Source organism: Lolium perenne, chromosome 5 (assembly GCF_019359855.2).
Source record: "Lolium perenne isolate Kyuss_39 chromosome 5, Kyuss_2.0, whole genome shotgun sequence".
NCBI lineage: Eukaryota > Viridiplantae > Streptophyta > Magnoliopsida > Poales > Poaceae > Lolium > Lolium perenne.
Genome location: NC_067248.2, coordinates 229,290,517 through 229,362,605, shown reverse-complemented (window position 1 = coordinate 229,362,605; position 72,089 = coordinate 229,290,517). Strand labels below are relative to the sequence as shown.

General features: G+C 42.8%; 3 protein-coding genes across 3 annotated transcripts; all 3 read left to right on the top strand.

The window, feature by feature from the left end:
* Nucleotides 1–23,485: 23,485 nt before the first annotated feature.
* Nucleotides 23,486–25,532, top strand: LOC127298268 (uncharacterized). The gene is made up of 3 exons (XM_051328171.2): nt 23,486–23,736; nt 24,965–25,144; nt 25,307–25,532. Exons 1-2 carry the CDS (start codon nt 23,517–23,519, stop codon nt 25,099–25,101), a joined length of 357 nt encoding a protein of 118 aa, XP_051184131.1. The 5' UTR covers nt 23,486–23,516; the 3' UTR covers nt 25,102–25,144; nt 25,307–25,532.
* A 12,235-nt stretch (nt 25,533–37,767) lies between these two features.
* LOC127302177 (uncharacterized) lies at nt 37,768–42,017 on the top strand. The gene is made up of 5 exons (XM_051332580.1): nt 37,768–37,985; nt 38,070–38,268; nt 38,393–38,554; nt 39,668–39,731; nt 41,439–42,017. Exons 1-5 carry the CDS (start codon nt 37,809–37,811, stop codon nt 41,626–41,628), a joined length of 792 nt encoding a protein of 263 aa, XP_051188540.1. The 5' UTR covers nt 37,768–37,808; the 3' UTR covers nt 41,629–42,017.
* Nucleotides 42,018–44,109: 2,092 nt separating this feature from the next.
* LOC127298267 (probable trehalose-phosphate phosphatase 7) lies at nt 44,110–45,250 on the top strand. The gene is made up of 5 exons (XM_051328170.2): nt 44,110–44,256; nt 44,369–44,509; nt 44,634–44,813; nt 44,943–44,996; nt 45,155–45,250. The coding sequence occupies exons 1-5, from the start codon at nt 44,125–44,127 to the stop codon at nt 45,233–45,235; spliced, it is 588 nt and encodes a 195-aa protein (XP_051184130.2). The 5' UTR covers nt 44,110–44,124; the 3' UTR covers nt 45,236–45,250.
* Nucleotides 45,251–72,089: the final 26,839 nt, after the last annotated feature.

Below are 72,089 nucleotides of genomic sequence, written 5' to 3'. Positions count from 1 at the left end.
CTTAAGATACGAGTGCTCCAATGCATTTTTTCTTTCCTTTTACTAATTTACCTTGAAAATCCCGCACGTCCACTTATTTGTGGACGGAGGGAGTATCACGCCAAGAGGAAGTAGGACAATAGTGGGCGCTTATAGCCCGCCTACGTGGTACTTTTGCCAGCTGTTGGCTCTTCTATTGTTCTTGCTCTAAAGAAACCCCGATTGTGAAAGGCCAAGGCGTACTTCTTTTGGTCACGCAAAATTCAAAATACTGCCATGGACATTGAATTGACATGACAACACATAGCTTGGGATGTCCAAATTTGCACGTTAGACCAGTGACTTGTTCTTCACCTTTTCAGAGGGAACAGTGACTTTTTATTATGGGTCTATACACTTTCCAAGAAACAGGAGGAGATGCTGTAGAGTGTAGAGGAGTGAAGTCAAGCGCCCCGCCCCCACCTGCCCTATTTCGGTTCACCTCCATCGTCTACCTCCGCCCCCGCCCGCACCAATCGACCACCTTCCATAGCACGCGCCAGTGCCGCCGCCATGCAGCTTTAGAATCAATTCCACCGCCCAGTTTGAGAGCCTCCGTTCTTCATCTTCCTCGCCACCTGCCGCCATCGAACCCAAATTAAACTCCAATCAGTTGAACCCAAACCTCATAGACCCACCCCCTGCCCTGCGATGGCGGCATCGAACAAGGAAAATGATGACTCTGAACTGTTTCAGAAGGTATTTTCCGAAGGTCCCCTTGAAGAACTCGTAACAAGATGCGACGTCATCACCGCCGCGAGCCTCGTCGGTTCGTCCAAACTATTTTTCGAATCTGCAAATGATAGTGCAACTCTATCTTTTTCTCTCCCGTTTGGCCTGCCATGTGTTCTTCATTCTCACCCGACGAAGGTAGCACAGGATTGCAAGCTGACGCCACTGGACAGGTTCTCCTCCGACGCTGTGATGCCAGACGGTACGGGTAAGCAGTGGGTAGGTGCCAATGGAGATTGGGTTGCCATGGTTGACACTGGCTTTCCTGCTTGCAAATGGAAACTTATCAACGTCTACACTCGCCGTGAAATTCCTCTCCCTGTGCCGTTTGAAACCACCCACATTCCAAATATATACCACCACAACCTTCGTGCTATTATATTTCACAAGATATATATTTGCCAAGTTCCCACAGCTGCTGGGGGGTACAAAAATTTCTCTCTTGTTGCTGTTTTTGACATCAGAGTTGCCCTCCTTTGCGGCGAAGATTCTGGATGGACAGTTCTTACAGAGCCCAAGTCCCACATCTTTTACAATTACAGCGATGCAATTCTCCACAATGGGCTTGTGTTTGCCACAACTCATACTGGCACTGTTCACGCATGGAATCCTCAGCAAGCTGGTAATTTTCCTCCGGACGTAGTGTATGATGAGCTTCATTATTGATGGCTGTAAAGATAATTTTAATGCACAAACTTATTAATTTTCGAACCAGACTGATCTGACTTGGAGGCTTGGGGCATATTTGCTTCGGATGAAATTTCATTGGTATTTAGACTTTTTATTCGAGATGATTACCATAGAAAAATTTGAGGATTGTATAATTAGGAGTTTTATTCTCAGATTGAATTATGTTGGATTTTGACCTCTACTTGAACTTCTTGAAATGAATCCTTTGGTTTCCCATGTGATGTACTCAAATACACCAATATGCTGTATTATTGAATGGAAATGCCATTATATCATCCCTTCTGAATCCTAATGCGTTTTCCCAATTCTTACGTTTTCAGATTTGTGCAAACCAAACATACCCTTCTTAACAGTAATTTCGTTTTCAAGCAGGTCCTCCGCTGATCGTAGAGCCACCGCCCATTGTGTTTGAATGGCGGTGTGCACTTGATGATGCTCTTGGCCATGATCACGAGGTCGATTATGGCATGTGGTGGTTAGCAAGATCTATAGATGGTTCTAGACTTCTTCTGATCCATACACTGGGCATTGCTGATGAAAGGGAATATTCCTGTAAAGTTTGCCATACTGCTTCTGATCGTCGTGTTCATCATGGTCGCACTGTTGGCAACTATGCTTCTGGGTTTGGTTGCCTGGTGTTCACGAAGGACACTAGTAAGTTAAATGAAGGTATTCCATGGGAAAAGATTGATGACCTTGGAGAATATTCTCTTTTCCTTGGAGTGAACTATCCGATTATGCTACCATTAGGCGGTGCAGATGTTGTCCCAGGATGTCTGACGAGAAGAAATTGTGTGTACACCTTGCCGAATGAAGCATGGCTTCGCAATTCGCAGCTGCCTGAAATATGCCGATTCAGTCTGAATCGTGAAGATTGCGCCGTTGGTTTCCAAACCAACGCCTTGGAGAAAACATGCAAAACAAAAAAAGATAGGTACCTGGTAAAGACACCGCTTTGGTTCATCCCAAACTTCGCCAACGCCCCGGATTGGAACAAGTGTGATGTTTAATTCTGAAACAGGGCCTGCAGCCATTGTAGCTACTGATAATATGTAATTTCATAGCTAATGAACGAGGCAATTGTGGTCTACTAATTACAACTATTTTGTAAAGAGGTGGTCTATAAGTATACCCCTCTCTTCATTGATGCATTTGTGGTCTACATGATGGTACTCTTAAATATATTGGTGTGGCTCCTCAACACATAATGTGGGGGTATTATTGTGTTAAAGTTGAAGGCTTGATCAACTATAGGTTCACTTCTCTAGTTACATTACTAGGTACTCCGGTTGGCTATGTTGTGATGAACACATTGTGTTCTGTTGTTCGGTGAAGACAAAAGTAGAACTATGGTATGCTTATGTTTAAGAGCAAGCGAGGGTTTAGCTTGAGATGTTAAAATTCAGATTTGAACTATTTTTTGATATGGAAATTTGAAATATATATGGTACTGTATATGATTATGTATAACAACAAGCGACGAAAGGGCTGATGCTCCTATTCCTTGTCGGCGGGAGGACTATGTGTGCGGCGACTTGAGCCAAATTAGAAGGCCATAGCTATGTTGATTGGTCCTTGAAGTTGGAGGGGCTAGGATTTCGGATGAGCGGAGTGGGGGAAGTTGTTGCTCATGGAACAAAAGTCCTTAAAATAGTAATGTTAGTATATAGGAGTACAAGGTATATACTTGTACTATTTTAGTACTATAATAAGTATATCGGGTTCATCAAAAAGAATTATCTCGGGTTCACAACCACGTGGGGTCAAGGTGAGGGAAAGTTGCTCAATACCTCTTACCGCTATATCCCCGCCCCAAGTTCTAATGCGCAAGTGCTGTTATTTTTTTAAAGGGAAATAGTGGTTCCTCTCCCCCGGAAACATGCCCCGCATCTCCACCTCCTAGTATCGTAGTACTACTACTGCATCTTCTCCAAAAAAAAACCTCTTCTGTCTCTTTCTCCCGTTCACCCCTCTCTCCCTTGCATTAGATTACCGACTCCAATGAAGCAGAAGCGTAAGGTTGAGGAGATTCCTGATTGCTACCACCAGTCCATGGGGTGGGGCAACCTCCACTACCCACTGGTGGAGAACATAGCCGAGCGGGCGGATATCCTCAGCACTGGTCGCCTCGCTCGAGGCATGATCGGCATGCGGCATGCCATCCGCGGAGCGCATAAGGTTCCGTTCGGTTTACCGAGCCTGCTCCACTGCGACCCCGAGACATGGCCAGACGACCGCGACAATACTGTAAGAGTATTTATTTATTTACTCATCTCGTTTCAGCTTGTGTTTTTTCAGTCAACTTTTCTTATTGCCAAACATCATGCATGAATTTAGACTCAACATCATCACCTGATTTGGGAGTACTGTAAGGTTTGCTGCCTTCACTATGCACATGTACTCTTCGGAATTGCTTTATTTATCCATTACATCTGTGCTTCTGTTCTGCACAATCCGCTCTTCATTCTGTCGAATACCTTGCATGCATAGACAATTTTGAAACAAATCCTATTTGCAGGGCATTCACGCGTTGCTGATGCCATTAGACAAGCCGACAGTTCCAACATTTATCCATACCAAGGAGGAACTGGATGGACATGGACCCATGCACTGGGTGGGTTGTAACGGCGACTGGGTGGCATTTGTCCAGCAGGACGGGCACTTGACGATCCGCAACATATACATATCAGATACTATTATACCTCTTCCATCTCTGCAAGATGCAGGAATTTCTTTGGGCCCTACTAGTGAATGGTGGTATGGCAGCCCACCATTCCTGTTCAAATACAAAATAGATAAAAGTTTGGAACTGCTCAAAGTACGGATCATCAAGAGGCCGTACAAAGATGATCTAGCAGGGCCATGGCATTACGAGGTAATCGTTGTATTTGACGAATTGATCGCTATCCTACAAGCGCCCCTAGAAAAGGAGTGGAATATCCTGAGAAACCCTGAATTCTTTGATAGAAACAGCTATGTCGATGCCATGGGCATTCCTGGATATGGTACAAGTTCACACCTACATCGTGTATACGCAGTTACATATCCGTATGGAGATGTTCTGGTTTGGGAACAATATACCTGTGGTGAGTCTTTGTTTTATGCCTTAACTAGTAAATGGCATGCTGCACATGTTGGACCAATTACGATTCGCAATACTGATGTATAAAAGTTGCGTTCTAAATGTTGTTCAAACTTTCAATACAACTAATAATTTGGTTATACCATCAAAATAAGTGTGAGCATACAGTTTATAAATATGAACAAAAATTTGGAACCTTTCTTAATCACTATCAAGTGGGACGTGTGATATCGGTGTGAGACTGCTCTGATTTTTCTTCACAATGGAAACATGACGGTTCTAGAAACAGTGGATACTGGTGTGGTATTTTTTTCACGCGAATACCTCTAATCGCAACCGTTAGATTTTGGACACCAACAGTTGGAATTGCTGCTACATGTCTTGTTAAAAACTGGTGCCTTATAGTAGTAGAAAATAGAAGATAGAAGAGAAGAGATAATTTTCAGTGTAGTTCCTACTTGCTGCATTGTGGTTGATCTTTGTGCATTGCAGGGACACATGCAGCCCCGCGTCTCATTGACGCCCCTGTCATTGAAGATGAAGAAGCAGAAGTGGCTGCAATTTTCGCTCAAATCGAGGGAGATGCTGTCATGGAAGATGATGAAGCAAATGTGGCTCAAGGCGATGGAGGTGCCGATGAAGATAATGATGCTGATGAAGAAGAATTAGAAGAAGACTAATTCGATGATGAAGAATTAGATGATGAAGAATTAGATGATGATGGTGATAATCATAATTATGAAGATGAAGATGTATTTCTTGGATTTTCTGACCAGCGCACTTGGTTCCTGGCACCAATGAGAGCAGAGTCCATTACTGATGAATCTGATCTCGCGTGGATTCAGGTTAAAGGTTATCGGCCCATCCTCGGTCCTTCAATATTACATATGGGTAACAAGCTGAGGTCTTATCCTTTGGTACGGTGCTACGTTTTCTTGAGATCTGCCCATACCTTGGACCCTGTAGAAGAGGCAAGGTGGGAAAGACTGAACAATTTGAAGGGGCGTTCTTTATTTCTTGGACTCAATCACCCAATTTTCATGCTACCCCCGCCAATCGACGCAGAGGCTGCAGAACCAGATTTCCAATTGTTCAAACCTGACTGTGTCTTTGCTACCCACAATCGCGCCCGTGATACATGGATACGTCCAAGGCCAAATTGGTGCAGAATGCACGTCAATGGAGGTCCTGCCATAGGCTCAAGATTGCAGTACAAAAAAGAGAAGATTGAACATAGAGCCGAAGCACCCATGTGGTTCGTCCCAACACTTCCACCTGTTTTTCCTTGAGAAATAAGAGACAGATGGTGACCTTATTTTATAGAGAAAACATAGTGTTCGTGAACTTAACCTCATGAACATTCGCTGTTCGGTTTTTGCTGAAATCAAAATTTTGCAGAGATGAAGATCTTTGTTTGAATCCCATGCTGAACATATTTTTCACAAATTAGCTACCCGTATTGTGATGAATACATGCTGGTTTGTTGTTTGGTGCAGTAGCAGACATGAAGATCTTTGTCCTGAATACCACAATGGACATCTTTTTTTCTTCAAAAATTAGCTAAGCTCACGCTATTAGGCGCAAATGCCTATTAAGAGATTTGGTGCTCTTGGGCACCAGTGCTCCTGCTATTTTAGAAAAAATAAAAAATATATTTATTTGTTCAAAAAATTAGAAAAAAAAATCATGGAGTAGCTAATGAATTGTCCCATAAACGTGCAAAATTTCAGTTTCAAATACAAAAAATTTTGGGCTACACAAAAGTAACAAACGCGTGGATCTGGGTATGCATATTTCAAATCTCCAAATTTCAACAGATTTTGTCTTTTTTGTGTAGTCTACAATATAAAGAATGTCATATTAAAATTTTACACGCTTGTAGGTTACTTTATTTATTATGTCTACATTCATTTTCAGATTTTTTTGAAACAAATATGTATGATATTTGATTTTTTTTAAACAGCAGAGCACTGGTGCCCATTAGCCAAAGACACTTTTCGCAAATGCCTTCAATAAAGGAACGGATGGTGACCTTATTTTATAGAGAAACCATAGTGTTTGTGAACTTAAAGTCATGAACACACGCTGTTCGGTTTTTGGTGAAATCAAAATTTAGCAGAGATGAAGATCTTTGTTTGAATCCCGTGATGAACACATTTTTCCTAAATTAGCTACCAGTATTGTGATGAATACATGCCGGTCTGTTTTTCGGTGGAGTAGCGGACATGCGGGGATCGAAAGAAACGGCAAAGTAGCCGTAAATCAGGGGTCAAATATAAATTCGAGAAAGGAAACGTTTATTCAATAGTCGGTGACATGTGGGACGTATCTTGCAGCCGCGGCCTCAACATTTATCATTCAGAGAGGATGACATGTGGGACCCACGAACCAGCATCGTTCTCGACGTTTCTCAAAGGGGGCAGGAGATCGAAAGAAAAAGGCAAGTAGCTCGAAATCAGGTGTCCAAAAAATCCAAGAAAGGAAAGGTTTATCGCACAAAGAGGCTGACATATTGTACCCAGTTTGCAGCAGCGTCATCAACGTTTCAAAGGCGGTGGAGTTCGAAAGAAAAAGGCAAATAGCCAGAAATTAGGGGTCAAAAATAAATCCAGCAAATGAAACTTTTATCGTACAAAGAGGCTGATATGTGGGACCCAGCCAGCAGCGTCCTCAACGATTCTAAGGTCGCAGGACATGGAAAAAATGCAAATAGCACTAAATAATGGGGCAAAAAAAAATTCAACAATATAAACTCTTATTGTTCATAGAGGTGACATGTTGGACCCATGAGCCAGCAGGGCCCTCAACGTTTCAAAGGCGTCACGGGATCAAAAGAAAAGAACCAAGTAGTCATTAATTAGGTGTCAAAAATAAATCCAAGAAAGTAAATGTTTTACTTTTCATAGAGGCTGTCATATGGGACCCATGAGCCAGCAGCGTCCTCAACGTTTCTAAGGCGGCTGGGGATCGAAAAAAAAGCGAAGTAGCCATTAATTAGGGGTCAACAATAAATCCAAGAAAAGAAATGTTTATTGTTCTTAGAGGCTGACATGTGGGAGCTATGCGCCAGCAGCGTCCTCATCGTTTCAAAGGCGGTCGGGGATCCAAAGAAAAAGGCAAATAGCCAGAAATCAGGGGTAAAAAAAAATCCAAGAAAAGAAATATTATTGTTCATAGAGGCTGGCATGTGGGACCCATGAGCCAGCAGCGTCCACAATTTCAAAGGCGGCACAGGATCGAAAGAAAAAGGCAAGTGACCAAAAATCAGGGAGTAAAAAATCCAAGAAAAAAACTTTATTGTACATAGAGGATGACATGCCGGTCCCATGAGCCAACAACTTACTCGTCGTTTCAGAGGGCCGAGGCGGCATGAGATCGAAAGAAAAAGGAAAGTGACCAAATATCAGGAGCAAAAAATAATCCATGAAAAGAAACTTTCATTGTACATAGAGGATGACATAGGGTCCCATGTTGTAGCAGCGGTCTGAACGTTTCAAAGACGGCATGAGATCGAAAGAAAAAGGCAAGTGACCAAATATCAGGAGCCAAAAATAATCCAAGAAAAGAAACTTTTATTGTACCTTTGAGAGTCGGCATGAGATTGAAAGAAAAAGGCAAGTGACCAAATATCAGGAGCCAAAAACCTAGAAAAGAAACTTTTATTGTACATAGAGTATGACATGCAGGTCCCATGACGCTGCAGCATCCTCAACGTTTCCAAGGCGGCAGGGGATCAAATGAAAAGGAAATAGCCAAAAAGCAGAGGGTGAAAAAAATCGAAGAAAAGAAACTTTTATTGTTCATAGTGGATGACATGTGGGACCCATGAGGCAGCAGCATCCTCAATGTTTCCAAGCAGCAGGGGATCGAAAGAAAAAGGAAATAGCCAAAAATCAGAGCGTGAAAAATAATCCAAGAAAAAAACTTTTATTTTACATAGAGGATGACATGTGGGTCCCATTTTGCAGCAGCGGTCTCAACGTTTCAAATGCGGCTTGAGATCAAAAGAAAACGAAAGTAGCCCGAAATTAGGGGGAATAAAACTCCAAGAAAAGAAAGTTTTTTGTACATAGAGGATGACATACGGGTCCCAAGGCGACAGGGGAACAAAAGAAAAAGGAAATAGCCAAAAATCAGAGGGGTGAAAAAAAAATCCAAGAAAAAAGAAACTTTTAGAGTTCATAGTTCATAGAGGATGACATGCGGGTCCCATGAGGCAGCAGCATCCTCAACGTTTCCAAGGCGGCACACAGGACCAAAAGAAAAAGGATGTAACCCTGCTGGGCCTTTTGATCAAAAAATAATCCAAGATAAGGAAGATATAAATTGGGGCTGCCTGGCCATCTGGGCCTTCTAACATGCTGGACGTCTTTTGACTCGTACAATTTCAGCCCACTCCAAAACAAGAAAGTCCTATGCTTCGCAAAAACAAAACAAAAACAAGGAGATTCATATTAGTTCGTTTATGTAAAAATAAAGATTTAATTTATCCGTTTGCAATAGCTCAGAGCGAAATACACTTTTTATTGTCTGCAAAATAATCAAGATATCACATGTTTCTTGTACGGGGAGGCTGACATCAGGACCCATGAGCCAGCAGCATCGTCAAAGTTTTAAAGGCGGCAGGGGATCGAAAGAAAAAATAAATCAAAAATCAGTTGGTAAAAAAATCGAAGAAAAGAAACATTTATCATTCTGAGAGGATGACATGCGGGACCCATGTGGCAGCAGCATCCTCAACGTTTCCAAGGCAGCACGGGATCCAAAAAAGGCAAAATAGCCAGAAATTAGGGGTCAAAATAACTCCAAGAAAAGAAAGGTTTATCGTCCATAGAGGCTGACATGTGGGACCCATTAGCGAGCAGATTCTTCAACGTTCAAAGGCGGCAGGGGATCAAAAGAAAAAGGAAGTAGCCAGAAATTAGGTGTAAAAAATAACTCCAACAATGGAAACTTTTATTGTTCATAGAGGATGACATGCGGGACCCATGAGCCAGCAGCTTCCTCAACGTTTCAAAGGCGGCATGGGATCGAAAGAAAAAGGCAAGTGACCAAATATCAGAGCCAAAAAATCCAAAAAAAGAAAGTTTTATAGTACATAGAGGATGACATGCGGGTCCCATTTTGCGGCACGTATCACCGTTTGAGAGGCGGCAGGGGATCGAAAGAAAAAGGCAAGTGACCAAATATGAGGTGCCAAAAATAATCAAAGAAAAGAAAGTTTTCAACGTTTCAAAGGCGGCAGGGGATCAAAAGAAAAAGGAAGTAGCCAGAAATTAGGGGTCAAAAATAACTCCAAGAAAGGAAACTTTTATTGTTCATAGAGGATGACATGCGGGACCCAAGCGCCAGCAGCTTCCTCAACGTTTCAAAGGCGGCATGAGATCGAAAGAAAAAGGCAGGTGACCAAATATCAGGACCCGAAAATAATCCAAGAAAAGAAATTTACTGTACATAGAGGATGACATGTGGGACCCATTTTGCACAGGACCAAAAGAAAAATGAAGTAGCCAGAAATCAGGGGGTGAAAAAATCCAAGAAAAGAAAGATTTCAATTGGGCTGCATCTGGACATCTGGGCCTTCGAACTATCCTGCTGGGCCTTTTGACTCGTACAATTTCAGCCCACTCCAAAACAGGAAAGTTCGGTTTTTTCTCAAAAAAAAACAGGAAAGTCCTATGCTTCGCAAAAACAAAAAACAAGGACACTCAACATATAAGTTTGTTTATGTAAAAATGAAGATTTAATTTATCCGTTTGCAATAGCTCAGAGCGAAATACACTGTTTATTGTCTGGAAAATAATCAAGATATCACATGTTTCTTGTACGGGGAGGCTGACATCGGGGACCCATGAGCCAGCAGCGTCGTCAACGTTTCAAAGGCGGCAGGCGATCGAAAATAAAATAAAAAAATAAAAATCAGTTGGTAAAAAAATCCAAGAAAATAAAACATTTATCGTTCTGAGAGGATGACATGCGGGACCCATGAAGCAGCAGCATCATAACGTTTCCAAGGCGGCAGGGGATCAAAAGAAAAAAAAGGAAATAGCCAGAAATTAATTAGGGGTAAAAATAAATCCACCAAAGGAAACTTTTATTGTTCATAGAGGATGACATGTGGGACCGACCTGCCAACAGCGTCCTCATCGTTTCAAAGGGGGCAGGGGATCAAAAGAAAAAGGCAAATAGCCAGAAATTAGGGGTAAAAAATAACTCCAAGAAAGGAAACTTTTATTGTTCGTAGAGGATGACATGGGGGACCCATGAGCCAGCAGCTTACTCAACGTTTCAAAGGCGGCATGAGATCGAAAGAAAAAAAGGCAAGTGACCAAATATGAGGTGCCAAAAATAATCCAAGATTTATTGTACATAGAGAATGACATGCGGGTCCCATTTTGCAGCAGCGGTCTCAATGTTTGAAATGCGGCTTGAGATCAAAAGAAAAAGAAAGTAGCTAGAAATTAGGGGGTCAAAAAAAAATCCAAGAAAAGAAAGTTGATGGACATAGAGGTTGACATGCGGGTCCCATGTGCCAGCAGCTTACTCAACGTTTCAAAGGGGCCAGGGGATCAAAAGTAAAAGGCAAATAGCCAAAAATCAGAGGGTGAAAAAAAAATCCAAGAAAACAAACTTTTATAGCACATAGAGGATGACATGCGGGTCCCATGAGCCAGCAGGTTCCTCAAAGTTTCAAACGTGGCATGAGATCGAAAGAAAAAACGCAAGTGACCAAATATCAGGAGCCAAAAATAATCCAAGAAAAGAAAGTTTTATAGTACATAGAGGATGACATGCGGGTCCCATTTAGCACCAGGTTCCTCAACGTTTCAAACGTGGCATGAGATCGAAAGAAAAAGGCAAGTGACCAAATATCAGGAGCCAAAAATAATTCAAGAAAAGAAACTTGATTGTACATAGAGGATGACATGCGGGTCCCAATTAGCAGCAGCGGTATCACCGTTTGAGAGGCTGCACGGGATCGAAAGAAAAAGGCAAGTGACCAAATATCAGGAGCCAAAAATAATCCAAGAAAAGAAATTTTATTGTACGTAGAGGATGACATGCGGGTCCCATTTTGCAGCAGTGGTCTCAACGTTTCCAAGGCGGCACAGAACCAAAAGAAAAATGAAGTAGCCAGAAATCAGGGGGTGAAAAAAATCCAAGAAGAAAGATTTCAATTGGGCTGCATCTGGACATCTGGGCTTTCGAACTATCCTGCTTGGCCTTTTGACTCGTACAATTTCAGCCCACTCCAAAACAGGAAAGTTCAGAATTTTCTAAAAAAACAGGAAAGTCCTATGCTTCGCAAAGACAAAAAAACAAGGAGATTCAACATATAAGTTTGTTTATGTAAAAATAAATATTTAATTATCCGTTTGAAATAGTTCAGAGCGCAATACATTGTTTATTGTCTGCAAAATAATCAAGATATCATATGTTTCTTGTACGGGGAGGCTGACATCGGGGACCCATGAGCCAACAGCGTCGTCAACGTTTTAAAGGCGGCAGGGGATGGAAAGAAAAAATAAACCAAAAATCTGTTGGTAAAAAATCCAAGAAAAGAAACATTTTCGTTCTGAGAGGATGACATGCGGGACCCATGAGGCAGCAGCATCCTCAGCGTTTATTGGTCATAGAGGTTGACATGTGGGACCCGTGAGCCAGCGGCGTCCTCAACGTTTTAAAGGCTGCAGGTGATTGAAAGAAAAAATAAGCCAAAAATCATTTGGTCAACAAAATCCAAGAAAATAAACATTTACCGTTCTGAGAGGATGACATGCGGGACCCATGAGGCAGCAGCATCCTCAACGATTCCAAGGCGGCAGGGGAAATATCCAGAAATTAATTAGGGGTTCAAAATAAATCCATCAAAGGAAACATTTATTGTTCAAAGAGGATGACATGTGGGACCGATCTGTCAACAGCGTCCTCATCGTTTCAGAGGGGGCAGGAGATCAAAAGAAAAAGGCAAATAGCCAGAAATTAGGGGTAAAAAATAACTCCAAGAAAGGAAACTTTTATTGTTCGTAGAGGATGACATGCGGGACCCATGAGCCAGCAGCTTACTCAACGTTTCAAAGGCGGCATGAGATCGAAAGAAAAAGGCAAGTGACAAAATATCAGGAGCAAAAGATAATCCAAGAAAAGAAACTTTATTGTACATAGAGGATGACATGTGGGTCCCATTTTGCAGCAGCGGTCTCAATGTTTGTAATGCGGCTTGAGATCAAAAGAAAAAGAAAGTAGCTAGTAATTAGGGGGTGAAAAAAAACTCCAAGAAAAGAAAGTTGATTGCTCATAGAGGATGACATGCGGGTCCCATTTAGCTGCAGCTGTCTCACTGTTTGAGAGGCGGCAGGGGATCGAAAGAAAAAGGCAAGTGAACGAATATGAGGTGCCAAAAATAATCCAAGAAAAGAAAGTTTTATAGTACATAGAGGATGACATGCGGGTCCCATTTAGCAGCAGCGGTATCACCGTTTGAGAGGCGGCAGGGGATCAAAAGAAAAAAGAAATTGCCAAAAATCAGAGGGTGAAAAAAAACCAAGAAAATGAACTTTTATAGTACATAGAGGATGACATGCGGGTCCCATGAGCCTGCAGGTTCCTCAACGTTTCAAACGTGGCATGAGATCGAAAGAAAAAGGCAAGTGCCCAAATATGAGGTGCCAAAAAAAACTCCAAGAAAAGAAAGTTGATTGCTCATAGAGGATGACATGCGGGTCCCATTTAGCAGCAGCGGTCTCACTGTTTGAGAGGCGGCGGGGATCGAAAGAAAAGGCAAGTGACCAAATATCAGGAGCCAAAAATAATTCAAGAAAAGAAAGTTTTATAGTCCATAGAGGATGACATGCGGGTCCCATTTAGCAGATGCGGTATCACCGTTTGAGAGGCGGCGGGGATCGAAAGAAAAGGCAAGTGACCAAATATGAGGTGCCAAAAAAAATCCAAGAAAAGAAAGTTTTATAGTACATAGAGGATGACATGCGGGTCCCATTTAGCAGCAGCGGTATCACCGTTTGAGAGGCGGCAGGGGATCGAAAGAAAAAGGCAAGTGACCAAATATGAGGTGCCAAAAAAATCCAAGAAAAGAAAGTTTTATAGTACATAGAGGATGACATGCGGGTCCCATTTAGCAGCAGCGGTATCACCGTTTGAGAGGCGGCAGGGGATCGAAAAAAAGGCAAGTGACCAAATATGAGGTGCCAAAAAAAACTCCAAGAAAAGAAAGTTGATTGCACATAGAGGATGACATGCGGGTCCCATTTAGCAGCAGCGGTCTCAACGTTTCCAAGGCGGCAAGGGATCAAAAGAAAAAGGAAGTAGCCAGAAATCAGGGGGTCAAAAAAAATCCAAGAATAGAAAGAATTTTGGTTCATAGAGGATGACATGCGGGACCCATGATCCTGCATCGTAAACGGCTCGATCGGAGAACGTTGAACGAGATGGCGCGATCGAGAAAAAAAACAATGCCAGAGAGGCTGCCATCTGGGCCCTACATCCCTCGGCGGTGCGGATTTGCGTTGACTCGGCCGGCGAACCCGAGATTTCGAGATGCACCACGTCCCGGGCCACCATACGCGACGTTTTGGCCGCTTTCGTCGGGCTAGGTGGCCTCAAAAACGAGAAAAAAAAAGTTTTGACATGCACCACGGAGGGACCCAAAATCGTCGGCCATGGTACACCAGCAACCACGGCGCGACTTCAACTTCGTTGGCCATGGCAACTTTTCTTGTAGTGATTCCTGTTGGTATATGTGAGGATGTTCCTGTTCAAGTTACTACTAACTGCTTGATATTAACTGATTTTGTTGTGTTGGAAATGCCTCAAGATGATAATATGTCTATTATTCTTGGGAGACCTTTTCTTAACACCGTAGGGGCTGTTATTGATTGCAATAAAGGAAAGGTTACTTTCAATGTTGATGATAAGGAGCATACTGTCTATTTCCCCAAGAAGATTGATAAAGTATGTGGAGTCAATACTATTTCTAATGTGAGAACTATTAAGGTTGGAACTATTGATTGTCCTATATATGAGCCTAAAGAAGGTTATCAAAATCTTATGATTGGATCCATATCAATACAATTCAAGGTAACATGATTGATTTGAGGTTTATTTCTTCTTATGTTATGTAAAATTTACTCGGTGGCAAGACTTGATCAACCTTGTTAACGAATACTTTTTATATGCATAGAGGAGGCAAACAACATCTCTTTCTCACTCCACTTGTCTTATTTGCTGTAGCACTTTTGATTTGCAAAGTTCCTTAGTTAATTAGAGTTTTCAAAATATTTCCTGGCCAGTAATAATAAACTTAATACCCAGAAATGTGCATTTTTCAAAGTTTTAAAAAATTCACAAAAATTATACCGTTAGTCCTATTTTTCGAAGAGGCACCTGGGAGCACCAGAGGATGACCTGTGGGGCACCCCAGGGTGCCACACCACCTGCTGGCGCGGCCAAGGAGGGGGGCGCGCCACCCTGTGGTGTGGGCCCCTCCTTGCCCCACTACTTCATCTTTTCCTCCCAGACTCTTCTCTCTCCCAAAAAATCTTGAACCAGCTTTCCCTCACTCGCGTTTTTGCTCAAGAGCTCAGGATTTCTCGATCTCTTTGCTCAGCCCAGATTTCTGTCTGAAATTTGGCACATTTGCTCTCCGAAAATGGAGTGGAATAGATATCAACTTAACCAACAAGAATTGGAGGTCCAACAAGTCATGAGAGTGAACCGTGAAGAGGGAGTATACCCCTCTTACTACCCGTGCGCGGATTTCATGAGAAGCGCGGGAATATTGGAAGATGTTCAGAGTCTAATTTCTCGTGCAGGGCTGAGTGATTTTGTTGAAGGAGAGCCAAGCCAATATGCGAAATTAACTATGTCTGTTGTGCAGGACTTTAAGTTCAATTGGTCGCGATCTAACCCCATGGTTCAATATAAGATTTATAATAAAACTGTCAACTTGCCATTTAGTGATTTTTGTGCAGCAATTAGAGTACCGCAATGGGGGTCATGCGAGAAGATAAGGGGATCGCCGCAAGAACTCTTAAGCCTCTTCAAGATGATTTGCTATGGAAGGAGTTTCTCAGAGGATAGTGGTAAAATCACTAGCATTCAGCTCCCAGCTATCCGCTACTTTGCCTATTTCATTACTAAATGCGTTCTTGCTAGAAGGATTGGTGGTAAACTATCTATCCCGGATTTAGCTTTTCTAGCTGCGGCACTGCAAGGTAGTAGGACTTATAATTTGGGAGCATTGATAGCTTATAGACTTGCTACTAACCGTGAGAAAGGTGGAATTTGTGGAGGTCTCATCGCCTCTCGTTTACTAGCCTTGCATAATGTAGAACCTCATCATCTTGACATTCCACTTTCCATAGAAAAACTTGACATAGTCTCTATGATTAGACATGAATTTGTTTCTGACTCCTCCAACTTGGGTAACCTGTTTTACAAGATGACATTTTATAAGAAAGTCTGGAGAATAACTAAGAAAACTGAGAAACTAGTAAGATTGCCTGCGCCTGTTCTGTTTAACCTTGATTCCAGGGAAGATTGGTCGGTCACAGAAGGTGCACTGAATGCACACATAGAGGGAGGAGGCCATCATGCAAGGGACAACATGGAGGAGACCGAGGAACACCTCGACTCATCGTCCGATGCAGCAAGTTCCTCGCATCAACATGTTGGGCATGTGGAGCCTCCACGCTTTTCTTCTGCACAGGAACTTTACTATGACTACGCCATGAATTATCCACCGGCGAGGAACAGCGACCCTCGTTGGGGTTGAACTCCACTTAGGCCAAAAGCCTAAGCTTGGGGGGAGGTATACCGGCATCACTCATTCTTTGCATATTATGGTTGCTGGATACTTGTATATACTTGTTTTGTTTGTTTGAGTGGTTTTCTAATGAGAGGAAGATGATATTTGGGGAAGTGCTACCTGAAAACAGATTCTGGACTGTTACCGAAAAAATTCTCAAAAATAGCTAGAACAGTATTTTGCGAAGCCAATTTTTGTGCATGTTCCCCAGGTTGTTATCTAACTTTCATTAGTTGAACACTTTTCGATTTGAGCAGTGGAAGAATTTATTAAAAATCGAGTACTGTACTGCTGTCAAGTTTGACGAATTTCTGCTGCTTTGTGTTTATGTGAGTTTTCTAGTTTGCTATTTCTTGTTTTTGCTTTGTTTCCTTCCCAAAACACAAAAAGACCAAAAATATTTCTGTTGTTTCTCTTCATAATTTGTTTGCTTTGGTTTCTTGCATTTTTTTCGCTTTATTTGCTATTGCTAGTTTGCTACAAGAAAACCCAAAAAGATTTTGCTTTGTTCGCTTGTTTCCTTTTGTTCTTGTTTCCAATTCGAAAATACCAAAAATATTTGCTGATCTTATTTGGTTTGTAAAGTTCATTATGAGTTCAATGGTCTTCGGTGGCTGGAGCATGGTTTTCATTTCATATTATCCAAGCTACACAAGTGAAAGGCAATAATGACGATCTACGACAATTGGATTGTGGTGAGAGGCTGGTATGAACTCTATTTGTTTTCATTTTTGTACATATACTCATCCATGTGAGCATGCTTAGTTGGTTCATGTGAGGTATATGTTATTTGAGAAAGTCTAGTAGTTCATGATCTCTCATGTTTAGCTCCAATTTATTAATATGAGTAGCATGTCATGGATGTTTGCTTGCATTGTTTTATTCATAAGTAGATATGGCATTGTGGTATCCTCCTCTGAATAATTCATTTATATCGACTTGGCACATGCTCACGCATGCATATGACTGAACAAAAGTCAATTAAGCCTCGATAATTTACATTGTTTCAGAGTTCTTGTATCACTTTTATGCCTCCGTTAATTTATTTTGCCGTAAGCATGATTATGACAGTTACTGCTCTCTTGATTTGTCGCTCCCTAGTCTTTTGCTAGCCTTCACTTGTACTGAGCGGGAACGCTGCTCGTGCTTCCAAATACCTGAAAACCAAGTTGTTCCAAAGTGTCCACCATAAATACCTATGCATGGCATTTCAAACCATTCCAAGTAAATTCTCATGCGCTACCTTTAAAACCTTCAAAATGCTTCTCAATTTGTGTTTATATTTCATAGCTCATGAGGAAGTATGTGGTGTTTAGCTTCCAACCTTGTCATTTACTTTTGACGGACTCTCATATGGACTAGTGGCACATCCGCTTATCCAATAATTTTGCAAAAAGAGCTGGCAATGGGATTCCCAGTCCCGAATTAATTAATCTAAATAGACACTCCTCCATGGTATGTGATTGTTGGACGGCACCCGAAGGATTCGGTTAGCCATGGCTTGTGTAAGCAAAGGTTGGGGGAGTGTCATCATAATAAAACTAAAATAAAAAGGCACTCCTTCATGGTATGAGATCGTTGGCAGGCACCCGAGGATTCGGTTAGCCATGGTTTGTGAAAGAAAGGTTGGAAGGAGTGCCACATAAACATGCAGATAATTCATGGGAGCCGCTCTTGGGAGTCCGGTTGGCGAGGTAGTTAGTGTACCCATTACCATTCGTTGACAACAACAAACACCTCTCAAAATAATTTTACTCCTGATTTCAAAAATGAAAAGCTTTAGCGCATGTTAATCCCTGCTTCCCTCAGCGAAGGGTCAATCTTTTACTTTTATGTTGTGTCTCCATTATTTCTTTGAGCACTATCTTGAGAGCACAACTGTCATTCTTAGTATAATATGCTTGTCTCAAAATATGATTGATTGTGGTATAACTTTGATGCTTTTATCTTTGACAATCACTACTTCTAGTCTTTCTATGAACTCCAGAGGTGCCTGGGCATTTATGTTTTGCCGATCAAATACGGGCAAGCGAGATACCACTTTATCATACTCTCTTATGAACATTGCAATCCTGCTTATATACATGATTCATGATGCTTATTATTAATTGTTGGTACCTCTTCATGATTGACATAGCTGTTAGATGATCTTATTTGCATGTATCTCACTATGAACTGCTTAAGTATTAGCCATAGCATGAGAATATATACATCATATGAGCAAATGTGTTCGTGAAAGTTCTTTTATCGCTCAGTTGTTAACTGAATTGCTTGAGGACAAGCAATAAGCTAAGCTTGGGGGGAGTTGATACGTCCAAAACGTATCTACTTTCCCGAACACTTTTGCTATTGTTTTGCCTCTAATTTGTGTATTTTGGATACAACTAACACGGACTAACGCTATTTTCAGCAGAACTGTTCTGGTGTCTCGTTTTTGTGCAGAAATCCAACTTTCGGGAAAATCCTCGGAATTTATGCAGAAGGCCCTATTTTCCCAGAATACTGACGGAGCCAGAAGGACAAGTAAGGTGGAGGCCCGAGGGCCCCACACCATAAGGCGGCGCGGCCTAGGGGGGCCCGCGCGGCCCTATGGTGTGGCCCCCTCGGCCGGCCTCCGACGCCCTCCTTCGGACTATATAATGCCTTCGACCTAAAAACGCACGGGGAGAAGTCGAAGTCGCCAGAAAGCCTCCAGAACGCCGCCACATCGCGAAACTCCGTCACGGGAGCCAGAAGTCTCCGTTCTGGCACTCCGCCGGGACGGGGAATTGGAGGAGATCATCGCCATCATCACCGCCAACGCCTCTCCATCAACCAGCCATGTTTCCCCCATCCATGTGTGAGTAATTCCCCCGTTGTAGGCCGAAGGGGATGGTAGAGATTGGATGAGATTGGTCATGTAATAGCATAAGATTGTTAGGGCATAGTGCCTAGTGTCCGTAATTGGTACTTTGATGATATTGTTGCAACTTGTTATGCTTAATGCTTGTCACTAGGGCCCGAGTGCCATGATCTCAGATCTGAACATGTTATTATTTCATCATGATATTCATTGTTTATGGTCTTATCTGCAAGTTATATACACATGTCGCTGTCCGGAACCGATGGCCCCGAAGTGACAGAAATCGGGACAACCGGAGGGAATGGTAGTGACGTGAGGATCACATGTGTTCACGGAGTGTTAATGCTTTGCTTCGGTACTCTATTAAAAGGAGTACCTTAATATCCAGTAGTTTCCCTTGAGGCCCAGCTGCCACCGGCTGGTAGGACAAAAGATGTTGTGCAAGTTTCTCATTGCGAGCACGTACGACTATAATTGGAACACATGCCTATTGATTGCTTTGTACTTGGACACCGTATTATTATTATCTGCAAATGCCCTGCTATGATTGTTACATGAGTTTCTCTCATCCATGCAACGCCCATCATCCGTCCCCGTGCCTATAGTATTTTAATCCTGCTGTTTACTATAATCACTACTGCTGTCTTTGTTACTCTGCTGCTGTTATTTCACTACTGCTACTGCTATAAAACTGTTACTACTGATAAACCCTTGCGAGCAAGTCTGTTTCCAGGTGCAGCTGAATTGACAACTCCGCTGTTAAGGCTTCCAAGTGTTCTTTGTCTCCCCTTGTGTCGAATCAATAAATTGGGTTATACTACCCGCGAAGACTGCTGCGATCCCCTATACTTGTGGGTCATCACGGACCTGGCGAAATGGAAGAGTGTGGTTGGGTACAAGTTCAATGGAGTCAAGCCAGAGAAGAAGAAACCTACGGATCGAAAGCAAGCTATCCAAATTAAATGGTCCAAGCCATCCCCAGGTGTTGGGCGAAACTGAATGTTGATGTCTCTTGGGTGGCTAATGGCGCCACGGGAGGAGCTGGCATGATCCTCCGAGATAACCAGGGTGTTGTCATTTTCACTGCTTGCCGGCACCTGATTTCTTGTGACAGTCCGCTCGAAGCTGAGCCGAGGGTATGCGCCGAGGGTTTATCCTTGGCCATGCAGTTGTCAGACTGTCCTATTGTTGTAGAAAGCGACTGTCTTGAAGCGGTCCAAATGATCAACGAGGACATAGTGAATAGATCTCTGTATGCTGGGTTGATCAATGAAGTGAAATACTTTTGCCGTAGTGCCAGGGAGTGCAATGTTGTGCACATCAGTAGAGAACTAAATGGTGTAAGTCATAGTCTAGCTCAGTTAGGGCGTGTCCAAACGTGCACCAATGTATGGATCGGCTCTGGACCAGATGAGATTCGTTTAGTTTGTAATCAGGATGACACTCCTATTACTTGATTAATACATTTTTCCTGCAAAAAAAAAAACTAGCGACACAAAGGAAATGAGCGACGGTGGCTAAAATGGGCATGGCCCTCAGCACCGAAATCTTTCAGGAAACGTGAACGTTCAGGGCCGCATAATGCGGTGTGTATGAAATCCGTGTTTAGGGCTTCTTTGATTCATAAAAATTGTGTACAAATTATGTAGGATTTAAATTTTATGAGAATTTTTCTACACTAGTTTATCTGATTCATAGGAGGACATCCTATAGGAACTAATCTTATAGGAATTTTGTGTAGTGAAAATCATGTAGGAATCCAATATTAGGTCATATCTCATGGGAAATTCTTTTGGCACAATCAAACACAACTCGTCTTCCTATAGGATTCAATAAGTCATAGCATCTCAATTCTATGTTTTTTCTATTCTTATAATTTTCATATCATATGAATCAAAGGAACCCTACACCATCCAGTTCTTTTTGGGCAGGCTAGAGCTCGATCTTCTCAAAATTGTGGAAACCATGATTAACAATTTTATGGTTTTTACATATCTGCATTTTTTGCTGAAAAGTAAGTTAACATATAAGCTACCTACAAAAGATAAATAACAACTCAACTTTTGATCACTGTATTTATATTAATTTAAGTTTGTATGTGCATGCTAAAATGAAGCCGATGCAATGCTAACGGAACACTAGTAGTTGCCCGATTTAACCATCGACTAAAAGGCAACTAAAGAAAATACGTAGTTCTTAGGTTGTGGCTCACTTGGCATTGGTTTAGGTAGGCTCTCTTCTATATCCACCCAAACATGGGTTCGTTCACCTACTTTGAGGGGTATGCCAACTCTTTGATTCTTCTCAACATTCCAACCAATTGATTCACATTTCAGAAACACGACATAGAATCAATTCGGCAATGGGGCCCCATTTCTCGATCCTCGGTGGTTAATTCACCTATTAGGGGATGGTTTTGGTTAGTACTTCATCCCCGTGGGGGTCATATTGGAGGCAAACTCTTCCCATTAGGCAAGGTGGGGATGGGTCTGTGTTACCACTATCCATACCCGATAACCGTGAAATCCCCGTTAGGCACATGACATGTGGCACTACGGTACAATATAGCTATGTATAGATACCAGAAAACTCCAATCCTATTGTGCTCACATTTCCCCTCCCGTCCCCAACCGCCGTAGCCCCCAAATCCCAACTCCCAAATGCTCGCCTCTCCTTTCTAAACTCCTGATCCAGCCAGTCCCGTCATCCTACCATGTTGTCATTTTATTTTGGGCTCATAGTTACTAGCTAAAGCGGAGATGGTTAACCGATGGTTATTTGTTTACCCGATGGGGACGGGGATGGTAAAAGAACTGGCCCCATGACAGTTAGTGGGGATGGGGACGAAGAAAATTTTCCTGCACGGAGATGGTTATGATTCAGCAATAACCAGTGGTTAGTGTCCCCGTTGCCATCTCCTAGAGTTCACATGTGTCTTATGGCAAGAAGGTTAAAACTTAAAAGTAACATATACTTTGAATACCACCACATCTTCTAATGAGTGAGAGCGATGATAAGGATGATAATAATGCTTTCTTAAATGTGATGTCAATTGTGTATATTTCTCTTTCTGATAATGATAATGCTCGTGCTAAATTTAAATACTTAATGGAGACTTTGTTTTCAACACAAGAAAACCATTAAGGGTTTGAATTAATGAAGGAAAATGGATATTCAATCTCATAAAGCAAGAGATAATTGATGATAAGCGTACCTTTTCTTCTCTATCTCAATGTATTAAACTCATGAGATTGAAAAGGCTATATCTATTAATGATGCATGTGCTACTAACTTTATTTCTGGTGAAGCATCGATATTAAAGGAGAATGTTGAGCGAAGTGTTCAACTTTAATTGCTAGCTAGCAATTATAGAAAATTGGGAGAGAGTCATGAAAAGCTACATGGCTCTTATAATGATCACCTAATCTTATTTGATGGGCTGAAGTTGGCTCATGAGGCAAGTACCACTAAGGTACAACTCATGATGAATTACTTGATTTGCCTTGTCGATCTAATAGTGAAGGGTCTACTTCTTTTACTATGTTATTGCTACTAACCTTGTAGAGAAAATCAAATAGCTCAAAACCCAAGTTACTAGTTTAGAGAAAGACATGGAAACACGTCATGAACTAAAAATCCAAACATTGGGTGTGTGGGGCCCCGTTCGTACGTCGGCCCCTCCAAAACTTTAGTGGGTGAGGAATCTCAAAATAGAACCGTTCCAGCGAGTTGGAGGAACGGTGCCACTCGATCCTGGCCCTTACCCGATGCACCCCTAGGTTGGGAGAACAATACAAGCCTATTCATGGAGGATCTAAGCAAGTCCACCATAAACGTCGGAGCTGTGCTCTCGCGAGATGACAAGCCGTGAAGGAAATTCATCCGTGCAGTTTTATGTAAATATATTCTCCTTTGGAACGGTTTGTTTGTTAGGTAGAATCTCATAGGAATTATTATTAAGAATTATTTTCACTATATCTCATAGCAAATGTAACATCCGCTCGAACCTCTTAGCAAGAATGTTGTAATCGAACCAGGAAATAATGTGTGTGTGTGAAATCGTGTAGGACTGGCATGACCAATTGAGCATGATATTTCCATCATATGATTTTTTGTGTGTTTTTGGAATCTGGGAATCAAAATTAAAAAGTTTGAACACCTTGGAGTAGTGTACATGCTCGTGGCCTCGTGGGCCTGTGGGCCGAGCAGCAACAAGCGGCGGGTCCGGAGCCGTCGACTCCGTGTGTTGAACACACACACACACCCACGCGCACACTCACACACGCTTCCGCCGTCGCCGACCTCCGTCTGCACTCAGCACGCGCGCCATGGCGATCGCCGGTAACCTCGCCCTGCTCGCCTGCGCGAAGGGAAGGCTGGGAAACTCACGCATCGCCGGAGCCGCCTCCAACCCCGCCGCCGTCTCCCTCCGACGCACCGTCCCCTCCTCCGCGCCTCTCCTCCGGCCCCCTCCGCTCGGCCGCTCCGCCGCGGCGCGCTGCTCCCCAGCCGTCGTGCGCGTCGCTCGCCGCAACCCCCCCTACACTGGTAAGTTTTTCGTGACAAAAAGCCTTCCTCTGGTAGATATTTTGTTTGGTACGCGCTATGTGGTCTTCCTACTGCGCCATGTCGCTGGTTCCTCTCCGGCAGTGTCACACGGCGGCGTAGGGTTTGGTTTAGGGCTGCGAGGGAGGCAGAGCACCGCGGTAAATCAGTTCTCTGGTCTCTGTAATGTTGGATTTTGGGATGTGCGGTAGACGTTTGATCTTGCGAATTGCGATGCTGGAAAACGAAGCCTTTTATTTCCGCTGAAGGTTTGGCGTTGCGATGCTGGTAAAGGCCCCTTATTTGTCCAGATTGCGAAATGTCCAGAATTTTAATTTGCAAGGCTGGTCCTCTTGAGACCGAGAACGATTCTGGAGAGTGCTCATGCATGTTCTAAAAGAAGTTAGGGTACGCGCTATGTGATCTTCCTCCTGCGCCAAGTGGCTGGTTCCACTCCGGCAGTGTCACACGGCCGCTTAGGGTTGGTTTAGGGCTGCGCTTGCGCCAGATAACCGTGGTAAATCAGTTCTATGGTCTCTATAATGTTGGTATTTGGGTAAAAGAAGTTTGATCTTGCGGTGCTGCGCAAGCAAAGTCTTTTATTTGCTGGAATTTCGGTATGCATAAGGGTTGGTGGTATGATGCTGGTGAAGGAATGTCCCCTTATTTGCCCGGATATCGAAATATGCAAGGCTGGTCCTCTTGAGATAGAGAATGAATCCGGAGAGTGCCATGTTTTAAAAGAAAGTGCTTTCCATTCAAATGAGCTGAAAACAAATACAAACTGCAATGGACCACAGGGATATACAGTAGGATACCTTGGCTCTAAATTTTATTGTATACTGAATTTCGATTCTGTTTGTCTATTGTCTTTGGGAAGGATGGCTATAATCACTGGATTGCTGCGGGTTTGATGTGGGGCTTGGAGTGTTGGCGTTTTGTTTTTCAATTGCTAATCACTTTTGGATCTTCGTCTGGAAGTTGCTAGTTCCACCCAAGATCAGAGTGCTCTGATGGAGGGTTCAATCTTTGGAGCACGAAGGAAAATAACTGCAGGGTAGAATAGACTTATGCTTGTGCGTTCTGGGCTCAGGTGAAGGATTTGGTGAATCCAAAACATAATTTTTTGCATTCTAGAACCTTGGTTTCTGAAGCCCCCCCCCCCCCCCCCGCGCCGCGCTTATTATTCATTTTCAAGTTTGCTCTCAACGCTTATACTATTTTCCTTCAGGTGATACCGCGGACCAGGTTGATGTGCAACGAGTTGTGAGAAAGGTATTATGGATGCTGTTTGTGGGTTTCATCATTTGGATAGGTATCTCTGTGTTCAAGTGGAGAAAGGCCACGCTTTCAGCTGCCATCATCTAGAGGATCCTTCACTTTGACATCTAGTGATTAAGAGAAATACTACGTAAGTTTTATCATGCTACATTTTCTGTGTTCTGACAAGTTTTAATCTTCGCTTGCACTGCATTGGTGTTTTTTGTAAAATAATGCTCTTTAATTACACAGTTTAGTTGAGAAGACTCTTTGGTGTTACTTCTCAATTGATGGTTGGTTTTGTTTCCTGTAGGACACTCGTTGAGATTTCGAAGACGGAAGTCTTGGGCATTTTACCTTTGGAGGCAGAACATTTTATTTGTTGACAGGAACTGTTTATGTCAGGCTTGGCAGTTGCCCGGAGTGGAAATGTTTATTAGAAAATGAAAATTCTGCATTAGCGCCACTGCGCTTGGGATATCTGGATAGTGCAATAGCAGACTCCTTATGACATTTCACTAAATCCAATGTGCAATGTTATCTTTCTCTGTCGTTGCTCTGTGGTTCCTGGTAGCCTGTGAAATCCATACCTGCAGGTACACTATTTGTGGATATAAATTGGCGTCGTCAAACTGGCACACACTACTTCTGTGGAATGATGGTTCGGCTGTTGTGTGGTTGCATTTATGGTGATGCGCCATTTTCATGTATTTGTCTGTGTGTTTGGCCTGGGTAGTTTGTGTTGCTTGGCATGGATGGAGGTATGTGTTTCAGGAATGTTCAGAAGTACTCCCTTTGTTTCCGCGTCATTGTGCCCATTGTTTTTTTTTTTTAATCAGCTGGATTTGGCTTTTTGATGTTCTCTGGCTGGTGCGCAAGAATAAGGCAGTAGTGTGCAGAACCAGGTTTTGGCGCGTGAGTGCTGCTGTAAGACGTGTCGTGCATGATTCCTTCGTTTGTTCCAATGTGTTTGGTGTTGTTGTGAGCAGTGCAAAGTTCAGGCTAATGACTACTGGCGTGCAATGTGCAGAACCAGCTTTTGATACGATGGGATGTGGTTCTTAAATCAAACAAGACAAGAAGTGCAGTAGGCGGTGATTTGGTTCAGTGGTCACTGCTCAAGCCTGATTGCGAAGTCCTGTGTTACATTAGCACTATAATTTGGTATACTAACCAATTCCAACAGAAGGATATTAAGTCCATGCTGTGAAATGCAAGACTTCCGGTGTGAAGTGCAGAGTTTCCTTGTAGGTACTGAGTGTCCTCTCCTCTGGGATGAGAGGCTTCTTACCAAACCTGTGAATCTGTGACAGTGATACATTAACATTGCGATGAGAGGCTTCTTACCAAACCTGTGAATCTGTGACAGTGATACATTAACATTGCGTTGGTCTGCGTCACAGCAGATCGGTATTCAGGCAAGTCAGCGAGACGCCCTTCTTCTTCACCCCGCCGGTGACCCTGTTTCCAGCGCAGCTGCTCCGTTATCCTGCCGGTCCTGGAGTGGAGGCAACACCGCAACAGACCGAGTCCCAGCGCCGTTCAAAGTGTCAGCCGTTTCGCTGGGCCACGTGAGCTCGCTCCGTGTGGAGGACGGTAGGACGATGCTTTGCTCTCCTCTGATCACCTCCCCTGCCTCGATGTAGCTTGAGCGTGCTAGCACGCGTGGCCTCGCCAGGCCGATGGGTTTCCGCTCGCGCGCCCATCTGACACTCACCGACGCCGTCTTTCCGCTCTCCACTGCGTTCGCCATGAGCGTGAGCCCCCTCTCATCAACTACGGTCGTCGGTCGACCGCATAAACTGTCTGTCTTGTCCGCTCTCCCTGCTCTGGAAAGAGAAGAGCTCCTGCAGTGGGGGTGGCTGCCAATGCCAGATTGCCCGGACCGATGTCTGTCGCTCGCGTGACGAAGGTGGTCTCGGCGGCGACCTGCGTTGCCAAGATGGGTGCCTCCTTCTGATGTTCCTTCACAAGCTGCTTCGTTGCGACGACACCCGCTAGGCTCGCCGTTGGTACGGTGCCACTGGGATCGCTGAGCCGGAGCCACCGGCTTACACACCCAGCAACTCCTACGGCGTCGAAAAATGAGTTCCAGGATTGGTTGGAGTGTGCTCATCCAGTCATCCCCCGAATCAGACGCCGCAAGGTCGATGACGCTGCCCCCAGCTCCGGGTGGTGAGGAATGCTCCTCGAGTCCGTCCTCGTCCATGTTAGACAGCGAGAGGTCGATGTCACCAAGAGCCGACTTGTACGGAGGCATGGTGCCAGTGTGAGATGCAGCTGCCGGGAAGATTGAGCAATGAATTTTATAGACGAAGATGTAACAGGGCGAACATTATGAGACTTCGCAGTTCGATTAGTACAAAAATCTGTCCAAGATAGTGCTCCGAAAAAAGGACGCTCGAAATAAGTTAAGCGCACATAAAAATCGGTCTTATAATGAAAAGTAGAGGGCCTACACATCCTTATTCTAAATTAACCGTGCGCGATGAATTGGTCCTACGATGACGATTTATTAACGGGTACTCTCTTCATCCACAAATAAGTGGACATCTAGCTCAAAATTTTGTCCACAAAAGAGTGTACTCCTATCTTCTCAAATGCACTTTAATTGCTTCTCTCATCGCACGAAAATCAAACCCAATAATATTGAGCACATGTTCTCCTTGTTTTTAACCAAAGGCATGCATGTAGGTATGCATGTATGTATGTATCACTAGTGGAATCCACCTTGTTCTTATGTCCGTCGGTGATTAATATAAGTGATGGTATTTCAATATCAAGTCTAGAGCATCCGTGTGTTGTCAACCTACTATTGCACCCTAACATGTAAGACAAGTTTGACCATGAAAATACCTTAAAGTGTAATGCTAACAATTTCATTTATACTCGAGAAGTTTTGAGAGATTTGTTCACATAGTTATACACCGGAAATCCATATTAATATATTTACTAGACCATACATATTAGATAACTCTCCCAACATACTTAAGAATATCAATATTATCAATCCACTAGCATGATAAAAATAAACTGAGGCATGCTCTTTTTCATTTATTTTATTTTGGGACATTTCGTATTTAAGATATTCTTACGAGGTTATGTTCACAAAGGAGAAAACTAACATAGTTTAGGGTACAAAATTCGTTTAATATTTGCACAACATAAGTCTATCTGAAATAATTCTACAATTATAATAGGAACATTTATATTTTTTCATTATGATAACTAAGTAACAAGAAAATATAACCTGAATATGCAGTAAGATAAAAGTAAGTTATAAACATGTATAAAAATTTAGTATAAAATGTCAGTGAGTAAACCAAGATTGGAAAAAACAAGATTATTAAGCATATATATAGATTAGCTACCGGAAGCATTTGTTGATCGCAATTACCGGAACTAGCACAATGACCACCTGTTGCGGCGGAAGAGAAAATTTTTATTGAATTAAAAAAGACATAGTCATACCTTGTAGTCAACCCTAGTTTGGTTTAAATTGAACATGTTGCTTGCACAAATGTCGCTATCGTTTGTCGTAGATGTAGTGAACACTACTTTGGTTTAAATTGGTTGAATCGTTAATTTCTTCCTCCCAACAAACCCTCGAGACTTCCACCTGCCCTTGATCTCCTAGTTCTTCGGGCTTACACCGACGCATGGCTCCGGACTCGTTCCTTCATACTCACCGTCATGTTTCCTTCCTACTCATCGCCCCTTTTTCCTACTTAGCATCACCCCTTCCTCGAATTACCATGCACACTGCCCACTTCGGGGACCCATCGACATATCTTTTGCCACAATAATTATGTTTATATTTTGGGAGACTACATGATTTCACATTTTGCTAAGAATTCCTACTCACCAGCCCTCGGCTCGGCCCCTTTTTCCTACTCATCCTCTTCCCTCCCTTTCCTTGAATTACCCCGTGCACCGTCCACTTCGGGGATCCATATAGACATCTCTTTTGCCGCACCAATTATGTTAACATTATGAGGGACTACATACGTGGTATGCACATTGTGGCCTATGATCACGGTGCTAATAATGTTACGATATTAGCTATAGTACATTTTATAAATCAAAAGTAACAATAACTTGTTGAACTTGTTACATTTTGAGAAAACTCATTATATGTAAGCAATGATGCTCAGACTCGCATTTATGTTGTTAATATTTTATGTGTGGAGATTGCCATACTTTGTTGCCTAACATAACATGTCAGATTTTGAGAAGAGATTATCAATTATTTGTTTGCTTCTTAATCAAACTCATGTGCTCCCTCCATTCTCATGAACAAGGAGTAACTTTTTTTTTTGCTAGCAGATTAAGGAAATCTCAACGACATCAAATCTTTCTAAACTTACTCCTATAAAATTGTGAGGTTTACATTTCCCCTAACACGTTAAAAAAACCTCCGATTATCTTCGTCCGGTACATCACTACAACAGGACCCCCCTGTAGCAACACATCTATGCGTTGCCAAATATTCGTATAAGCGTTGTTATGGTCTACACCAACGGATTTGTATACGTTGCCGTTGGTGGCGTTGCAAGAGTCTACAACAACACAAAAACATCCGTTGTAATCAGCGTGCATAAGCGTTGTAAGATAGCAACATATATAAGGATAGGCTAACAACACCTCATATGCGTTGGTGCTATCATGCAGGAATGAGGCTTGAGACTGACATCACACTAAATAACATGATCAATTAATAATATGTTGTCCATATCTATTAGTAGTCACAAAGTTAATGCACATAGTACACACGAGTCACAATATAGGAAAAAACATTTCATATAATATATTGACTATGTTCAAATAACAAGATTCAAAGAACACAAATTATCAAGTATTTGCACCATTACAAATATATTCTCTTTCGAAATAGAAAATTAAAATGACATTCTAAAACTAATTTAATCTATCCAGTAGTAGCATCCATCATCATCTTGCAATCAACATCTCAAACCATGCATCATCAATTTATCTTGAAAATCTACGATAGAAAATTGAGATTAGTAAAGAAAAAGCATCAGGTTTATAAAGTAGTAAAAGTTTAGAGGGGTAAACTTTACAAGAGGGTAACATACAAATGATGAAGGCCGCGATAGTTAATGTTGTTGCATGATCAATAATCTTGACCTTTTTGAGTGGTCGTATCAACTCATCGGATTTTGCTAATGTAGCATCAGCACGCACTGCCCAGAACTGATTTCCAAGTTTAACGCCTTCAACTGCATATTCTGGGTCGCTACTTTGGAGTGTAGAAAGAGCAACATTCTTGTTCGAATTTTCCAAGCTCTTCAAAAATACTATAGTGCCAACCTTTTACATTAACAAAAGTGCATGAGAAAACAATATTCAATGCAATTTGAACCTGCAAAGAATCTTGAATAAAAGAAGCATAATGCACATACATCTATCGAGTTGGCATCTGATCCAGTCACCGTACTTCCTTGTTGTTTCTGCAGATGACAGTGCTACCTCACTAGGCAATAAAGTGAAATCATAAGAAAACTAAAAGGGGAAGTAAAAGGTTCAGAAATTCCATCTCATACATTAGCTTGCTTTGTTGCACTAGCCACTTTTGATATCTTCATGTTTTGGCCTCCATGATAACAAGAAGTGCAATATAATCAGATACTGGAAACAAATAAAACTTGATAAGAAGTTGTAGTGATAAAAAATACACATTGTTCTATCCACAGAATACAGATGTATAGTATTGTTCTTTTTCTACTTGGGAAGGGCTTTTCTCCTCTGTTTGATATACGTGTGCATTAGAATTATTCAGATGACTTATGTATGTTGGTCAACACATGGAACAAGAAAGGTATTAACAGTCCAGGGAGCTCGACTTCACATGCTGAAGGACTGTGCATGCATATAGAAGCTACTTTATAAGTAATCTGACTAGAACTTCAGTAATCAGCTACCTAGTAAGAACAAATGTGCTCTACAGATCGTCAAGGCTTCTGAAATGATTTCGGCATGCACATAATAATGAACAAAGGGAAAACTACAAAATAAATAAGGGCCGTTTAAATTTCAACAAAAGATAACTGCAAGAAATAAAGTGCACTAACCTTTTCTGCACTAGCACTTTCCTTCCTTGGTCAGACATTTTCTTCATGGACCCAAGTTTCTTTGTTCTATGACAAAATATTCATTATAAAACTCTCATGGACTATAGTAAAAACTCATGTTGCAATAAGTGAAGTAAGGTGTATATCCTGAAGTAAGGTGTATATCCTGAAAACTCATGGACTATAATATACATCTTCATTCTGTGTATCCTCCAGTGAAGTAAGGTGTATATCCTGAAAGTGACCTGAAGATGATACACTAAAGACTTGATTAGGATTTGGGACTAGTCCCAATCCGTGTACATGTCCAGGCTTGTCTACTCCTAGTATTGTATTCAAGGCATCTCCTTTTCAAGCTGTTCCTTTACTCGTGTCTGCTAAATCTGGCCTCTTGACTAAAGTCTTGTTCAATTCTACCTAAATACATTAATAGTGTAATTAATAACAATGTACAAACAAGAGTAGATATTATGCCACTTGTTCGTTAATCATCTGGTCGTTTTTGTCGATTTTGTGCTGGTGTGTATGAATGTACAGGATAGCTCGGTGTGGGTTCTTCTTTTCTGGATCCTTTTGCCGCTATTGGTTACATGGTAAAATTATTTAACAGTTAGTGATGAAAACATACAGTGCAAATGGTAGATGCATATATTTGAGTTTTCTAAAAAAACTGACCAGCTCTTCTCTATTCCGAGCAAAACTCTTAGTTCCAACCGTGTGTATCGACTTCTTCATTGTAGAGTTTTGCCTATTTTTCTCACTTATATCCTGTCATGCAATTTGTAAATAATGCACATGCATTTACATATCCGTAGAAAGACTAAGCATCATGTCAATGGTAAATCTAACAAGTCTATATGTACCTTTTCCTTCTGGCTCATCCAATTAGTAACAAGAGAAATCCACTGGTCCTTAATCACACCCTTTGGAACATTGGTGTTGTTCGCTTCCATGCTCTTGCTTGCATCAAAAAAGGTTCGGAATCAGATGATTCAGCATCAATGTGCATAGTAATTTCATGTTCCTCAGTCATGTATTCATCATTGGATTGTACAACACGCAATTTACTTCGTGTCATATCTACTCTAGGAGAAAACAAAAACATTAAGTGAAAGAACAGAAAAAATCGGATATACATAGGCATTGCAAAAAAAAATCAGTAATGTCAAGGATAAGACCTTATAATTAAACTAATCGTTAATCATCAAGTATTTTCTTTTCCTCTAGGCATTAATTTGCAATTGATCGAACAAATAACTAACAGTATACTATATTACTATGTATAGCGACAATATATATGATTTAATAGATCGGTGTTACAACCTAGAGGATACAATACCATGAGTGCTAGCGGCTGCTGAAAGGGAATGGTTCATCTCTCTCTGGTCAGGTACATGGGCCTGAAGTTTTTTCAGTACATCGGTAGTTACAGCCTAGAGGATACATGACCATGTTTTGCATTTCGATTGATTGACGTCGACGCACGGGCCGCCAAACCAGAGAGTAGGCAGACTACTAGCAGACATAAGAGAACTTAGAGAGAAGAAAGCCTGATCGGAGGAGCTACCGAGCTGCAACGTCTGGGTGCCTGCGTCCGCGCGTCCGGGTTCGCCGAGGGCCTCTGCTGGCTGCTGCTTGCACCGTTGCAGACCTTGCCCCTGCGTGGTGCCGCTGGAATTATGGTGCTGGTCAGCACTTGCCCTGCCTGCGGCGATGTCACCGCAGCCTCGCAGATCGGTCTGAGATGCCGCCAGCAGCATAACGATTGATTTGCGAGACACTCGGATGCGGTAGCCGGATGGTTCAGAGAGAGGAGAGAATACCCAGGGGAGAGGAGGCACTGACCTGCAATCAAAGAGAATACCGGCCGCCGGCCGCCACCACCAGTCGGCAGATGTTCATTGGAGTTTTTGTTGGAGAAGATGAGACCCACCATTTGGGATAGGGACGTGCGGGGATGGGAGGTGCGGAGATTTAGAGGGAGTTACAATAATCTTTTCTGTTTACATTTTAAGTAACCCATTTCACGATTTAGTTTCTATGAGAGGTGGGGTCAATAAACTAATACCATGCCATCCGGAACTTCTTAGCATTAAAATATAAAAAAACGCGCGGGTAGTCAGTAAGCACCGAAAATTGGTGAAAACCAACTTAGAAAGGAGCCATGTGTCCACGCTTTTAGCATGGCCAAAAATGAATTAAGTTCAATTTAGATGCGCGGGTCTGATCCTACCAGTTAAAACGGAAGTGTGCCATTTTATTTCTGAAATCATGAAAGGGTCGTGAGGGTCCAGGTCGAAAATCCAGCGACCACACTAGTTGCAATCCTACAACCAAGTGCTGGTCCGATGACAAGCAATATATCGGCGTCCGATTTGTAGCGGTGGCCTAGGATCCTAGCGCTAAGCGCCGGTGCTAAGCGCCCATGTTGTACTTTATTTTGGTGTGTCCCAACGTATAGACCGCAACGCATGAAATTCGTTGTCACTCGTATAGTCCGTAACGGATGGACTTACCAACACAAATATCCATAGCTACGTAAGTATTTTGCAGCGCATTTTTAAAGCGTTGGAGAGCATGCGATGCTATATGCGGGGGCTTGTTGTAGTGCATGTACGGTACCAAAATCAGGCCGTGTGTGGTTTTCTTCTTTGGCCATCTCACGGTGGAGGGTCAGAGTCACAAGCAAATCCCATAGGAATGATCTGTGTACGCAATTTTGTTTTAAGGTGAGGTGTTTTCTTTGTTTATCTCCTGCATGCAACGCAACGGACAATAACTGCCCCTTCCTCCAATCTCATGCATGTCCAATACCATGGCCACATTTTTTTATAGCTGCGCCATGGTCAGATCTTCTACATCCATACTCCTAAGCTCTTACTCCCACATCAGCCACAAAAGATCCCAAACAGCAATGATTCCAATTAGTTGACCGTGAGGCAGCTGCGCTTGGCCGTCAAAGCTCTACCAAGATCGTGCCTGGCTTCGTTTTCGCGCGCATCGGTGGAGAGAGAATCCAAAGAACATCAGCCGTTCGATCAAGTAGCTACCGAATCCAAATCGACGGCTCATAGTTGGCTGCACGTACCCGTGATGGCTAGTCATAATTCAAAAACTGGTGTATTACTGTATATAGATGCAGGATACATAAGGATGTGAGAAAAACTTAAAGTATTTTCTACCCCCAAAAGGTTTATTTCCGCTGGTGGAAAACCATTTCATGTTACATATTTTATTTAGAAATAGTTTTACGGAAAGGCTAAACGTATTCTTCTGGTTGTTCTTATTCTTTAATTATTGAAATTCTAGTTGGGAAACACGAGTGCCAAAGCAATGGACTACTACTATAAGTAAAGTCAATTCAATAATGAAATTAGCCTTCTTCTTGTTCTTCTTTCCTTGGATGTGCCGAACCTGATATCGACAACAACCGGTGGTATTGGAAAAAATAACCATTGGATTGCATTCTTTACATAATTTCATCAACCTTGAAAGAGACAGAGTGTTAGTCTATTGTGTCATATTCCAATATATTTGCATCATAACATGGTTTTAAATTGATTTCGGGAATTTTCCACCAAGTCCTCTTTATTTTGGTTTAACTCGACATAACAGGAAAAATCTATTTTGTGTATTTTGGGCTTCCAGGAACCTTAATTACAGACCTAAAATATAGTTGTGTTTTGATCCACGTAAATATTTATGGAAGAGAAGGAACTATACATCAAGAAGTGGACCAGGAGGTCAAGGGGTTGCCTGGTGGGGCCCATGGCAGGCCCAAAAGGCTATGTCGCTCCATGGAGTTCCACCAGCCGATGAGCTTCATTTGCTTCTACTTTGATGCCTAACAAACCTTCTTGACTAAAAATATGACCATGTTCGCGATATTGAGTGAGGGGGGGGGGGGGGGGGGGTGCCGGCGTGGTTGCTCCTCCTACTCCTCTAACATCATCTTCATCGTCTCTGTGATGAAGATGAGGTAGTACATCCCATGTACTATGGGTTTGGAGAATTAACTTTGTTTATCGCCTCTATGTGCTATCATGTATTACAACGGTATGAGGTGCCTCACATGATTACGGTCATCGTTGTAATTTCTTCATGGTGCATCCTATTATTTATGGGATGAGTTATAAGATGTTAACTTTTAGTATGTCCTTAGTTTATTTTTAGATGCATATGTTATCCCGTTCATGTATGCATGTTCTAATCAAACTAGTATGTAAGAGCCCGTAAGAGGGTATGTGTGTGTTAGATGGAGTAATATGGTAATATCACCAAAAATTTGGAAACTACTATGATATTTACCTCCCCATTGTTACCTCACTAGGGATTTGTTGTATGCTATGTTCATCCGGTGATAGTTAGATATCTTGTTTGCTCAAGGCAGCATACTTTTTGTTTAACATCATCTCAAAATACCTAAGGCACTACTATGTTGTACTTAAATTTAGTTTTTAAACTTTTCTCTTACTAAAAGAATATTAGTGAGATGTGTTGCATCATCTCAAATGTTAGGACGTGATGCCCATATGGATGCTTACCAAACCTTAGTTTTACCTGGTTTCTTTGGGTTTTTTTTTGTTTTCTTTTCCTGTCTTTTTTAATCTGAACACTTTGAAATTATGATTAGTTTTAAATTTTAAAATTTTAAAATTTGAATATTTTAAAATTTGTATTTTTTTCAAATTCGAAGCTTTTTAAATAACATTTTCATATTTGAACATTTCTTCAATTCAAATATTTTCAATTCTGAACATTTTACAAATCTGAACCTTTAAAATGTAATTTTTTTAAAATTCGAATATTTTCAAATTTGAACATTATTTAAAAATTCTTTTAAATTTTGAGCATTTTCAAAAAATTGAACTTTTTAAAATTAGAACATTTTTCGCAATCTGCATCTTTTTGAAATGTGAACCTTTTAAATATAGTCTTTTTAAAATGTTATATTTATTTCAAATCTGAACGTATTTTTTTCAAACTGGGAGTTTTTTTTAGGGTTTGGAAAAAACTAAACGGAACAGAGCGACGAAGAGGAGGGCCATGACGCCTTGGCTGCGAGTCAACTCGCACGCCCGACGAGTGAAGCGTGGGAGCGCCTATCCACCGCATTTAGCGGGAGCGAAGGTTTGCTTCGCTTAAGGTTCTTTCTCTTGGGCCGCTCCAAGCGTGGCCCAATAAACGTACTGCTTTTTTCTTTCTTTTCTTCCATTCAGTTTAGATTTCAAATCGGAATAAAATTCTTAACGGAACAAAATTCAAAATGGAACAAATTCAAAACTGAACAATTTGTAAACAAAGAATTTGAAAATCAAACAAATTCGAGATTTGAACAAATTTCAGATTTGAACAAATTTCAGATTCGAACAAATTTCAGATTTAAACAAATTTCAAATTTGAACAAATTTCGAATTTGAACATTTTTTAAATCAGAACAAAAAAATCTGAACAAATTTCGTAATCAGCAAAACCAGCAAAAACCGAAAAAAACAAACAAGAAAACAACAGATTTGAACAAATTTCAGATTTGAACAAATTTCAAATTTGAACAAATTTTAAATTTGAACATTTTTTAAATCAGAACAAAAAGAATCTGAACAAATTTCGAAATCAGCAAAACCAGCAAAAACCGAAAAAAACAAACAAGAAACAGAAAAACCTGAGAAAACCCAAAACAAAAGGAAGCCAAAGGGAAAACTTGTACAGGCTACGCGCTAATGGGCCAGCCCACCCTGTCCGTCGCTTCAGGCGGGAGCGAATCGCTCCCGCTATGAGCGGGAAATAGGGATTGCCGAGCGAGTGGTCATGTGCGGGAGCGCCTACTCTCCGCCTTAAGCGGGAGGGAACGTTCCCTCCGCCTGAAGAGGTTCCCCATGGACCGCTCCAAACCTGGGCCCAACAAAAGGTATTGCTTCTCCCTTTTCTTTCCTTTCAGTTTAAATTTTTAAGGATGTTTAAATTTAAAAAATGTTCAAATCTGAAAAAGTTTAAAAATAAAAAAAGTTCGAACTAAAAATGTTCGAATCTCAAAAATTTCAAAATTTAAGAATATTCAAATTTGAAAATTGTTCAAACATAAAAATTGTTCAAACATAAAAATTGTTTAAAATTGAAAAATGTTCAAATTTGACAATTGTTTAGTTAAAAAAACAAAGAATTTTAAATCTAACAAAATTCATATTTGAACAAATTTCATACTAAAACAAAATTTATATGTGAACAAATTTCATATTTGAACAAATTTCAAATTTAAACAAATTTTGAATCTGAACAAATTTATAATATAAACATTTTTAAATCAGAGAAAAAACAAATCTGAACAAATTTCGAAATCAGCAAACCAATGCAGCAAAAATAAAAAAGAAACCAGAAAAAACCGAAAAAACCTGAGAAAAACCGAAAAACCAGAAAACAAAAGGAAAAATCCATACCTGCTAGCCGCTAATGGGCCGGCCCACACCGTCCGTCGCCTTAGCGGGAGCGAATCGCTCCCGCATTGAGCGGTGAATAGGGATTGCGGTGAAGCGTCCCGAGGCTCTCTACTCCTCCCGTTCCGTTTGCTGGCCAAGAGGCCCATTCCCTAATATCAGAAGAACTGCCGAGGCCCAACTGGTACCGGTCCATGTGGAGTGACCACGTTGGCCCGTATGGGAATCGGAAAGTCTACAACCAGCGCGACGCCGTCGCTCTAAAAAAAAAGGAAAAGAAACAGACGCCGTCATGGCTCTCAGGTGGGCGGCCGCCGCCGGCGGCGCCTACCTGACGCCGCCGAGAAGCAGATGCTTTGGCGCCAGACCTGCGCGAACCGCCTTCACCACCACCGGAGCACGAGGGCTCCGCCTCCTCCTGACGGCTCCTTCCTCACCATGCTCCAAAACCCCAAGGCCACTGGTACTGGTAAGTGCCCCCCCTCTTGAATCCTGGTACAAGCCGCGTGTTTTTGTGAACCCTAATCGAAATCCGCATCCGATTCCTCTGTAGCGATGCTCGCCCGATTCTCCTCCTCCTCCTCCCCCGCAGCAGCATGTACTGGTTCGCAAGGAGGGGAAAGACGAGGCGTGGGAGGCGCTCAAGGCCATGGTCGCCGACATGTTCATGCCGCTGCTGCGCAACGTCTCAGACATGCGATCCCTTCGCACCGTCTATGACCTCGAGGATTACCAAGTGGGCATGCTGTTTGGTATGTTAACATCGACCCCCAATATGTATCTGAAAAGAAAAGCTCCGGAATAACCATATGGAACCACTGATGAACACTGCACTTTACTGATTTTTCTGCTGCTTGTTCGTCTGTAACTGTGTAGGCGCTTTTCTTGGCTGCGTCGGCTGGTACCAGCTGTGGAAGGCTGCCCCCTCCGTCTTTGTTGATGCTGCCCTTGCCTATGGATTCTATAAACTTAGCGTCGTGTCCTCTGAGCTGCGCCGGCAGGGAAAATGCAATGATTTGTTGGCCCGTTTGAAATTTGGTAAGGACCTGGTACTGCTTTGACATTGTCTTTACAATGCAATGGATAAACCTCAATTTTATTCTCATGGTAAGTGTACTAGGTTAGTCTGGTGGCTAGCTAGGATCAGTCTCTGCAGGGTGGGTGCCCACCTTTCAAAATGCCATTAACTGCCAGTCTTGGTTGGTCGAAGTTTTAGGTACCATAGAGATTGTTATCCTGTATACCTTATTAAGAATATCTACTGTGCTTTGGCATTTTGTTTAGAAAGTAAAACAGAATTTGACATTGTCTTTATGATTAACGATAAAGGTTAACTTAGGGTTCGTTTGGGAGAAAAGGTTTTTTAAGTATTCTAAGAATACTCTGAAAATACCATGATTTTCAATACTTTGAGGTGTTTGGCTTTACCTAAAACTGCAGTTATATATACCATAGTATCATCAATACTGCAGTTTTTTTGTAGTATAGAAGGGAGAGGTCCACACCTTTCTTTTTTAAAAACAGAGAACACAAACGGGAGTCTCCTTCCGCTAGTCCGACAGATGGCCACCAATCTGACGTCCCCAGGCTGACATGCATCCGATAGGGTGCTGTTCTTTTGTGAGTACTAGCAAGGACCTTATGGTGTTGGTAGATTAGTTTCAACCCATGTGATTCCAGATGCTATTTATCAAGTGTACACACACATGCAGTGTGATTGTTGATTCATCTAATCACCAGCTAGTAAGCTAACAGACCATAATAGCATACTGGATAACCCTTGAGCAGACTTTGCTGCCAAGCAGTGCCCGGACATTAGAAAGACTTCATAAAGACTTTGCTGCCAAGCAGTGCCTCTCATGGTAGGTGTGCTGGATGGCTAGCTGGAGCAGTCTGTGGTGCTCGGAGGCTTGCCCACCTGCATTTCAGGCACAGGCTGGGTGTTCACCTTCTTAAAACAATGGCTGGTCCTGGTTGGTTGAGTTTATAATCTCATCGGTAACAACTATGAAAACAAGTACCACAGACATATTTTTCTTGAATCCCTTAGTCTGATTATCCATGCTGTTTTGAAATTATATGTAGAAAGCAAAACAGAATTTCAAAACTTTGTCTTGATTAAACATTTGATCAACTTCAAATTTCCTTCAGGTATTGTTGCTATTATGGCTACTAGGGACTTCACGAAGAGCTACGAACTCATGGATTTTGTCAAGTTAGTATGCTAACTTCAGTGTTAATTTTGTCCATATTCACTGCATGCCTTCCTTTTGTTTAATTGTTCGATATTTCTGGCTAACTGTGAACTGCAAATGATAATATTGATCTAGTTGGTTACCAGTTTATAATTTATCAGAATACCATATTTGGTGATGCATGTATGTTTTATAAATTGGGCACTGTATTCAAGACTATTTTGGATTGCATTCTCGCCTATATCCACCACTCAGGGCGGAACCAACCAACCCATGCAACACTTCCTCACTCAACCCACTATGGCTTAAACTAGCTAGACTATGAGTGACACCATTAGCAGAACGGTTTACTTTGGAGGTTTTGAAGTCCGACAGAGATTGGAGCAGCAGGAGAGCTTTGCAGATTTACTTTGACCCGGTTGATTAAAGTTCGGATATCACAGCAGCACAATTGCTTTCCACATGAACTGGACTTGCATAGATCGCCATGATCGATTTTGTCCCTATGATGACCTCAGCGTATTCAGTGTTAGGGCAGTGAGGGAGATAGCCTGTTCATTCGTCGATTAAGTAGCTTGCATCAAAGTTCAGTTTGCACCGACCAACATCTGATTTCTTCCATGCTTCTTTAGCTTTTTTCCTCCTTGGTGTTATGCTAACTCCTTGGCCAGGCTATGATCTGTTTCCCTTTTACATCAGCTACAGAGTCCTCATCTCTAGTATCCCTCATAGAATTTAAACAGGAATCCAGCCAGCTTGTTGCTCAATGCTACACTTGCCATCACCGAAGGTTATGCTGTTTCTTAGGTGCCACGTTGTCCACAACAAAAATAGCAGCTTTGATCTCATATGTTCATCTAGCTGACTTAAAAGTACAACCTCCAATCTTGTACAATGTAGTGAAGTTTATGATCATCCAGAAGGGACCAAGTCTATCACGCAGAGCTTTCGCTTTACTGCAGTTTATTATCACGTGGTGAATACTCTCTGGTTCCATATCGCAAATATGACAAGTAGGAATATGGTCCATCCTTCTTCGACAACGCTGCGCTTGCAACTAAACACTCTCACCTTTGGTGGTACTCCCAGTTCCAAATTAAGTCCCAAAGAGCTCTTTCCTCTGCTGGTTTGCTGTTCATACCCCCACTGTTAGACTGAACATCATCAGCTAGTCTGTAGGCACTTTTGACCGACATCTGTCCATTTTTTCGTAGCGTCAGGCTGAGAAGTCCTCCCCATCAAAAGATATGACCCGTAGAATTTCCTCAGCATCCAGTTGGTGAAACATTGTTGTGACAAGAATTTTTCCAGGACTTTGTCGCTGGGTCTATAAGATCTGAGACCTATTTATATCTGGATCAATTTGCCCTTCCAAACACTTTCAAGTTTCCCCTTGGCAGCTGTGTTTTCTATCTTTGTACCACTTATGAAGCTGACACTGCAACCTGCAGGTTGATAACAAATATTTTGTTGGATTAGGTTCCATTATCCAGCATTAGGGAGCTAATGTGCATGCTTAGTTCTTGATTAGCATAGTTGATCAGGCAGTGTTGATTGGTCAGATGACGTTGTGTAGTATATTGTATGGCTTTGCTTTTGTTGCCATGCTGCTAGACTTTGTTTTCTTCTGTTTATGAGATATGGTTAGTATCTTTGTTTATATATTTTTGCTACTGTGCTCACTGCCTTTTAGATTATGTCACCAGCCACTTTGTTTGTTTATACAGGCTGCCGGTTTTCTTTCTCTATCTTTCAACATTCATTTTTGATGTGGGGCGCATGAAGAAAGATGCAAAACATTATGTGATCTGGACAGTCAATCTGTTGAGAACAAAGGGCGGATTTCAAGAACTCTTCAGGATAATGTTTTATCGAGACTATATATCAGGATATGAGGATTGCTTCCGCAGGAAATAAATAGTAGATGACATAGAGTGTGTGGATCCTTTTGTAGTATACTTTTGTGGAAGGGCTTCACTAATCTGTAGTAACAAGTTATCTAAGAGCATCTCCAGTCGCGTCCCCCAAACCGCGTCCCCCAAACGCTCCCCCAAACCGTCCCCCAAACCGCGCCGTATTGAGCGTTTGGGGGACGCGGTTTGGGGGACGGTTTGGGGGACGCGACTGGAGATGCTCTTAGATGGTAGCTCGTTTGGGGGTACTATTTTTTTTCCTTTTATTGAAAACAGGGAGTACTCTGATGTTTCTGTCTTCCAATAGCTCGTTTGTCTTACCTTTTTTTTTTGGTCAGCTTTAAAAGTATACTTAACTTTCCATAAATGTCTTCAAGCGAACATATTATATCATCTTTGTATCTACAGTTATCAGGGACTTCCACATTGTTTTGAGCTGTCACATATTACAGTAGCATATGTGATACAGTTGTAACGAGTCATTAGTAGTAGATAAGAGTGGTTGTAATACTCGTGAGCAGAAATTCCACAATTCTTTACATAACCGAGATAGCCTACCAGATTTTGATACTCAACCTCGAAGAGCAATTTGAACTAGCTTGTAGGATTTTGGCGCCATCTTCTTAATTAGTGCGTAATTGTCACTTGTTTGAAGACCATTAGGTCTTCGTCCATGTGTGCAGATTTCATCCTTCTTCAATGTGAATATCCTTGATGCCCCTAATTATGTTATGCGCATCTCTTTCCAAGTTTCCATTGTCTCCCCCATCCGAGTCTCTTTTCTAGGGCTTCGGCTAGTTTTTAGATGATGTAAAATAGGGCATCGACCAACACATTCAAACATTGAAACTTTGACACATTTGAAACATAAAAAATCTGACACATTCAAACAAAGACCGCCCTAACATAATTCGACACTTTCGACACATCTCGATTTTGACACTTCGGTACACTTCAATTTTGACACTGCAATACATAGACCTCAAGTTCGACTTGGATAGGATCACGTCTTCCACAGAAACTGGGTTTGTTTGTATAATTTTGAAGCCCGTTTGGTGCTTATAGATAGCCAATAGATGGTACATCAATGCTCATGGGTGCCAAGCACCCTGTACATCTAAAAATATTGTGGTAATTCAAAAAAAAGGTTTAAAAAATTTAAATCCTTTTTGGAACCAAAGATGATCAAATACTGTACTTGTATAAAAATATTTCGCGAGGAAATTACTATCATCGTATCCTAGGTAAAAAGGCAAAATCGAATAAGTCAATGTACTATTCATGCTATATTTGTCAAAAACTTGTCTTTTTTATCTAGGATATCATGGGAATCATTTGGAACCCAAATATTTTTATACGAGTACATTACTTAATCATATTTTGTTTTCAGGAGGATTCGTATTTTTTTCTCAATATTTGAAATTAGCACGAATTTTGGGCTTTATAGGGTGCATAGCACCTATGTGCTAAAAATTCGTGTCCGCCAATAGACTCCCTACTGTGTATACGTTTTCCCCTGCGCTGTCTATACATGAGGTGGAGAGATGGTACAGACACCCCGTAGCGTCCTGGCGGACTACAAATCTGACATCAGTTTGAGAACTTTTGACGGAACGGAAGGCAAAACTAAGGTAGTGAAACCAACGCACTAGCCTCTAAAACTGAGCAGCCTGAAGAAAGAGATCTCCCACCACGAAGCGAGAGTATCACTATTCAATCTCAGGCAAGAAACCTCGTACAGACCGCAAAAACAAACTAACACAAACTCCAGCAGATTGGAATCGAGGTCTGCCGATACGGACGATAATCCTCCATCCTCATGAATTAATCTCAGCGGCACGGTTTGTCAACCAGCACATGATGCTGGACAGCTGGAGTGCATTACTTCTGAATAAATACCATGTTTGGAAAGCTACGTCTCCACCTTGCTTATCAGTAGCTCCTTTTCAGATAACAAGGTGCAATGCATGGCGATTTACACAAAAATAACCCATTGTTACAACTATAGCACAGTCTGACCCTCCGGGCAAACTATTTCACCCATCTAACCCTTTTGTGTGGCGCCCCTCCCATGGGCGCCACACATGGCAGTGTGGCGCCCGTGTCTGCGGCGCCACTCTCCCAGTCGACGTGGCGCCCTCGACGCTGAGCTGGTGCGCCGATCCGACGTGGCAGGATGTGTGGCGCCCGTGGGAGGGGCGCCACACTACTCTTTATATATAATGTCTGTCTAGAGATGACAGAAGACTGTGGTAGCTCAATTGGATGAAGCCTTTCCTTCCCAATCCCAGGTCATGAGTTCGAACCTTTGCATCACCCGAATTTTTTTTTATTTTTAAAAATTATGCTAGACATTGTAGTATGTTTAAAACATGAAATCTAGCCTCGTACTGTTTTGTAGAGTTTTTTTTTATCTCCTCGTACTGTGGGCATTGCGGCGACGGCGTGCCTTTGCCCGGGGCCTTTGTTCCCGTACCCGCCGCCGCGAGCCGGGGCAGGGATGGCCGTGCGCCGCAAGTGCCTGCGGGCGGCGCAGGCGGAGCTCGGCGCGGGGCTGGTCGAGTCCATGCGGGCGTCTTCGCCCACGCACGCCAGGGCCGCCGGCGTCGACGAGGAGCACGCCGCCTCGATGGTCCGTTCACTGCATGCCGCTTTCTAGTGTTTATACCGATAGAATCTTGCACTATCTTCTTGGTTTTACATGTCTCGCTAACACAACGAATCATCTATGTGTGCGCGTGCAGGCGAGGCACCCATCGGCGCTTGGCAAGTTCGAGGAGATCGTGGCGGCGTCCAAGGGGAAGCAGATCGTCATGTTCCTCGACTACGACGGCACGCTGTCGCCCATCGTCAATGACCCCGACGCCGCCTTCATGAGCGACACGGTGAGCCTGCCAATTAACTATGTCTCCTCTCCCCTGTCACACTCTGCTCCCTAACTTCAGTTACCATGCACCTCTGCTCATCTGCGCGCACGTTATTAACTTCCAACGATGAACGAACCTGCAGATGCGGATGGCAGTGCGCAGCGTCGCCAAGCAGTTCCCGACGGCGATCGTCAGCGGCCGGTGCCGCGACAAGGTGTTCGAGTTCGTCAAGCTGGCGGAGCTGTACTACGCCGGCAGCCACGGCATGGACATCAAGGGCCCGGCCAAATCCTCCGCCGGACACGCAAAGTCCAACTCCAAGGTGAGCTAATCCTCCTCGATCTCCCCCATGACATGCATCGTCCTTCGAGCATGGGCGCTGAGTCAGTTTTATTCGCACGAATAGTCTGACATGATCACAAGCTAAAGCCATATACCTTTTGTCTTGCAGGCTAAAGGAGTTCTGTTTCAGCCAGCAAGCGAGTTCATGCCCATGATCGAGCAGGTACGCATCTTGGCTTCGACCTCACAACCACATCATCGACCCTAGCTAGCTACCCAAACTGTTCGCCTGTTTACATCAGCTGTTCTTAAATTCTGCTACTCGATTTGTTCCTTCAATTTCCTAAACACGATGATAATGATGGCGCGTGCTTGTTGCAGGGTTGGGCAGCGGTGGCGGAGACGGTGAAGTCCGTGGTGCGGGAGTACCCGAAGCAAGAGAAGATAAACATGCAATTCTAGTTTATTCAGTTTGCAAGCAAGAGACGATAAAAAAAACTCTACAAAACAGTACGAGGCTAGATTTCATGTTTTAAACATACTACAATGTCTAGCATAATTTTTAAAAATAAAAATAAATTCGGGTGATGCGAAGGTTCGAACTCATGACCTGGGATTGGGAAGGAAAGGCTTCATCCAATTGAGCTACCATAGTCTTCTGTCATCTCTAGACAGACATTATATATAAAGAGTAGTGTGGCGCCCCTCCCACGGGCGCCACACATCCTGCCACGTCGGATCGGCGCACCAGCTTAGCGTCGAAGGCGCCACGTCGGCTGGGAGAGTGGCGCCGCAGGCACGGGCGCCACACTGCCATGTGTGGCGCCCATGTGAGGGGCGCCACACAAAAGGGTTAGATGAGTGAAATAGTTTGCCCGGAGGGTCAGTCTGTGCTATAGTTGCAACGAAGGGTTATTTTTGTGTGAATCGCCGCAATGCATGGATGATGCCATCGTCCTGTACTTTGTCTGTTCTTTCTGTTGAGCAAGGCGTGACTTTGCTCGCTCGCCGCTCGGTAATGTATTTGTATTATGTCTGAATTTTACGAAAAGTGTATTTGGCACATGAGCACCAGTGCTCCTGATTTCTAAAAATCATATTTTTTGGATTTCAAAAAATATGAAATTAAATACCCACATACATATAAACATTCTGAAGGTACGGTAAAAAATTTGGAGAAAAATACGTTATATTTTAAGCTATACGAAAAAGACAAATTTCTGACAAATATATACCTCTATACGTAGCCACAAATTTGTTTTTTTCCTGTAGCTCAAAATACAATGTAATTTCTACCGAAATTTTGCATGAATATTCAGAACATGTATATGTATTCATGGAATAAATGTGATAATTTTTTGGAAGGCACAAATACAGTTTTTAAATATTTTAAAAACTGAGAGCACTGGTGCTCATGTGCACCAAATTTGCTTAAGACTACTGAAACTGCGACGGCAGGGCAGTTGCTGCTCTTTTCAACCATCACATTGTGAATAATCTAATTATGGTGTTGAAAATTGTTCTCTGTTGGACACTGCCTGGAAACCGTCCACGGCGGAGTTGTTGGGCACACCGGCGCCCTGAGCACGCCCACAGTTAAAACACACGTTTAGGGTTTTCGTGGATGGAACAACGTGCTCCCACCCTCTTCTATTTATATACTTGGCAGGTTACAATACAAGGCACATACGATACAAATACACACGTATGTGGACCGATCTCTTAACACCCCCCCTCAATCTAAACTACGATTACATACAAGGTTTAGATTGGTTCGAAATCGGTCTAGCATCTGCCGTGTCGCTGGCTTAGTGAAGATGTCAGCCAGCTGATCATTAGAAGAGATAAACCTTACCACCAGAGCGCCATCAGCCACCTGCTCTCGCACAAAATGGAAATCAATCTCAATGTGCTTGGTCCTAGCATGGAAGACTGGATTCGCCGTTAGGTAGGTAGCACCCAAATTATCACACCATAAAATCGGAGCTTGCCGCTGGGTAACACCAAGTTCTCGAAGCAATGAACAAACCCACATAGCTTCGGCTGCTCCATTTGCAAGAGCCTTATACTCTGCCTCAGTGCTAGATCTGGAAACAGTGGGCTGCTTCTTCGAACTCCATGAAATAAGGTTCGGACCCACGAACACTGCAAAACCACTTGTAGAGCGTCGATCATTAACATCTCCAGCCCAATCTGCATCAGTAAAAATACTAACACTCTGCTGCAGTGACCTCCTAATGCGAAGCCCTGTATCCAATGTTCCCTTGACATAACGAAGGATACGTTTTACAGCCTCCCAATGTACTTCAGTGGGTTGAGACAAGAACTGGCAAACCTTGTTGACAGCAAAAGATATATCTGGACGTGTGAGAGTCAAATACTGTAGACTACCAACCACCTTTGCGATATCTGAAAGAATCCTCTGGACCAAGAAGTGCACCAGTATCTCGAGCAAGCCGCTCAGTGGGCACCATCGGAGTGGAAGTGGGGTTACAATTCTCCATATTAACCCGATGCAACAAGTCTAGCGCATACTTGCGCTGCATAAGTGTCATGCCCCCTGAATTGTACGACGCTTCCAATCCAAGGAAATATTCCAGAACGCCAAGATCCTTGATAGGAAAAGTGGCAGACAGAGAGCGAACAAGACCCTCAACAACAGCAGTAGTGGAACCAGCAATGACAATGTCGTCAACATAAACCAACATGAAAACTTGAACACCACGCTGATTGAAGATGAACAAGGATGTATCAGCCCGGGAAGGAAGAAACCCCAGCTGAAAAAGGCGAGTACTCAAGCGAGCATACCAAGCACGAGGGGACTGCTTCAGACCATAGATAGCACGCTGCAACTTGCATACATGAGAGGGAAAACGGACATCCTCAAAACCAGGGGGCTGCTGCATATAGACATCTTCTGTCAGAAAACCATGCAGAAAAGCATTGCTGACGTCAACCTGACGAAGGGTCCAGCCTCGAGAAACAGCTAGAGAGAGAACCAGGCGAATGGTGGCTGGTTTGACAACAGGACTGAAAGTATCACCATAGTCAATGCCGTGCTGTTGAGTGAACCCGCGAGCAACCAGGCGAGCTTTGTGCTTCTCAACTGAACCATCTGGACGATGCTTGGTTTTGAACACCCACTTGCTGCCAACAATATTAGTGCCAGGTGGTCGAGGAACCAGAGTCCAGGTCTTCGTCTGAGCGAGAGCGGTGAATTCATCCGTCATTGCGGCGCGCCACGCCGGTTCACGAAGAGCATCATGGTGAGACACCGGCGCTGCAAAGAGAGCACGGCGACGAGTATCGTACCGCACAGTGCCGTCGGTGTAGTGCTTCTCACGACGAGTGTTGTCACGCAGACGAGTGACCATGCCATGGCCAGGCTGTGAGGCCGCCGGAGCCAGCTGCTCAGCTGACGGCCCGCCAGGCGATGGAGCTGAAGGCGGTGGCGTGGGCGCGCCACACGTAGGCGATCCGAGAGACGATGCAGGAGACGAGGCAGGCGACGAGGGAGGGCACGCCGAAGACGTGACCGCATCCGTACCAGTGTGACCCGGAGGCGGCGCGGCAACATCCGCGCCGTGAAGACCCGACGGTGACGTGGCAGCATCCGAGTGGGGTGCAATCCCCGGGGCATGCACATGCACGTCCATAGCCGGAGGAGAGACGTCGACCACCGCGGTATTCTGCACAGGAAGATCAACAGCTGGAGAGGACAGGTTAGTGGACAGGTAAGATAGGTCATATTGACGCACATGATCACTCGTAGCCGGTTCAGTGACAGGGAAATTAATAGCTTCACGAAGAGTGGGAATATCAACCGTAACCCCAGGAGTGGCATACGGAAACACGGATTCATCAAAAACGACGTCACGGGAGATGTAGATACGACCCGTGGATTTATCAAGACACTTGTAGCCCTTGTGCATAGGACTATAGCCCAAGAAAACACACATCTTGGACCTAAACTCAAGCTTGTGAGCATTATACTTGCGAAGACTCGGCCAACACGCGCAGCCAAAGATACGGAGAAACTCGTAATTGGGCTGAATTTTGAGAAGGCGGAAAAGTGGTGTCTCTTTGTTAAGAACGGGTGTAGGCATGCGATTAATCAAGTAGCAAGCCGTCAGGAAAGCCTCATCCCAGAAACGTAAAGGGAGAGAGGAGTGGGTGAGCAAGGCAAGACCTGTCTCGACCAAGTGACGGTGTTTGCGTTCAGCGACACCGTTTTGCTGGGAGGTATGAGGGCAGGAGACACGGTGTGAGACTCCCGTGCGCTGAAAATACTGATGGAGTTTATGATATTCACCGCCCCAATCGGATTGGACAGCTTTAATTTTGGTGTTCAAAAGGAGCTCAACATGAGCCTGAAAAGCATAAAACACCCGTTCAACATCAGATTTATGTTTAAGGAGATAGATCCAGCAAAAACGAGAATAGTCATCGATAAAGCTAACATAGTACTTAAAACCACCGGAAGAAGCAATAGCAGGACCCCAAACATCAGAGTGTATAAGCTCAAGAGGCATAGTGGTAACACGATGAGACAAAGTATATGATAGTTGATGACTTTTGGCACACTGACAAGCATCACAAACCAAACGAGGACTAGTGGAAGTACAGGATAAATCATGGTTCTTAACAATAGTGTGAACGACATTATTTGTGGGATGACCTAGACGCTGATGCCACTGAGACGATGAAGCCTTGGCACCAGAAAGAGCACGACGAGTGGACGGCGAAGACGCACGGCTAAACGGAACGGGGTAGAGTCCGCCATGACTTCTACCGTGAAGCAGAATTCTCCGGGAGACCTTGTCCTTAACACAGAAAAAATATCGGTGAAATTCAACAAAGACATCATTGTCACAGACAAGGCGATAAACAGAGAGAAGATTCTGACTAATATGTGGGACATGAAGGATATTATTCAGTTTTAGTTGTGAACCGGCTAAAGAAGAGTGACCAATGTGGGCAATAGACAAACCTGCACCGTTGGCCACCTGAACCTGATCCGTCCCGCCATAGCGCTCCTGCATGTGGAGACGCTGAAGATCATTTGTCAGATGATCCGTCGCCCCGGTGTCCATCATCCAGGGCGGAGAGCTGGTCGATGCCGAGTTGCCGGCACGCTGCTGGTTGTTGCCGGTGCGCTGCTGGTTGCTGCCGCGCACGAAGTCGGGGTTGAAGCGGTTCCGACAGTCATCGGCGCTGTGCCCCCAATAGCCGCAGATTTGACATCATGCGGGCGCTGACGCCGGCGTCCTCCGTTCTGGCCGCGGTTGCCACCGCCGCCGTTACCACCGTAATTGCCGCCAGTTGGGCGACCGTTGCCGTTGCCGCCCGCTGGCGGTCCATAGGGCTGGGCGTGGCCGCCCGCCGGCGACCCATAGCCGCCTCCACCGTTACCGCCGTAAGTCTGACGGCCGCTGTTGCCCCCGCCGTAACCGGGCTGAGAGCCTCCGCCAGAGAAGGCGGGCAAGGGCGCGCGGGGCTGCCAGGGAGCACCACCACGAGCAGCAGCATTGGCAGACGAGGCCCACTCCTCGGTCTCAGCCAGCTGTGACAGCTGCAGGCCCTCGTAGTTCAGGACCATGGAATAGAACTCGGCAGCAGTAACCACCCTGGTGATCATGTTCAGGGACGCCGCGATCGGATTGAAAGCGGAGCCGAGGCCGGTAAGCATGTAATCGATGATTTCATCGTCACGAAGAGGAGACCCAGCGGTGGCCATGGCGTCAGCCAGAGCCTGCACCTTGTGCATATACTCGCTTGCGGTCGCATCGCCCTTCCGCAGTCCCTGAATTTGACGACGGAGATGCCTGACTCCAGCGCGGCTCTGCGCGGAAAACATGGCTTGGATTGCCGTCCAAGCCGCGGCCGCCGTCTTGCAGCCGAGGAGCTGGCTCGCGATCTCCTCAGTCATGGAGGAGAGGAGCACGCCCAGCACCTTCTGGTCCTGAGTCCACCACGTACCATACGCGGGGTTGTCAACCTGCCGAGCGGCGTCGCCGGTGCCCTCGGTGATGGTCTTGGCTGGCGCCGCCACCGTGCCGTCGAGGTAACCATGGAGCGAAGCCCCGGAGAGGTTGGTGAGCGTAAGAGCACGCCACAGAGCGAAGTTGTTGCGATCGAGACGAATCCCAACAGTGGGAACCGTGGGAGCAGCCGTCGGCGCGGGCGGAGAGACAACCGGTCCGATGACGGAGAGCTGCATCGCTGCGCTAGAGGAACCCATCGGAGAGGGCGGCGGCGATGAGATCGGATCGGGAGAAGGGAGACCCGTGCGGCGGCCGTAGGCTCTGATACCAAGTTAAAACACACGTTTAGGGTTTTCGTGGATGGAACAACGTGCTCCCCACCTCTTCTATTTATATACTTGGCAGGTTACAATACAAGGCACATACGATACAAATACACACGTATGTGGACCGATCTCTTAACACCCACATCTGCCTGTCAGTGTAAGTCGATAAATGGCAGCTAAGCATTTATCTGTAGCTGACTTTATCAAACTAGCTAGTTCACTGATAATCGTTGTAAGTACTTGAGCAATGGAATACAACGCAGTGAGTGTTGCATCACTTGTATGTTTGTAGCATCTGCTCATTCTATAGTTCTCTGTCGTTCTTTTCAATCGACTTCCAACTGTGAACGCACTCTGGTAGTAGATGTAGAACCTTTGGGGGTTGGAAGCCAAAGCACATTTTGTGGGCGCAATATTTCTTCTTATCAAACCTGTAATACATTAGCATACCGTTGGTCTTTGTCACTAGTGCTGGACCCATCAGATCGGGTATTCAGTATTCAGGCAAGTCAGCGAGACGTCCTTGCTACACCCTGCCCCTTCGGCGGCCCCCCTTCCGCGCGGCGTGACCATGCCCAGCTCAGCTGCTCTGTTATCCGGCAAGCAGCTGACCAAGCGTGCGCATGTTGGCGCCATGCCAAGCCAGACGGCTGCCAGCCCTCTTGGCACCTGGAGCGAGGGTGTTACCACTTGCTGGGACGCGGCGGAGAACGTGGCGAGAATGTGCGCGCGGCGGCGAAGCAGCTGCCCAAAGCCGCCGCCGGCATGCTGGATGTGGCCACCAGCGGCGCGGCGAACCTAGCGATGACGATCTCCAAGGGACGGTATAATATAGCATTTTCACTCGTTGGCGCTCCAAATCCGACGCGGCAAACCTAGCGAACGAGGATGGATGTAATTTTCGGTCTTGGGAGAGCCAGTTTTCCAGCGGCGAACCCACGGCCGCTCCCCAGGCCAGCCGGATTTGGCACAAAATATGCTAGTATTCGGCCAATTTTTGGCAAAATTTAAGAATACAATAAAAATTATGAAAATTTATGATATTGTTCCCCTCAGATTTGGCATTATTTCAACAACAAATAGTTCAACAAACACAACAGGACAACAACACAACAAACACAACAAATCATGGTGCACCAGCTCTTGCTTCACCCTTGCGAGCCCATAGGTGGTCCACCAGATCATCCAGCAGCTCTTGGTGCACACAGCAGCTCTTGGTGCACACGTGAGTCTCGGATCTCCTGACGCATAGCTAAGAAGGAAACCCATGATACCGTCACCTGATCATCAAGCTCTGCAAGAGGACCCTATCGGTGATATGGCTGCAGCAACTCGGCCTCAGGAACTGGATGTTTTCGCTTATTCTCTACATATTGTGGAATATCACACAACAGTTCATCACCTCCCACACATCTATCCTGCGACCAAGTCATAGCCGAGAACCGGACAACTACAAATCTCTGCTGGAGGATATCAAATGCTCGCTCGATGTCTTTCCTGGCAGCTTCTTGCTCCTTGGCAAACCACGCTTATTTTGGCAGCATCGGGCTTGAGACCGTCTTCACAAATATTGACCATGTAGGATATATGGCATCTGCAAGGCAGTATCCCTTGCTATAGTGGCGCCCATTGACCTTATAGTTCACCGGGGGAGCATGACCATCAACAAGCTTGTCAAAGACAGGCGAGCAGTGCAAGACATTGATGTCGTTGTTTGAGCCTGCCATTCCAAAGAAGGGATGCCAAATCCAGGTATCATATGTAGCCACTGCCTCAAGTACCACACTACATCCTCCTTTGTGGCCCTTGTACATGCCATGCCAATCCATTGGACAGTTCATCAACTTCCAATGTTGTCGATGCTTCCAAGCTTCCTAGGAAATCTTATTGTTGCATTGGTTGCAAGTATCTGCTCAAGTCTTGAGCAGCGGGTGATCTCAAGTATACTTCCCTGAACACTAATATGATTGTCCTGCAAAACTTGTATAATAAATCAATGGCGGTGCTCTCGGCCATGCGCATATAGTCATCGGCACTGTCACCCGGAGCTCCATATGCAAACAATCCCATAGCGATCGTGCACTTCGATAGCGAGGAAAACCCAATCATACCGGTGTAGTCCGGTTTGTAACGGAAGTAGTGGTCCAAGTCTCGGACGGCATACACAATCCTCAGAAAGAGATCCCGGCTCATCCTAAACCGGCACTGGAATACTGCCTCAGGGTGTAGCGGTTCATCGGCAAAGTAATCGATGTACAACATGATGTATCCCTCCAGGCGCCGTCTCGCCTTGGCCTTCCGGCGACCGAGCGTCGAGCTGCCATGCCGCGGCTTTGAGTTCTGCTCGGTGTATAGGATGGCCAGAGACGCCAGGATCATCATGTGCTCTTCATCTTCAGCGTTGACGATGTTCTCCTCCTCCAACAGAGAAACAAACATTTTCTCTTCCTCATTGTCGGAGTCCATGGCCAAGCAATCAAAATGCTGAACACGTCACGGGCGTGGTTCCGCAGCGGCCGGCACAGGGATTGGCAAGGAGCACCGGTGAGGTTATGGACAGCGGTGACTTTGGAGGTAGCTAGGGAGTGGGTGAGGCCTTTCTACCGGTGTATGCGCGATGTGAGAGGGTGGGGTGGTGTCGGCGGCAACAAGCTGGTTTGGGCAACGGGAGTGGAGTGGGGAATCTTCATTGGTGTGACACCGACAGACCTAGCCCACGCGCTTTTTCACTTCATCTGGCGCTCCCCGGGGTGTTGGGTTCGGCCTGAGATCACCAAATGAAAAATAGGCCCGATCCGGCGAAAATTGGGCTCCTGGAGGCGCGATTGGGAAAATTTCGTCTATCTGGCGTTAAAAATCGGTCTGGGGAGGGGGTTCTAGGGATCCAAGTGGAGATGTGATGTCTACGCACGCTTCTATTCTTGTAGACAGTGTTTGGCCTCCAAGTGCAGAGGTTTGTAGAACATCAGCAAATTTTCCTTAACTATATCACCCAAGATTTATCGAACTCAGGGAGGTAGAGGTCAAAGCTATCTCTCTCAAGCAACCTTGCAATTACGAAACAAGAAGTCTTTTGTGTCCCAACACACCCAATACACTTGTCAGATGTATAGGTGCACTAGTTCGGCGAAGAGATAGTAAAATGCAAGTGATATGGATGAATATGAGTGGTAATAACAATCTGAAATAAATATGGGAGCAAGTAAACATGCAGTAAAACAGTAAATAAACGATGATTCGATGTTTGGAAACAAGACCTAGGGATCATACTTTCACTAGTGGTCACTCTCAACAATGATATCATAAAGGAATATAAAGCACTTCACTATGCTACTCTGAAAGACTCTCTGGCTGGATAACGAACACTAATCCACTATGTAGGTCTGCAAAAGCAAACCTTAAAAATGTATTCCCAAGTACTAATGAACACCCCGCGCTGCACTTTTAGCATTCATAGGCGGTACTAACACACCACAATTTCATAGAGACATCCAACTCAAATCATAATTCAGTGAACAAGTATTCTGTGAAATATAGCCTAAGAGACCCACACGGTGCACACACTCCACCTTTACACACGTGGGACAAGGAGTCTCCGGAGATCACATAAGTAAAGTTCACTTGAATAGCATAACGACATCTAGATTACAAAGCTCATGGTCACATAAAGATCACACCATGGGAGAGAGAGATAAACCACATAGCTACCGGTAGAGCCCTCAGCCCCGAGGGATAACTACTCCCTCCTCATCATGGGAGTCAGGAATAGAGAAGCTGATGGCGGTGGAGTCGATGGAGATGGCTCCGGGGGCAATTCCCCGTCCTGGCAGGGTGCCAGAACAGAGACTTCTGTCCCCGGGATCTTGTATGCGACGTCGACAGAGCTACGGAAATTTTCGTGGATGGAGGCTTGTATATTTAGGGTTTTTGCGTCGGGAGCTTTATATAGACTGAGGATTTAGGTCGGTGGGGTGCCTGGTGGCCCCACACCATGCCTAGGCACGGGCCAGGACCAGGCCGCGCCTAGGGCAGGTGTGGCCACTCTGTGGCCCTCCTCCGTCTCTTCTCTGGACTCCGTCTTCGCTCCGGAAAACAGGAACTTTGGCTTTTGTTTCGTTCAATTCCGAGAATATTTCCTGTACAACTTTTCTGAAATACAAAAACAACAGAAAACAAGGAACTAACAATGTGGCATCTTGTCAATAGGTTAGTTTCGGAAAATGCATGAAAGTGCCACGAAGTGTAAACAAAACATATAGCAATTGGTGTAAAACAAGCATGGACCATCGAAAATTATAGATACGTTTGCAACGTATCAACATCCGCAAGCTTAACTCCTGCTCGTCCTCGAGTAGGTAAGTGATAACAAAATAATTTTTTGAGATGACATGCAACCAGCACAATCTTGATCAAGCATGTAAAGCATTGTGAGTTGGGATCAGAGTACTCTAAACATAGGCATAATAGATATAATTCAATAGAACTTAGCAATTATGTTATAACATGAAGAGTAACTCAAACAAAGGATCATGAATAATAGTGCATTGAAAGCAACTATTTGTTTATGAGCATAGATAAACATAACAAAGTGGTACTCAACATGTACTTTATGGAGTAGCAAAACATAAATGCTAGGACACCTTAAAAGTTCAAAGGGTGACTAGATACAAGTAATTTAAGAACAAGCAAATAACACAATCATGAATAAATCAATAATAATTTTGGGACTATGCACATTGCACTAAGAATGACAACTATGCTCTCTTAATCGGTGCATAAGGTAGAAGATGAAGACTCAACATGAAAGTAAAAGAAAGGCCCTTCGCAGAGGGAAGCAGGGATTACCCATGTGCTAGAGCTTTTTATTTTGAAAGCAATAGGAGTGTTGACAATATTTATTTTGAGAGATGCAACTCATGTCAACGGTAGTAATAAATAGTATGGCTTATGCATAATTACTTCCTATAAGTTTGCTTGCCTCATGCATAATATACCAATAGTGCTCACGCCTTGTCCTAATTAGCTTGGACTTCCATGGATTTTCATCGCATACATATGTTTTAACCAAGTGTCACAAAGGGGTACCTCCTTGCCTCCTGTACAAAGGTCCTAGGAGATGAATCTCATTTGATTTTCTCAATTTTGATGAATCTTAACTTTTTGGACATCCATACAGGAAAAGCAAGGACAACATATATTTGGACTTTTGCCCAGCTGAAACTTCCACCATGTGAACATGGATTTAGTTGGCGGCTCAATGTTCCTCTCTAACAATATACATACTCCAATCTTTGCAACTCATGGTAAATCTTCCTTACTTCAAACAAGATGAGCATGCATAGTATTTCACATGATATTCAACAAAGGCATATTGGTGGTGTTCCCCATGACAGCATGGTTATCACACAACAAGCAATTTATAAGAACTAAAAATGCATAGGACATAATACCTACCACAATAGTTTTTTTAGACTACTTTCCCATGAGCTATATATAAATTACACAAAACAGGTGATAATTTTTTAAGGTTTAAAGGTAGCACACAGACAATTTACTTTGGAGTGGCGGTGAAATACCACATATATGTAGATATGGTGGACATAATTGGCAACTTTGGTTTTTGGTGGTTGGATGCACGAGTAGAGCTCATACTCAGTACAGGTGAAGGCTAGCAAAAAGACTGGAAGCGACCAACTAAGAGAGCAATAATGGCCATAATCATGCATAGCGACAAAACATTATTAATCAAATCATAAAATGATATTGCAAATCAAAAACTAAATGATCATAGAGGATTTAGTTGACTTCTTATAGTCATAACATGGTATAAGCATGTGCCAAGTCAACCAATAACGCATCAAAGGAGAATACCACAATATTATGCTTTTAAGATAGAAACAACACATGACTCTTTCAATGACACATTATGCACTCTCAGCCATTTGAAATAAGTCATGCTACAACAATAAATACTAAGCATATGACAAGAATAACATCCAACATGACATGCCAAAGTCTATGCCACAATATATTCAAGCTCCTTTTTGCATCACTTATAGTCATGAAATATTTTACTCGTATCCAACACCAATCAACTTATTTGAAATAACTCTCAAAGATGAAATACATTATGGACCAGAAAGCTAATCATACATAAATAAATAATACTAACGAGCTCTGAATAAAATTCAAGTGAAAGAACAAGAGCTAAACGCAGTACCGGAAAACTAGAACATGATGTCTACGGGTGCTTCTATTCTTGTAGACAGTGTTGGGCCTCCAAGAGCAGAGGTTTGTAGAACAGCAGCAAGTTTCCCTTAAGTGGATCACCCAAGGTTTATCGAACTCAGGGAGGAAGAGGTCAAAGATATCCCTCTCAAGCAACCCTGCAATCACGATACAAGAAGTCTCTTGTGTCCCCAACACACCTAATACACTTGTCAGATGTATAGGTGCACTAGTTCGGCGAAGAGATAGTGAAATACAAGTAGTATGAATGAATATGAGCAGTAGTAACGGCGCCAGAAAAGTGCTTGCTGGCGTGCAGTTGATGGTAGTAATATTGCAGGAAGTAAAGATGCAGTAAAACAGTAAACAAGCGATGATTGCAGTATTTGGAAACAAGGCCTAGGGTTCATACTTTCACTAGTGGACACTCTCAACATTCATCACATAAATAAATAAGTTCTCTTCCTTTGTGCTACATATACTCTTGTTTGATAATGAACACCATTCATTGTGTAGGGCTACAAGAGCACCTCAATGCCGGAGTTAACAAGCTCCACAACATTCGGCATTCATATTTAAGTAACCTTTAGAGCATAATAGATCTTTGCAACTTAAACCGAGTACTAACATAGCATACACACTGTCACCTTTACACTATGAAGAGGGAATAAATCACATCAATACTATCATAGTAATAATTAACTCCATAACCTACAAGAGATTATGATCATAACCTACGCCAAGAACTACACGATGCACACACTGTCACCATTACACCGTGAAGGAGGAATAGACTACTTTAATAACATCACAAGAGTAGCACATAGACTAATAGTGATACAAAGCTCATATGAATCTCAATCATGTAAGGCAGCTCATGAGATCATTGTATTGAAGTACATAGGAGAGAGATTAACCACATAGCTACCGGTACAGCCCTTAGCCTCGATGGAGAACTACTCCCTCCTCATGGGAGACAGCAGCGTTGATGAAGATGGCGGTGGTGTCGATGGAGAAGCCTTCCGGGGGCACTTCCCCGTCCCGGCGGCGTGCCGGAACAGAGACTCATGTCCCCCAGATCTTGGCTTCGCGATGGCGGCGGCTCTGGAAGGTTTCTCGTACCGTGGCTTTTCCGTCTCGAAGATTTAGGTCAGGGACCTTTAAATAGGCGAAGAGGCGGAGTCGGAGGGGGTACGGAGCCGCCACACAACAGGGTGGCGCGCCCCCTGATACGTCTCCAACGTATCTATAATTTCCGATGTTCCATGCTTGTTTTATGACAATACCAACATGTTTTGTTCACACTTTATATCATTTTCATGCATTTTCCGGAACTAACCTATTAACAAGATGCCACAGTGCCAGTTCCTGTTTTCTGCTGTTTTTGGTTCCAGAAAGGCTGTTCGGGCAATATTCTCGGAATTGGACGAAATCAACGCCAAACCTCCTATTTTTCCCGGAAGCGTCCAGAACACCGAAGAAGAGTCGGAGAGGGGCCAGGGGGCCACCACACCACATGGCGGCGCGGGCCAGGCCTAGGCCGCGCCGGCCTAGGGTGTGGCGCCCCCAGGTGCCCCCCTGCGCCGCCTCTTCGCCTATAAAAGCCCTTTCGACCTAAAAACGCAGTACCAATTGACGAAACTCCAGAAAGACTCCAGGGGCGCCGCCACCGTCGCGAAACTCCAATTCGGGGGACAGAACTCTCTGTTCCGGCACCCTGCCGGACAGGGAATTGCCCCCGGAGCCATCTCCACCGCCGTCTTCACCGCCATCTTCACCGCCATCGCTGCTTCCATGATGAGGAGGGAGTAATCCACCTCCGAGGCTGAGGGCTCCGCTGTAGCTATGTGGTTCATCTCTCTCCCATGTACCTCAATACAATAATCTCATGAGCTGCTTTACATGATTGAGATTCATATGAGTTTGTATCACAATTTATCTATGTGCTACTCTAGCAAAGTTATTAAAGTAGTTCTATTCCTCACACGTGTGTAAAGGTGACAGTGTGTGCACCGTGTTAGTACTTGGTTTATGCTATGATCATGATCTCTTGTAGATTGCGAAGTTAACTATTGCTATGATAATATTGATGTGATCTATTCCTCCTACATATGCATGAAGGTGACAGTGTGCATGCTATGTTAGTACTTGGTTTAGTCTGTTGATCTATCTTACACTATAAGGTTACTTAAATATGAGCATTATTGTGGAGCTTGTTAACTCCGGCATTGAGGGTTCGTGTAATCCTACGCAATGTGTTCATCATCCAACAAAAGTGTAGAGTATGCATTTATCTATTCTGTTATGTGATCAATGTTGAGAGTGTCCACTAGTGAAAGTGTAATCCCTAGGCCTTGTTCCTAAATACTGCTTTGCGTTACTCTTTGCTTGTTTCTTGTTTTCTTTGCGTTACTCTGCTGCAATACTACCACCATCAACTACACGCCCGACAAGCTATTTTCAGTACCGTTGCTCTTGCTCATACTTATTCATACCACCTGTATTTCACTATCTCTTCGCCGAACTAGTGCACCTATTAGGTGTGTTGGGGACACAAGAGACTTCTTGCTTTGTGGTTGCAGGGGTTGCATGAGAGGGATATCTTTGACCTCTTCCTCCCCGAGTTCGATAAACCTTGGGTGATCCACTTAAGGGAAAACTTGCTGCTGTTCTACAAACCTCTGCTCTTGGAGGCCCAACACATCTCTGAGGAAAGGAGGGGGAACGTAGACATCAAGCACTTTTCTGGCGCCGTTGCCGGGGAGGAAAGGTAAAAGGTACTCACACTCCGGACCTCGGCTACCAAGCTATTTTCCGCCATTGTAAGTACTCGAAGCTATTTCCTTTAGATCCTGCAATTGCAACTTTTTGTTTCTTGTTTACACTAGTTAGGCATAATGGAAAACAACAAAAAAATTGGTGAGCTTTTTAGTCTTTTTCCTGATTTAGAATTGTTTGATGCAAAAATTAAAAAACCTATGGAACCTTATTTGCATGCTAGTAGTGATGTTATTAGTATGAATGCAATTCTTGCTAATGCTATGGAGAAGTCTAAGCTTGGGGAAGCTAGTTTTTGTGATCTTTTTAGCTTCCCATCTTTAGGGGAGAAAATTTGTTACGATAATGCTTTATCTCCCATATGCGATAACTCTAATGATGCTTCGATATTTTGAATCCACTGCTGAAAGTATTCAGTATAAAATACCTATGAAAATTATTGAACGTGTTATGGACAACCACTATAAAGGGGATGGAACTGTCCATCCTAGAGATCATTTCTTGTTTTTGCACGAATTATGCGGGTTATTCAAGTGTGCAGGTATCTCTATGGATGAAGTGAAGAAGAAGCTATTCTCCGTTTATTTGTCTGGTAAAGCGGCACATTGGTATAAATTGTTGGAGAATAGACATTCTCTTGGTTGGGAGGAAATTGCATCTCTCTTTTATTCTAAATTTTATCCTCCTCATGAAGTGCATATTGATAGGAATTATATTTATAACTTTTATCCTCGTGATGGAGAGAGTATTTCTCAAGCGTGGGGGAGATTGAAGTCACTAATGCTCAAATGTCCCATTGATGAGCTCCCAGTAATGTTATTGTTAATAATTTTTATGCGAGGCTTTCAGGACAACACAAGGACTATCTGGACGCGTGTTCGGAAGGATCTTTCACAAGCAAAGAGGTTGAAGCTAGGTGGGATCTTCTTGATCGGATTGAGGACAACGCTGAAGGATGGGAGAACGACAAAGGTAAAGAGTCGGTATAAATTATGATTATGAATGCATTGAAGCTTTTATGGATACCGATAAATTTCGAAATATGAGTGCTACTTATGGTCTTGACTCTCAAGTTGCTGCAAATCTTTATAAAGCCTTTGCTTCTCATTTTGAATTGCCTAAAAATAATTTTGATAAGTATCATGAACCTTTTAAAGAGGCTTGCATGAAGAATGAAATTGTTGTTAATTATTGCAATAAGCATGCTCAAACTCCTAAAAATGCTATTTCTTATAAGCATGTTAATTTTTGTGGAATGCATAGGCCTTGCGGAATTAATCAAGTCAAAGATGAATATTGCATCCATCATATTAATGAAAAAACTAGAAAGTGGTTTAGGGCTCTAGATGATCTTGGTAAAAAAGTTTGTGCCCTCTATCCTTTTATTTGTGAAGTTTGCCATGAAGTGGGTCATTTTAATTTTCAATGCTCCTCCAATGATAATTTGAACCCAATGAGTGCTGCAAATTTGTATTGTGATGATGAAATTACTCCTAATCAGCATGATGAACTTACTTTATTTTTGGGGTGTGAAGAACTGTCGAGAAAAATGTCTTTGTTACATATGAGTGATCTTGATATTGATGATGTCCTGCATGGGTGTTTTTCTTATTGCATTGATAATAGCCATACAAATACTTACATACAAAATATTTTAGAAGATGACACCTTGCCAAAATATGATAGGACCGCTGTGTGTTTTCAACTAATTAATGAAAAGGAGGGATCCTCCCAAGTTTCTTCTATTGTTTCTGAAAGTAAATCAGGTTATGCGGACGAGCCACCCTTCAAGCCTCTTCCTCCTAAAGAAGGGAACGAGGAGAAGGAAGAGAAGAAGAAGAAGAAGGGAACGAAGAAGAAGAAGAAGAAGGAGAATAAAAAGAGAGAGGTAACGGCGTATCCCCGCGTGAATGAGATAACGCTAGGTAACCGTAAGTATGTTGCTCCTAATGATTATTGTGATAATGAATCTGAATACGATGATCTTCCTATGCCCTTTACATACATTAGCAATCATGATTTGAATGAACACACTACTTTTGATATTGCAAATCTCTGGGAAACTAATTCTGAAAATGATGATAATAATTGCCATAGTGTCAGTGCTATCCATGCTTCCTCCCATAATAATATAGAAAGCTGTAAGCTTGGGGAAGAGGTGTTTGAAAATCCTTTTGCTACTGATCATTATGTGTTTGATACATCTCCTTCTAATAACAATGATGGTATGGTTATAGATAAACCAACTGTGAAAGATAACTATTCTATTTCTTATGATGACACTGTGCCTCCGATCTTTGATGATTATTATAAAGAATGCTATGATATAGGTTATAATTATCCTTATGAAACTTGTCATAGTCATGATTGGATTACCAAAAACAATTCTTTTAATATGCAACTTGTTTACCATGTTCAAATTCTTGATAATAATCTTGCTCCAATTACTAATAATGAGAATAACTCTTCTTATGCCAAAATTAATGATACTTCTATGCATATGAACCATGATAAGAATGTTTTAAGTGATGGGTATATTGTGGATTTCATCAATGATGCTACTGAAAGTTATTATGAGAGAGGGAAATATGGTTATATGCATCTTAATAATATTAAGTTTCCCTCTTTATGTTGAGAATCTTGAAGTTACTCGTGTTTTATCCTCTTATGCTTGTCACTTTGTTCTTCATGAATTCATTTGTGTACAAGATTCCTCTTCATAGGAAGCATGTTAGACTTAAATTTGTTTTGAATTTGCCTCTTGAAGCTCTCTTTTGCTTCAAATACTAATTCCAGCTAAAGGATTATTAAAACTACTGATCCCATCTTAATGGCTATAAAGAAAGAACTTCTTGGGAGATAACCCATGTGTTATTTTGCTACAGTACTTTGTTTTATATTTGTGTCTTGGAAGTTGTTTACTACTGTAGCAACCTCTCCTTATCTTAGTTTTGTGTTTTGTTGTGCCAAGTAAAGCCGTTGATAGAAAAGTAAGTACTAGATTTGGATTACTGCGCAGTTCCAGATTTCTTTGCTGTCACGAATCTGGGTCCACCTCCCTGTAGGTAGCTCAGAAAATTAAGCCAATTTACGTGCATGATCCTCAGATATGTACGCAACTTTCATTCAATTTGAGCATTTTCATTTGAGCAAGTCTGGTGCCATTTTAAAATTCGTCAATACGAACTGTTCTGTTTTGACAGATTCTGCCTTTTATTTCGCATTGCCTCTTTTGCTATGTTGGATGAATTTCTTTGATCCACTAATGTCCAGTAGCATTATGCAATGTCCAGAAGTGTTAAGAATGATTGTGTCACCTCTGAATATGTTAATTTTTATTGTGCACTAACCCTCTAATGAGTTGTTTCGAGTTTGGTGTGGAGGAAGTTTTCAAGGGTCAAGAAAGGAGGATGATATACTATGATCAAGAAGAGTGAAAGCTCTAAGCTTGGGGATGCCCGGTGGTTCATCCCTGCATATTTCAAGAAGACTCAAGCGTCTAAGCTTGGGGATGCCCAAGGCATCCCCTTCTTCATCGACAAATTATCATGTTCCTTCTCTTGAAACTATATTTTTATTCGGTCACATCTTATGTGCTTTACTTGGAGCGTCTGTATGCTTTTGTTTTTGTTTGTGTTTGAATAAATGCTTGTGTGGGAGAGAGACACGCTCCGCTGGTTCGTATGAACACATGTGTTCTTAGCTCATAATATTCATGGCGAAGGTTGAAACTGCTTCGTTAAATTATTATATGGTTGGAATTGGAAAATGCTACATGTAGAAATTGGTGTGATGTCTTGAATAATGTGATACTTGGCAATTGTTGTGCTCTTGTTTAAGCTCTTGCATCATATACCTTGCACCCATTAGTGAGGAAATACATAGAGCTTGTTAAAATTTGGGTTTGCATGAGTGGTTTCTCTAGAGTCTAGATATTTTCTAGTAAGATGTTTGAACAACAAGGAAGACGATGTATAGTTTTATAATGCTTGTAATATGTCTTTTATGTGAGTTTTGCTGTACTAGTTCGTGCTTGTGTTTGCTTCAAACAACCTTGCTAGCCTAAACCTTGTATCGAGAGGGAATACTTCTCATGCATCCAAATCCTTGAGCCAAACAACACTATGCCATTTGTGTCCACCATACCTACCTACTACATGGTATTTTCCGCCATTCCAAAGTAAATTGCTTGAGTGCTACCTTTAAAATTCCATCATTCACCTTTGCAATATATAGCTCATGGGACAAATAGCTTAAAAACTATTGTGGTATTGAATATGTAATTATGCACTTTATCTCTTATTAAGTTGCTTGTTGTGCGATAACCATGTTCACTGGGGACGCCATCAACTATTCATTGTTGAATTTCATGTGAGTTGCTATGCATGACCGTCTTGTCTGAAGTAAGAGAGATTTACCACCCTATGGTTAAGCATGCATATTGTTAGAGAAGAACATTGGGCCGCTAACTAAAGCCATGATCCATGGTGGAAGTTTCAGTTTTGGACATATATCCTCAATCTCATATGAGAAAATTATTAATTGTTGTTACATGCTTATGCATAAAAGAGGAGTCCATTATCTGTTGTCTATGTTGTCCCGGTATGGATGTCTAAGTTGAGAATAATCAATAGCGAGAAATCCAATGCGAGCTTTCTCCTTAGACCTTTGTACAGGCGGCATAGAGGTACCCCTTTGTGACACTTGGTTAAAACATGTGCATTGTGATGATCCGGTAGTCCAAGCTAATTAGGACAAGGTGCGGGCACTATTAGTATACTATGCATGAGGCTTGCAACTTGTAAGATATAATTTACATGATACATATGCTTTATTACTACCGTTGACAAAATTGTTTCATGTTTTCAAAATAAAAGCTCTAGCACAAATATAGCAATCGATGCTTTCCTCTTTGAAGGACCATTCTTTTACTTTTATTGTTGAGTCAGTTCACCTATCTTTCTCCACCTCAAGAAGCAAACATTTGTGTGAACTGTGCATTGATTCTTATATACTTGCTTATTGCATTTGTTATATTGCTTTGCATTGACAACTATCCATGAGATATACATGTTACAAGTTGAAAGCAACCGCTGAAACTTAATCTTCCATTGTGTTGCTTCAATGTCTCTACTATGAATTTATTGCTTTATGAGTAACTCTTATGCAAGACTTATTGATGCTTGTCTCGAAAGTACTATTCATGAAAAGTCTTTGCTATATGATTCACTTGTTTACTCATTGCATTTACATTGTTTCGAATCGCTGCATTCATCTCATATGCTTTACAATGGTATGATTAAGATTATGTTGGTAGCATGTCACCTCAGAAATTATCTTTTATCGTTTACCTACTCGAGGACGAGTAGGAACTAAGCTTGGGGATGCTGATACGTCTCCAACGTATCTATAATTTCCGATGTTCCATGCTTATTTTATGACAATACCAACATGTTTTGTTCACACTTTATATCATTTTCATGCATTTTCTGGAACTAACCTATTAACAAGATGCCACAGTGCCAGTTCCTGTTTTCTTTGTTTTGGTTCCGAGAAAGGCTGTTCGGGCAATATTCTCGGAATTGGACGAAATCAACGCCAAACCTCCTATTTTTCCCGGAAGCGTCCGAACACCGAAGAAGAGTCGGAGAGGGGCCGGGGGCCACCACACCACATGGCGGCGCGGGCCGGGCCTAGGCCGCGCCGGCCTGGGTGTGGCGCCCCAGTGCCCCCTGCGCCGCCTCTTCGCCTATAAAGCCCTTTCGACCTAAAAACGCAGTACCAATTGACGAAACTCCAGAAAGACTCCAGGGGCGCCGCCACCGTCGCGAAACTCCAATTCGGGGGGACAGAACTCTCTGTTCCGGCACCCTGCCGGACGGGGAATTGCCCCCGGAGCCATCTCCACCGCCGTCTTCACCGCCATCGTCACCGCCATCGCTGCTTCCATGATGAGGAGGGAGTAATCCACCTCCAGAGGCTGAGGGCTCATTGTAGCTATGTGGTTCATCTCTCTCCCATGTACCTCAATACAATAATCTCATGAGCTGCTTTACATGATTGAGATTCATATGAGTTTGTATCACAATTTATCTATGTGCTACTCTAGCAAAGTTATTAAAGTAGTTCTATTCCTCCTGCACGTGTGTAAAGGTGACAGTGTGTGCACCGTGTTAGTACTTGGTTTATGCTATGATCATGATCTCTTGTAGATTGCGAAGTTAACTATTGCTATGATAATATTGATGTGATCTATTCCTCCTACATATGCATGAAGGTGACAGTGTGCATGCTATGTTAGTACTTGGTTTAGTCTGTTGATCTATCTTACACTATAAGGTTACTTAAATATGAGCATTATTGTGGAGCTTGTTAACTCCGGCATTGAGGGTTCGTGTAATCCTACGCAATGTGTTCATCATCCAACAAAAGTGTAGAGTATGCATTTATCTATTCTGTTATGTGATCAATGTTGAGAGTGTCCACTAGTGAAAGTGTAATCCCTAGGCCTTGTTCCTAAATACTGCTGCGTTACTACTGCTTGTTTCTTGTTTCTTTGCGTTACTCTTACTACTGCTGCAATACTACCACCATCAACTACACGCCGACAAGCTATTTTAAGTACCGTTGCTACTGCTCATACTTATTCATACCACCTGTATTTCACTATCTCTTCGCCGAACTAGTGCACCTATTAGGTGTGTTGGGGACACAAGAGACTTCTTGCTTTGTGGTTGCAGGGTTGCATGAGAGGGATATTTTTGACCTCTTCCTCCCTGAGTTCGATAAACCTTGGGTGATCCACTTAAGGGAAAACTTGCTGCTATTCTACAAACCTCTGCTCTTGGAGGCCCAACACTGTCTACAGGAAAGGAGGGGGAACGTAGACATCACCCCCCTCCTGGGCCGCGCCAGCCCCATGTGTGGGCCCCCTGTGGCTCTCCTCTGGTGGCTCTCGGGTGTTCTGGAAGCTTCGTGGAATTCTAAGATGTTGGGCGTTGATTTCGTCCAATTCCGAGAATATTTCCTTACTAGGATTTCTGAAACCAAAAACAGCAGAAAACAGGAACTGGCACTTCGGCATCTCGTCAATAGGTTAGTTCCGGAAAACGCATAAATATGACATAAAGTGTGAACAAAACATGTAGGTATTGTCATAAAACTAGCATGGAACATAAGAAATTATAGATACGTTTGAGACGTATCAAGCATCCCCAAGCTTAGTTCCTACTCGCCCTCGAGTAGGTAAACGATAACAATGATAATTTCTTAAGTGACATGCTACCAACATAATCTTGATCAATACTATTGTAAAGCATATGAGATGAATGCAGCGATTCAAAGCAATAGTAAAGATAATGAGTAAACAACTGAATCATATAGCAAAGACTTTTCATGAATAGTACTTTCAAGACAAGTATCAATAAGTCTTGCATAAGAGTTAACTCATAAAGCAATAGATTCAAAGTAAAAGCATTGAAGCAACACAAAGGAGGATATAAGTTTCAGCAATTGCTTTCAACTTGTAACATGTATATCTCATGGATAGTTGTCAACATAAAGCAATATAATAAGTGCAATAAGTAAACATGTAAGAATCAATGCACAGTTGAGACAAGTGTTTGCTTCTAAGATAGAAAGAAGTAGGAAAACTGACTCAACATAAAGTAGAAGAATGGCCCTTCGCAGAGGGAAGCATGGATTACTATTTTTGTGCTAGAGCTTTTATTTTGAAAACATAGAAGTAATTTTGTCAACGGTAGTAATAAAGCTTATGCGTTATGTATAAGATATCCTATAAGTTGCAAGCCTCATGCATAGATTACCAATAGTGCTCGCACCTTGTCCTAATTAGCTTGGATTAACATGGATTATCATTGCATACATATGTTTCAACCAAGTGTCACAAAGGGGTACCTCTATGCCGCCTGTACAGAGGTCTAAGGAGAAAGTTCGCATTGGATTTCTCGCTTTTGATTATTCTCAACTTAGACATCCATACCGGGACAACATAGACAACAGATAATGGACTCCTCTTTTAATGCTTAAGCATTCAACAACAGATAATATTCTCATAAGAGATTGAGGATTTGTGTCCAAACTGAAACTTCCACCATGATTCATGGCTTTAGTTAGCGGCCTAATGTTCTTCTCTAACAATATGCATACTCAAACCATTTGATCATGAAAATCGCCCTTACTTCAGACAAGACGAACATGCATAGCAACTCACATGATATTTAACAAAGGTAAAAGTTGATGGCGTCCCCAGAAACATGGTTACCGCGCAACAAGCAACTTATTAAGAAATAAGATACATAAGTACATATTCATCACCACAATAGTTTTTAAGGCTATTTTCCCATGAGCTATGTATTGTAAAGGCAAAGAATAGAATTTTAAAGGTAGCACTCAAGTAATTTACTTTGGAATGGCAGAGAAATACCATGTGGTAGGTAGGTATGGTGGACACAAATGGCATAGTTTTTGGCTCAAGGATTTGGATGCACGAGAAGAATCCCTCTCAATACAAGGCTAGGCTAGCAAGGTTGTTTGAAGCAAACTCAAGTATAAAAGGTGCAGCAAAGCTCACATATGAACATATTGTAGCTATTATAAGATTTACATTGTCTCCTTGTTGTTCAAACACCTTAGCCAGAAAATATCTAGACTCTAGAGATCAATCATGCAAACCAAATTTTAACAAGCTCTATGTAGTTATTCATTAATAGGTACAAGGTACATGATGCAAGAGCTTAAACATGATCTATATAAGCACAACAATTGCCAAGTATCACATTATTCAAGACATTATACCATTTACCACATGCGGCATTTTCCGTTCCAACCATATAGCAATGAATGAAATAGTCCAACTTTCACAATGAACATTAAAGATAAAGCTAAGAACACATGTGTTCATACGAAACAGCGGAGAGTGTCTCTCTCCCAAACAAAGAATGCTAGGATCCGATCTTATTCAAACAAAACAAAAATAAAAACAAACAGACGCTCCAAGTAAAGCACATAAGATGTGACGGAATAAAAATATAGTTTCACTAGAGGTGACCTGATAAGTTGTCGATGAAGAAGGGCATCCCCAAGCTTAGACGCTTGGGTCTTCTTAAAATATGCAGGGATGAACCACGGGGGCATCCCCAAGCTTAAACTTTTCACTCTTCTTGATCATAGTATATCATCCTCCTCTCTTGACCCTTGAAAACTTCCTCCACACCAAACTTAAAACAAACTCATTAGAGGGTTAGTGCATAATCAAAAATTCACATGTTCAGAGGTGACACAATCATTCTTAACACTTCTGGACATTGCCCAAATCTACTGGAAGTCAATGGAACAAAGAAATCCATCCAACACAGCAAAAGAGGCAATGCGAAATAAAAGGCAGAATCTGTCAAAACAGAACAGCCCGTAAAGACGAATTTTTTAGAGGCACTGGACTTGCTCAGATGAAAATGCTCAAATTGAATAAAAGTTGCGTACATATCTGAGGATCACGCACGTAAATTGGCAGATTTTTCTGAGTTACCTGCAAAGAATCCTGCCCAAATTCGTGACAGACAGAAATCTGTTTCTGCGCAGTAATCCAAATCTAGTATCAACCTTGCTATCAAAGACTTTACTTGTCACAACAATGCAATAAAATAAGATAAGGAGAGGTTGCTACAGTAGTAACAACTTCCAAGACACAATAAAACAGTAGCAAAATAAACACATGGGTTATCTCCCAAGAAGTTCTTTCTTTATAGCCATTAAGATGGGCTCAGCAATTTTAATGATGCTCGCGCAAGAAATAAGAGTTGAAGCAAAAGAGAGCATCAAGAAACAAATTCAAAACACATTTAAGTCTAACATGCTTCCTATGCATAGGAATCTTGTAAATAAACAAGTTCATGAAGAGCAAAGTAACAAGCATAGGAAGATAAAACCAGTGTAACTTCAAAAATTTCAGCATATAGAGAGGTGTTTTAGTAACATGAAAATTTCTACAACCATATTTTCCTCTCTCATAATAACTTTCAGAGGCATCATGAACAAACTCAACAATATAAGTATCACATAAAGCATTCTTATTCACATGCATAAAAGTATCATTACTCTCCACATAAGCATAATCAATTTTATTAGTTGTAGTGGGAGCAAATTCAACAAAGTAGCTATCATTATTATTCTCATCATCAAATATAGGAGGCATATTGTAATCATAATTAAACTTATCCTCCATAGTAGGCGGCACCAAAAGACCGGGCTAAAGAGATCATTTTCATCAAAACCGACCTCCCCAAGCTTAGAATTTTCTATATCATTATCAACAATGGTGTTCAAAGCGTTCATACTAATATTACTACTAGCATGCAAATAAGGTTCCATAGGTTTTTTAATTTTCGCATTAAACCATTCATGTCTTGACTCAGGAAATAGTTTAAAAAGCTCACAGATGTTTTCCATTATGCCTTACTAGTGTTTAACAAGAAACAAAAAGATGCAATTGCAGGATCTAAAGGAAATAGCTTCGAGCACACACACAACGGCAACAGAAAATACTTAGTTACCTGGGACCGGAGTATGAGTGCCTTTTACCTTTCCTCCCCGGCAACGGCGCCAGAAAAGTGCTTGATGTCTACGGGTGCTTCTATTCTTGTAGACAGTTGATGTCTACGCACGCTTCTATTCCTGTAGACAGTGTTGGGCCTCCAAGAGCAGAGGTTTGTAGAACAGCAGAAAGTTTCCCTTAAGTGGATCACCCAAGGTTTATCGAACTCAGGGAGGAAGAGGTCAAAGATATCCCTCTCAAGCAACCCTGCAATCACGATACAAGAAGTCTCTTGTGTCCCCAACACACCTAATACACTTGTCAGATGTATAGGTGCACTAGTTCGGCGAAGAGATAGTGAAATACAAGTAGTATGGATGTATATGAGTGGTAATAGCAATCTGAATAAAATATGGCAGTGAGTAAACATGCAATAGAACAGTAAATAAACGGAGATTCGATATTCGGAAACAAGGCCTAGGGATCATACTTTCACTAGTGGACACTCTCAACATTGATCACATAATAAAACCACTCTACACTCTCTTGTTGGATGATGACCACCATTAATTGCGTAGGGCTACAAGAGCACCTCAATGCCGGAGTTAACAAGCTCCACAACATTCGATGTTCATATTTAAATAACCTTAGAGTGCATGATAGATCATTGCAATTATACCAAGTACTAACATAGCATGCACACCGTCACCATCACACTATGAAAGGAGAATAAATCACATCAATACTATCATAGTAATAATTAACTCCATAACCTACAAGAGATTATGATCATAACCTATGCCAAGTACTTCACGATGCACACACTGTCACCATTACACCATGAAGGAGGAATAGAGTACTTTAATAACATCACCAGAGTAACACAACTAGATCACAAAGAGAGATGAACCACATAGCTACAGTAGAGCCCTCAGCCTCGGGGGAGAATTACTCCCACCTCATCATGGAGACAGCGATGGCGGTGAAGATGGCGGTGGAGATGGCTTCCGGGGGCAATTCCCCGTCCCGGCAGGGTGCCGGAACAGAGACTTCTGTCCCCCGAATTGGAGTTTCGCGATGGCGGCGGCTCTGGAAGGCTTTCTGGTGTTTTCGTCAATCCGTGTCGATGTTTTAGGTCAGGGCGGCTTTAATAGGCGAAGAGTCGGAGTCAGAGGGGCCACGAGGCCTCCCCACAATAGGGGGGCACGCCCCCCCTGGGCCGCGCCAGCCTAGTGTGTGGGCCCCCCCAGGGCTCCCCTCTGGTCCCCCTTTGACTTTCTGGAAGGTTCCGGGAAAAATAAGATGTTGGGTCTTCGTTTCGTCGAATTCCGAGAATATTGCCCGAACAGCCTTTCTGGAACCAAAAACAACAGGAAACAGCAACTGGCCCTTCGGCATCTCGTCAATAGGTTAGTTCCGGAAAACGCATCAAAACGATATAAAGTGTG

Bases quoted from the DNA above. Each gene is read 5' to 3' on its own strand.
- LOC127302177 (XM_051332580.1), top strand. From the start codon at position 37,809: ATGGCTCTCAGGTGGGCGGCCGCCGCCGGCGGCGCCTACCTGACGCCG. The intron at 38,269-38,392 runs GTATGTTAACAT...GTAACTGTGTAG, and splicing joins CCAAGTGGGCATGCTGTTTG to GCGCTTTTCTTGGCTGCGTC. The intron at 38,555-39,667 runs GTAAGGACCTGG...AATTTCCTTCAG, and splicing joins GTTGGCCCGTTTGAAATTTG to GTATTGTTGCTATTATGGCT.
- LOC127298268 (XM_051328171.2), top strand. From the start codon at position 23,517: ATGGCGATCGCCGGTAACCTCGCCCTGCTCGCCTGCGCGAAGGGAAGG. The intron at 23,737-24,964 runs GTAAGTTTTTCG...ATTTTCCTTCAG, and splicing joins CCGCAACCCCCCCTACACTG to GTGATACCGCGGACCAGGTT.
- LOC127298267 (XM_051328170.2), top strand. From the start codon at position 44,125: ATGGCCGTGCGCCGCAAGTGCCTGCGGGCGGCGCAGGCGGAGCTCGGC. The intron at 44,257-44,368 runs GTCCGTTCACTG...GTGCGCGTGCAG, and splicing joins AGGAGCACGCCGCCTCGATG to GCGAGGCACCCATCGGCGCT. The intron at 44,997-45,154 runs GTACGCATCTTG...TGCTTGTTGCAG, and splicing joins TCATGCCCATGATCGAGCAG to GGTTGGGCAGCGGTGGCGGA.